At 33.1% G+C, this 56,120-nt stretch overlaps 1 protein-coding gene across 1 annotated transcript; it reads right to left on the reverse strand.

Moving 5' to 3' along the window:
• Positions 1-1,233: 1,233 nt before the first annotated feature.
• Positions 1,234-34,923, reverse strand: LOC140451953 (C2 domain-containing protein 5). The gene is made up of 18 exons (XM_072545937.1): positions 34,707-34,923; positions 34,353-34,602; positions 33,974-34,283; positions 33,178-33,523; positions 29,802-29,947; positions 17,369-17,533; positions 14,028-14,196; positions 13,715-13,889; positions 13,517-13,662; positions 10,257-10,464; positions 9,954-10,172; positions 8,448-8,549; positions 8,086-8,392; positions 7,090-7,152; positions 6,822-6,952; positions 6,624-6,749; positions 3,945-4,091; positions 1,234-2,115 (listed from the first exon to the last, which is right to left on the reverse strand). The coding sequence occupies exons 2-18, from the start codon at positions 34,527-34,529 to the stop codon at positions 2,050-2,052; spliced, it is 3,003 nt and encodes a 1,000-aa protein (XP_072402038.1). The 5' UTR covers positions 34,530-34,602; positions 34,707-34,923; the 3' UTR covers positions 1,234-2,049.
• Positions 34,924-56,120: the final 21,197 nt, after the last annotated feature.

Raw genomic sequence — 56,120 nt, forward strand, 5'->3', positions numbered from 1 at the left:
TATCAGGGACGCAGCACGTTCAAGCTCACCTTGGTTCCGTGGAATGAGAGTAGAGTGGTCCCACGAGAGGCTCATCTTGGATACTAGGAGTATAGACCGGTGAATGTGACCGGCGTGCGTTTCTACAAACCCGACACTTCGAACGACGGCTCTCCACATCTTCATTACTTTCCATTAGTCTCCTCTTACGACAGGCAGGGATACTTCTCCCTCGACCTACAGTCTCGACTGTATTCTCGTATCCGCGAGCCGGACGGTGCGTAAAAATAGCAAGAGATAAGTCACCAATCGGCAAAAGAAGTAATGGTCGACAGCGCAAAAGCAGAATTGCCTATAAAGAGGAAGAAGAAGAATAGCTTGCTGACTACTTGTTACAGTAATGTCAGTCCACACATTTTTAACAGTATGTCCAGCATTGACCCAAGTTTCGTCTTAATAATAGATTTTTCTATTTTGTTTTCATTAAATTTATTTGGTTTTCAACCTGTAAATGTGTCTGTGGGATCTGAACTTTACCCGAGCGTTGTTTTTGACGGACAATCCTGTAAACAGTGGATGACTCATACATTCACAATGACTTATTGCCTCCCCCTGAGAAAATATTTTTCTTAAATACTTATATGCATTAGACACTATCTTTTATTAGCTTTAAGTCCTAACTGTCTGTGAGAATTTTTCATATTTATACTCACCCTGCTAGTACTAGGTTCTTCCATTTTAGTTTAAACAATATTTAACGAAAGCAATATACCGTTAAACAACTGATTACGCTCATGAGCCATTTCATCTTGCCAGTCTATAGATATATGTACAATAAATAGAGAGGTCTTTTGTTGTATTTGAACATTTTTTTTACATTAATTTGGCGTATATTCAGTTCTTTGATTTTTCTCTTTATTTCTTCTGGGACTTCCTTTATAGCGGTGCTTTCATGTCTGGCTTGTGATTAGTTTCTTCGTTATTTACTAACAATGTACTCATCGCCTTCCATCGCTTCTGTTATCTTCTATTTCTCGTCGTTATAGGCGGCAGTCATATTCACTTACACTTCCCTTCCTCACATTCTTTCGGCAGTAATATGATGTCTGTAATCCATGCGTTTTGTTTCGTGATCATTTCGTCCAGTACGACTACCGTACTCATGCCCATGTGTAGAAAGCTCGGGCTAAGTCGGTCGAGATATTTAACTTTTAAAAATGAACTAATTAAAAAGGTCAATAATAATTCCAATAATAAGATGATTGAAGTTTTATTATCTTCTCACAAAATAATAACATTATATAATATAACAATATTTTTCATAAATGTCATGTACAGTTATATAATTCAACGAATTTTTGTAATAATTACTCAAAAACCTGAAAATACTGATTTTACTTCAAAAGTGTTCATTTGAATTGGCTATGCAGATACTTAGAAGATCCCCAGCTGCATATACTAATAATAATACATGTTGACAAAATATATGAATAGATAAATAAAGAAAACACCTGTTGAAAAATCTTATAAACAGATGAAATATTATTTTGAGTGAATTAATAGACTAAATTGATTTTATTTTTATTAATTTATTCATGAGAGCAACATTCAATAGAAGCTGCCAAATTGTTATGAAAATATAGTCATACACAACTTTGTCAATTCAAATATAGTATACACAACTTTGCAACTTAACGTAGGAATAAAGTTTCCTTACCATTTCGAAAAATACTTATTGCATGCTAAGACAATTTAAAAATTCCGAATCTGATGTCATAATATTAGAACAATCCTAAAATAATATTAATGGCACGAAAGAGGTGTAAATTAACATTAAAAGACAACATGTACCGATGATTATAAATATTTTTACAAAAGCAAAATTGGAACGGACAGAAATGATTCATAGTTTATCAATCAAAATGATTCATCAGAAATTTTAACTGGTTCATATTTTCATATTTATGGTTTATATATATATATATATATACATTCCAAAGTATCAATATAAGTGGGAAGGGAATTTGACACACGTTATCGAATAGTTTGTTTTGAATATTTTATGCTTTGCTAAGTATCTTCTTTATACGAGGTTACTGACACCACATCACCTCCCACGTTGATAAGGCATTGACCCTAAAAAAAAAAAAATAAATAATGATATAGCAAACAATATTTATGTTTGGATTTATGCAAAGCAACATATAGAATCTTTCATGATAAAACATCTGACGCGAATATACAGGAATAAAGAAATAAACGCTTATCCGGTATTTATTTTTTCTTTATTAACTAACCTTTAATGCCTTATGATAGACTCCACATGATTTGTGATAAACTCTGAATAAAACAAGAGTTTCCCGAAAGTATGTATGATGAAGTGGCAATTACGAGTCGTAACAGTTGGGATGAGCTGGAAATTTACTAACTTTCCTAAATCTTCATCCCCTGCTATCAATCATTGTCTTCTGGATCTTCCTTTTTAACCCGATAACCCCAATACAAACTTACTTTTTTACTTTTTCGTGTCTGGATCCGACTACAGTTTTTCTGCCCAATATCGGGCTACGTCTACACCCTTTGTATTTGCGAGCCATAAATCATCGAGGGTGCACTGTGATGGGCAAAGTCTGCATACTCTCAGGTGTTATATCTGTATTATGTTCAGATTAATTTGGCGTCAATATAGTAGAAGGAGCATCATTCTCTCCAAGAAAGGTATGAAGGACTATTGAGACCCTTGCGACTATTATTCTTCTTCTTTTTCTTTTACTTTATAAGCAATTCTGCGATCTCTTGCTATTTTGACGATACGGGTATCCTCCATTTCGTTTATGTGGTATTATTCCATTCTTTTTTTCTATTTTGTGTCCATTAATTTATACATTGTACGTATCATTTTCTTCTAATATCTTTGCTTCTCTTTCGATCTCTCAGCGTATTTCCTGTAATTCTTCTCAATACTCTCATCTCTGCCGTTTCTAGTAGCCTTTGCGTTGTGGCTATGTCGGGTCTTGTTTCTGAGGCATATGTCATTATTGGTTTTACACTGGCTTTATAAATTCTTGACTTTATCTCAGTGTTAATGTGTCTGTTTCGCCATATGGTGTTATTAAGGTATCTTTCCAGTTTATTTGGTTTTTGTACTTAACCTCTCACTTCTTTGTCCAGGTCTCTGAGATTATCATATTAAATTCTTTTGCTCTTATGTTAAATCTGTGGACCAGTCTTTGCAGACTATCTTCATGTTGGGCTATCAATATTGCGTCGTCTGCGTAACAGATTATTTTTATTTCTTGGTTTCCCATTCCGTATCCGCTTCCTTTGGTAACGCATTTGATGATTTCATCCATGATCAAATTGAAGAGCATGGGGCTCAATGAATCCCCTTGTCTTATTCCGCTGCCTATTTTTAGAGGTTCTGTAAGTTGTCCATCTATTCTGACTTCCATTTTGTTGTTTGGGTAGATGTTTTCGATAATTTTTATAATGTTTAGGGGAATACATCTTTGAGTCTTACTCTGTCAAACGCTTTCTTTAGGTCAATCAGACACAAAAATGCTGGTCTATTATACTCTAGTGATTTCTCAGTAATTTGCTTTATAACGAATATTGCACCTGTACACGATCTGTACCAAAACCCTGTTGTTCATCTGCTAAACTTTAGTTTTAAGTTTTAGCGCAGTATTTAGCAAGTTTATACCTGTATATATACCTCTATATTTCTGACTATTATTCCGACTCCATTTTTGTGTTGAGGACTGTTATTGCCCGAGTAGTAAACATTAGTTTATTACTTTATAATTAAAAATTAAAATAGCTGATACAACATGCGTTGGCTAGAAGTAAGACTTTCGTATTGAATTACTATATTGAAATGAAATTAATGAAATATTGAACTCAATTTCTTAATTTAGTATCACTGAATTAATTGACATACATTATAAAAAATTAAAAAAACTTACCTGGTTTTTATGGAAGTTGTGATTAAGAAACAACTCCGTCAAGAAAAATGCTACTAAAGCATTGCCACCAAGAGCTGTAACATGTGCCCTAACAATGGCCAAAACTTCCGTTACAAAACTATGAAGAAACCCGCTAAGACCTCCTTCCTATAGAAGAAAAAAAAAAACAAATAACAATCCACTGAAACAAGTATTATAAGCTATTATACTATATTAGTGTCAACCATACATGTCACAATGGATTTTTTTAAGTAACTTTATCAGCTTCATTCTAGTTCTGTTTCAGTTTTAACACCATCATTGGTGCTTCGGAGCTCCTAAGCCCCGATTTTCGTAACTCTGTTTCTCCATTAAGTCCCATTCTTTGCAGTTTTGGTGTCAGTTTGCCAGACAGATTTTCCGAGAATCCTTATCCACACAATCGGTCCATCTCAGAGCCATATATTAGGACTGGAAGAGAAAGTTTATGTATGCCATTATCTTTGTTTTCTTGCTAGCTAACGGCTTCATGGTAGCTATCATATGCTGCTTTGAAGTCTACGAACAAGTGGAGGATGTCGATATCGAATCTCCTAGGGTTTTCAAGAATCTGTCTGACAAGTCTGAAACAACTTTGATATTCGTCCAGAATTTCTTCAGCGTGGGTTCATCCGTGTGTAAATCTGTGTGTATCTTTTAAAATATGGACGATATTAAGAAGGCAAGGAAAGCTAGAGTTACAATGTGATGTTGAGACTGCACTCTCTGATCAGTGTGACCAGCTTATTGATTTCCTTGTGACAAATAGTGGCAATGATCCAGCACTTGTTAGACCTGTTTTTAGACCATTACAAAAAAGGGCAAATGCTCTTTTTTTGTCAGATGTCGAAGCTTTAAAATGGTAGTTTCTAAAAGACTCTGACTTGACTACTGAAGCTAAATTCTTAGCATTTCATAATGGATTAAGTGAGGCTTTCTTACACTCTTTTCCTAAAAAATCCTATAAAAAACGTAGAGATCAAAGTTGACTAATAAACTAGCTCAATGATGATTTGAAGTCCATGAGAGAAACTCTTCCCTTGATAAAGGATCAATATGATAAGTTTCCTACGTATTAACAAATCACAAAAAACATTACAAATTAGTAATAAAATCTGCTAAAAAAAGGCCAATGATAACCTTATTGCAACAGCATTTAATCCAAATAAGTTTATGCGGGATATTATAAAGATTTCACCTAACGAATGTAATGATTTTTTCACTAATGTTGCTTGTAACTTGCAGACCCAGATTCAACCCTGCTTCTTTAATCCCTTAGATTTTGATACCACTCTGTCCGAGGAAGTATTTTTCTTTTAAGATGTTTCTCTCAATGAAATCCTAGATATTTTAACTAATATGGTGAACAAGAAAATAGGGACTACTACGGATTCTCTGTTGATGTAATAACAAGATTGAAACTTCTCATTGCTAGTCACCTAATTACACTTATAAATCAATGTTTTATCAATATTACTCCTTCCTAAATGTATGGCAGCAATGATTGTTCTCAAGTATTTTGAATCCAAAAATTTGTTTACAAATAGTCAGTTTGGTTCTAGAAGGGACCTAAAAACCACAAAGGCCATCATGGACCTAGTGATAAAGATTCAAGAGGCTTTTGATCAGAGCTGTTATCTGTCTGCTACATTCTGTCACCTGAGTAAAGCATTTGATTGTGTTTCACATGAACTGCTTCTCAGAAAATTGGAAAGATACAGGTTTAGGGTACTAGCATTGCAGTGATCTCAAGTTATCTCTCCAATATAAAGCAGAGTGTGCAAGTGGGTGGAATGAGGGCGCCAGAGAGAGAGCTATAAATATCGGATTACCTCAAGGGTCAATATTCGGACCACTTTTATTTCTAATCTACATTAATGATCTTCTACAGACATACCTCACCAGTTCATTTAATTTTTTTGCTGATGACACTACTATTACCTACATCTGCTTCCTTCTGGGGAAGCAGAAAAACAAATAAAATTTTTGGCGGTTTATTTGGATGCAGGACTGTGTTGGAAAGCTCATACAAGGTCCCTTGTTGTCAAATTAGGATCTGCAACTTTTCTGATGAGAAGACTTTCTGAACGTGTATCTTAATTCACTCTAAAACAGGCCTATTTTGCACTGTGTCATTCATACATTAGCTATGCAATTCACGCATGGGGTCATAATGTTGAAGCTAAAGATGTTTTTAGCATTCAGAGAAGAGTAATAAGGATAATTACTGTCTAGTCCTATCATAGAGAATGATAGGACTTATAAGGATATCAACTTATACTGGAACAAGGAGTTTTATCTATGATGGTGAAACGGCATTGGCTGTACAGGGAAAATGTCCAAAATAAACAGAAAATAAATTGTCGGCTGCACAAAAAGACCTCAAAGAGTACTATAATAATAACTTTGACTACAATGCCAGCTGTGAATATAGCGAAATACAGAACCCTGAGCACCTTTTAGTTTGTATGTACTTTGAAGAATGAAGAATGTATTCTCCTTGGCAACCAATGACAAGGCCACCAAAGTGACGGAGTATTGGCAGTATACGATTGACACAAGTGATCAGGGTACGGAAAGTAAGATATTCAAGTATGTTTGTCCGGATAATCTCGTGTAGTTCGTTAAAAAAATCAGGTGATATCAAAACATTGAACTCACCTCTCTAATTGATGTCGTTTCTCTAATAAAGAAGAAATTAATATTTCCTAAATATTTATCAACACTGGCTCCCGGTACGTAGGATAAAGGCGTTATATCAACACCATGAATTTCCTTTTGTGGCGTCTGGAAATAAAAAAAATATTAGTATAGTATGCCTGTTTTTTTTCTACCAAAAAATTAGAAACATATTCTTACGTGTCTTTGCTTCAGGGACGATTTGTATTTCGATGAAGATCGTAGTTTATTGACTTTATTTATTTTATTTCCTGGCACAGTATTGTTCTCCGTAATACTATCTTCTTCTAATTTAAAAATCATGTCCTCTTCTGAAACATAATACATATTGTTTTGTCATTGAGTTATTGTAAACAAGTATTGTAATATTGTTGGTATTCCGAATAAAGTTGGTTTTAAAAAAGTGTAACAATATAATTGCACGATTCTTATAAAAAATTATTCTTACCTTCTTTCCTTGGAATTACAGATTTGAAACCCTTAGCTTTTTTACCTAATCCCAGTGCCATACCTAAAAATAAATGGAAATACAAAATTTAAAAAAAATCTTTAGTTATTACAATACATTACTAAAGTAGGATGCCTTGAGGATGATCTTGTATATGGATATAATTTTAAATTAAAAATTAAAATCCAGATTTTCTTGTCAGAATATACTTAATACAATCTTTATCTAGTATTGAATGGAATAGCATTTTAAACTTATATTTTGAAAACGATTTCCAAGCTGGAAGTTGAAACGTCGTTAGAGTATTTCCAAACTTTTAATTAAAATTGTGGAATAATTCCATTAGAGTTAATAACGTAGAAATGCTACAGACAGTTGCAACTCTCTCTGATTTCATGCATAGGAGGATTGGTGTACTTTATATGCAGGAATCTTGTTGGAAAGGTAATAAATCGAGATATCTTAGAGATGGATGCACGTTAATATATATAGTAGTTCGAACAGTCACGGTAAAAATGAAGTAGGTATTATTTTAAACAACGAATAAAAGGAACATTTTGTAAGGATGTGAAGAACAGGAAAAGGAAGACTTTGGGAGGACCCTTGATTGCGAGATGCTCGAGGTTCCTGTAGACCAAAAATTGTTTTATTGGAGGTGATTTGAATGAACATATTGCTAGAGAAAGAGCGGGAATAGAAAGAGTTCATGGAGTTTTGGGGATGGGAATAAGAAATGATGAAGGAAATAGTGTGATGGACTTTGCAGTGGCATGGGATTTGGCTGTCATTAATACGTTCTTTATGAAGACTGAAGAACCGTAAGCTAGTAGAGGTTACCAAATATTAAGTGGTAAAGGGTGAGTAAAGAGTGTGGTGAGACCTGCGTTGGGAATGACACAAGGAAATAAGTTGCAGAAAGATATATTTTGAGGGTGATTATTAACCATATTTGATCACTTTGTAAGTACCTTGAAATATTAATTAAATTATATTTACCAAATACTAAAAGTTGCACCTCATCTGGCTCGGGAATATCACATCGAAATTGAATGTTACATAAAGCGCAAGGTACCATTCTTCTTAATTTAAAATAAACGCTTTGAAGTAATTTACTAAAATATTCATCTATATTAAGATTAGACTGGAATTTAAACCTTCGACACTGAATGAACATTTGTAAATTTTTAACTATCTCTAAATCGTCGAGCCCAGGGATGGTCTCAGTATTTACAACATGAAAGCCATCAGGAGGACGTTCTTTCATTAATGAGCAAAGTACTTCTTCATCTTTAGGATCATCGACCTGCAATAAATATATGTGGCATAATATATAAATAAGCAAAAAGTCAACTTCTTACCTCTAAAACACAGCAATCTTTACTACCGGATGACAGATCTAAGGAAGTTGGCTCTTCGTCCGAATCATCATCTGACCAAGCACGAGATCCTTCAATTGTATCCTAGAAAATTTGTTTTTCAAAATACAATTTATGTGACAAACTACTTATTGCAGATTGTAAATAAAAATTGTATAATTATAAAAAATACACAAAAAATAATCAGATACTATGAGTCTGATAATAGTTTTGCAGACCCTCATTTTCGATCTCCAGTATGTGATTTTGTGAAATCTGTGAAACTTTCTACTGTTTCAATTCATAAAGGTTTAGTCATTAATATCCTTCGTTTTATTTCCATGTCTGGATCTAGTTGGTTTGTTATGACAGTTCCCAAATATGTAATTTTGTGAACTTTTTGAACTTTGGATGTGGGTTCCGACCCTACAGACTAAAAATTTTGTTTTGTTTGAGTTTATTTTAATGCCAATTTCCTCTCCTACTTCGTGAATACGATCAAGCAGAAGTTGGAGACCTTCAATATTTGCTGACAGAATTACTGTATCGTCCGCGTATCTAATTACATTAAGTAGTTCGAGAGTTGGTCATAAGGAAGAGATATATTGGATATTGGAGATACATAAGAGCTGATTCGAGTAAACATTGAACGACCAACAGCTATATTTTACTTTTAAAACCAACGAACCTCTACTTTGGATTAGACATTAATATCTACTGTTAAATTAAGTTACTAGAATATCAGCAACTTAAAATTATTCCCTTTTTTAATAAACTGCAAGAAGATTCTTGGAGTCTTCTTATTACACATAGACTTGAATGCTACATCTCCTAACGAAATCTACCTTCTTCCATCATAGAATAAAACTCTCTAAAACATAGACACCAACTTACAATCCAAAGCACTAGCATAATCATAATCAAAGTAATCCCTGGGGATAACAGCTAATGTCAGGGCGTTTTGAAAGGTAGATCATTTCCTATTCTGAGATAAGGTAGATCAAACTTCTGTAATATTCATTTTTGTGTGTTTTTGCTGCTGTAGTGACTCTTTTCCGTTTCTTTCTGTGTTTGCTTTGAACTTTCTAGTCCTTAATATGCATTGATCTTGCATCTCCTTCTACATCGTCTAGCTATCTTGTCCTAATACCTTCCTCTATACCTGAGTATCCAGTTAGTTATCATTCTCAGCATATCTGTGTGTGCTCGTTCCAGTATGTCCCCAATTTATTTTAAGCAGAGAGGCTTTATGTTCCTGACTATGCTTTACCCCTTTAATACTTCTTCAATTTCGGCATTGGTGTTCATTTTTCTTTCTCCTTTTTCAAGGCAAGACACCGAAGATAAATATTTTCCAAGTGCATAACCTGAAAATGGACTTAAGTAGAGGAGCTCTCGACAGTATATTCGAAGCCCTCTACAGAGCACCCGGGGATATCAGAAGGTGGTTAGACCCTTAATTGTTCCCCGAGGTGACAAAACCAGATATATTAATGTTAAAAAATTTACCTCAATTTTATAAATTTCTTTGTTCTTCTTCACCGTCTCATTTAATTGCTTTTGTAATGTGATTATCTTTGGATCGTCTACGTTTTCGTCAGAAACCAGTTTAGGTACAGTCGGACTGGGCAAAGAGGTTAAAAATATTGCTGTACCAGTGGCAGTTGCAATGATTAACTTCTCGCCAACGGTTATTCTAAATTTTAAACCAAATATTGCATTCATTCCCTAAAAAATATTAAGTTCACGACGTATTGCTAATATACCGATAAATGCTGCATATATTTGTTTATGACCTACACAGAAACTTACCTTTATTTTTAATTTGTTAACTAACAACCTATGAAGCTCATATTCTAGAAAAGGTAAACCGTCTGATATTTCCTTTGCACTCCACTCGCCTTTTAAGTCTTTTAAAGGTCGACAAACATACGATTCAATAAAACATCCTCTTCCTGTGCTGGGTATGCCATCTAAAGGTTCTATTGTTGCTATTAGAACCTCAGGAACTTTGCCTTTTCTAAAAATAAACCAAATTTTAAATTTTTTAATAGTTTTAAAAGTATCTTACAGTCGGTTGACTTTGAGTGGTACTAGTGTTTTTTCCAAAATGAAGAAAAAGGTTTGAAACGACCAACGAAAGGATGAGGTCCCACGTTGAGGATTCTTGAGGGCTTCAGAAGAACCGCATGTTTAAACTGCAAAGTATCACTAACAGCAAAAGATATAATGGATTGAAACAATTACAATAATACACGAACAAAATATGGTAGCTGAAAGTGATCCTCCAACAAAATGAATTCCAAACTTTTAAGTCCAATAACCTCTGTAGTCGAGACACAATACAATGGGTCTGTTGAATAAAAATAAGTGTTACCTTAAAAGTAGTAACTTTTAAGCACAAGCTAATACTTATAAGGATAAGATATTACTTATTTTTATTTGAATAAAAGTAAGTGTTTTCTTATAAGGTAATACTGGAAAAATATTCTGAAATTTAAGTATATACTTGTAAGTATTAACTTATGCTTGTAAGTATTTACTTTTAAAATTATTGTCTTGTGATGTTTTTATAGCTGCAAGACAAGTTTGTAAACGTCGCGTGCGTCGTTGAGATTCTGTGTAGTACGTACATCCACGTCAGTTAAATTTTAGCGCTATAAATAGTCATGTCGTCAAGTGAGGAAGAATTACCTGTCGAGAGTGGCTGTCAAAGGCTTATGTTTGTAAAAATATTGAAAAATCATACGGTTCTTCTGAACAAATCAATGTTTCCGGCAATTGTTAAAAGTAAAGAGAAGGCATGAAACGGGATAAGAGATCAATTTATTAAGGCTTCTGGTACAAGTATTACTATTGACAAATTAAAAAAATTCTCAATAACATGAAAACAGATGTAAAGAAGAAAACGGATAAAAATATGACTGGTAACAAAAAAATTAAATTGCGCGAGTGGGAAAAAGAATTTATGGATATATTGAATTTTGAAAAAAATCCAGTATTCACGAAAATTCCTGGGGGATGTTCCATTGGAACTAACAATGGAGAAGCGAACAATCCAGAAAATACTGGATCAGCTAGTACGAATTCAAAAAAACCCTCATCTATAGGAACGCTGAAAAAACGCCCAAAGAACAAGAAATTTAAGTTAGAGACCGATGAAACGGAAAGTTTATCAACACAAGAGTTGCAACGACTTGTTCTTCTTGAACAATTAAATAATGCTAGACTTCAAGCGCAAAGGGAAAAACTTCTGATAGAAAAATTGACAAATGTTTTGCCATATCGAATTCCTGAAGATAGTTTTGGAACAGACGTGGTTAATAATCGCATCGTATCAGAACTACGAGAATACATAGACTTGTAATGTATTTGTAATTTCCAAATATGTACTGCCATTTTTAATGTATTTGTAATTTCCATATATGTACTGCAATTTTTAGTTTCACATTTTTTGTTTTCTTAATTTTGTATTAAAAATTTCAGTGTATTAAATAGGTATAAAAACAAAAAATACTTGTTTTATATTGTAGCGTCTATGGCACAAAAATTGACAATGATATTTAAGTAAACAAATTAAAAACAACGTTAGAAAATTACAAAATTAAGTAAAATATTGTTTTTAAATATTATTGTTAAATATTGTTTCCACTATTAATTGGCGTTTTGCAGCTACTCTTTGACGAATGATATCTACTTCCGCTTCATTGTAATTTACATCATGGAGGTCCTGTGGGTTTTCCAGTTCATTTTCGGATAACTCAAAATCGTCCCGTAGATATTTGCAAATATTATGCAAAACAGCACAACAAACAATGATCTTTGGAACTTTTGCCAAAGATACTCTTACTTTAGACCCTAATATAGGAAATCTCTGCTTTAGCTGCCCAAATACTCTTTCAATTATCACCCTTTCTCTGGAATGAGTGATATTAAATAATTCCTCGCTTCTGTTTTGGGGGTTTTTGAATGGGCATAATAACCACGGAGAAATTCCATATCCACTATCTCCAAGGAGGCAAAAATTGCCTCTAAACTTGATAAATCGAACTTTGTTTCCAAATCCTCGAATCGTGAACACTTCCAGGCCACTGAGTGTCCACACTTGTAATCACTTCATTTGCATCACACGTTATTTGTACATTTATGCTAGGAAAACCTTTTCTATTAATAAATTCGTCACCAAATTCTGAAGGTTTTTTAATTTGAACATGGGTACAATCCAGTGCGCCAATAACGGTAGGTATTTGGAATCGATTTGCCCACTTTGTCCTTGCTTCTTCCATACCTTCCAGGTCAGACGGAAACTTTATCCACTGATGTGATTTCTCAAAAATTCTGTCAGCAACATTATTTATGGTTTTACATACAGTCGTATGGCGAACGCCGAAATCTTCAGCAATACCTGGTTGAAATCCAGTATCACTAACGTATCGCAGAAAAATCTCCATCCTTTGTCGAGAGCTAAGGGCACCTCCTCTGGTTTCATCTAGCTGTGGCAAAAAATAATCTGATAGAAAGTCTATACTTTCGCTTTCAAAACGCAATAGAACCTTAGACTTGCTGGGACTTACGGTTTTTCTTTTCATGTAGTGTTTATGTTTACGAACATATATAAAGTCAGTCATAATTATAATAATCGAAAAATGTTTAGAACTACCACTCTACTACTGTAAGTATGCATAAACTACTGGTGTAAGTATTCATTTGAGATTCCTTAACAAATATTAAGGTATTACTTACTAATTGTAGAATATCCTTCTTTTTATTCAACTAAAAAGAAGTAATAACTGGAAAAATTTTTGTGTAACCTTATACATTCAGTAACTACTTGAAAATAAAAGAGATTACTTATTGCTCTAAGTAAACTCTTTAACATAAAGTAATTACTGTTCTTTTATTCAATTAATATTAAGTAAATACTTAAATACGAGGAAGTAAAAGCAAATACTTATTTTTATTCATTTAAAAGATTGTGCTAAACTTTAAAAAAGAGACAAAGCCACCAACTAACGTTTCAAAATAATCGCAGTTAAATTTGGAATAAAGTTTGGGAACAAATTTTTTCGTACCTGCATATCATACATTTTGCTAAAGTTGCCTTTACGGGAATATCACTACTGTCATATGGTAAATGTGTTATTGTACATACGGAATTGCCAGTATTGGTAGAAAAATCTGGACTATCACTGTGTTTATTATTACTATGGGTGTTTTCCTGTAACAGACCTAATTATTTATTAATTTTAACTAATTTGCATGATTCATACCATTTTCTGTTTATCCCTATCATATTGATTCTTTTCATAAGATAAACTACAGACTTCATTTGGAGTTGCATTTGTATTCTGTTTTAATACGGATACATATTCATCAGTATCATCACTTTTATGAAAGTTAAGCACTACAGCTGTTCCGTAGGCACTTAAAATACATATATCTTCACTGAAAATAAAATTAATTTGTATTATTAGGTAAAAAAGTTAATCTTTTTATATACACTGAAGGAGTTTAGCCCAAATCCAACTTTATATTGATTACAATGTTACTCAGTCTATAATATCTGTGTCAAATATTACTTACCAAATACTAGAAGATTCATAATAACCCAAAACGGCGTTACAATTCAAACTTCTAGCATGTGAACGTATTTCCATTCTTATTTCCGACCACCAAGTATCTCTGGACTCGGGCTCTTCAATGTTTCGTATGGTTTCTAGTCTCTTCACAGATCGAGCACTTACAGCACCTCCTAAATAAATAAAAATCATGTTGAAATGCTGCATACAATTTATTAATTCAACAGTTAAAATATCTAGTTAAAAGTAAAACTCTGCTGTAACTTCTCCCAAGCCCGGTTTAGAAAGGAGGAGGGTTAGATAGTCTTCCAGTTTTTGCTTAATGTAAAAAACAGCTTAACATCAAGTACAAAAAAATGTATTGGCTATTGGGAAGACAATCCACCCAGTCAATCTACAACAAATAACTTTTTTATAAACAAATTCTAAAACCTAAATGGACATATGGCATCCAGCTGTGGGTTTGTACTAATACGAGTAATTTAGACATCATCCAGGGATTCCAAAACAAAGTGATAATGACCATTGCCAATGCTTTTTGGAACTTAACACGACCATTGAAAAATTTGCCAAGACTTGGGACCAACGAATTCAACACGTCGATGTTGAGGCCCCCAGCTCCTTGATAACAGGGATCTGGCTAGAAGACTCAAGAGGAAGAAACCCGTAAAGTTAGTTAAGTGAAAAATAGCGTATAGTGCAAGTGATGGTACAGCTTATTATTTGTGCAATAAATTAGCAGAACCTAAGGGATACTAGTGAGTTTGTCCTTAGTCTTAAGTTTTTAGTAATAACTTATCCAAGAAAAAAGTTGCTCATCGATCATATTGTTTGATGAGATTGTAATGTTCTTAAGCATCTTATTGGTGTTTATTAAATAAACAAAAAAACTCAGTGTTGTAAACGTTACAGAAACGAAAAGGCTGGAGGCGATTAAAAGAATGTGGGTGTATTGTCGAAACAATGATACCGTTACAGAAAGTGTAGGCCTGTAAGGTGCTGTGGGTGGCATAATTATCCATGATTAAAAGTCGGGATTCTCTTTAGATGCTCTCACGAATACCGTAAAATTCTGGAGCATGTGAGGAATAGTTCTTCCGTAATTCATCCGTTGTCTTAGCATTCATAACTTGCTCCTGGGGGACTATTCCTATTCAAATATGGTGTCATTAATGTCAATGAACAAAATGGAAATATTATGGATGGAAATCAACTAACTAAAGGAATAAATATAGACAAGCTAGAAAGTAAGGACATTAAAATAATTAAAGACGAAAGCATGAAATGTAACCATGGGTAACAAGAGGAAAATGGAAAGAACAGAATAGTTTAATGAGGAACGTAAACGGGTCCTCTATGAACCAAACTAAGCACACTAGAAAGAAATAGAAAGAAGAAATAAAGAAAAAAGAACATTTTTTGAGTGGATGTTGATGCCGAAATATGTAAGAAATGCGTGAACGCTGGAGTGTAAAAGAGCCATGTATAAAACATCCAATATAGACTTTTCAGCAATAAGGTTCCATTGATTACTATAAGTTCCGTCGGGGCAATCAATAGCATGCTTGCCACCAGCAATTACATGACTCAAGTTATGTTAGTTAGCAACCAATTTGTCTACAAAATTGTAATCCACAATCTGAGTGTGAGATTTCTACAAGTCTTAAAGGTTTTATAAGTCTTTGACACTTTTTGACGTTTTTTATCTAAACAATTAATGTCACCCTGCAGCGGCGGCTCGTGGCCTAAAAAAGTGGTGAAGATGAGGAAAGCTTGCCGGACCAAAAGCAGTTTTGGTACCTACGTCGCGCCCAAAACTCATTAAAAATTTTTTAAAAAAATGTATAGAGTTTAGGGCCCTAATAACTTGAAAACAGTTTTTTAGGGCACTTATACTAGATACGATTCTTTCTGCTTGCCTGGGGTATTTTAGTTCTGAACCTTGACATTTTATTGAGGGTTTTTTGGCGATTAAAACACCACACCTGCTTAAACGGGTTGGTGAGTTTCGATTCAGCCGCCCATTCTGAGTCAGATGCTCATTGCAGCCGACCACTCTGGATCAGACGCAGATGTTTAAAATACTGGTTGGTCGACCATGTAAAAGAACATCCCTTTTATCTTCATTTTTCCAATGCCTAAACGGAGTCTCTAATATATTACACACAAAGTCATTAATTTAGCCACCATTTAATATAGTCTTCTGCAGGTCATCATGCAGGGTAGAGTCGATGGCAAAAAGGGAATAAGTAGAAAGAGGAAATCATGGCTGCGAAATATTCGAGACTGGACAAACATGGCTGTAGACGAATTATTCCACGTTGCAAAAGACAGAGAAACTTTTAGAAATGTGGTCGCCAACCTCCGTTAATGGAGACGGCATAGGAAGAAGAAGAGGAAGTCATTAATTGGATTTATGTCTGTCTAAAATTATTTTTGTCCAAACGAAATCCACGAGAACACTTTATATCCGAAATCCGAAACAAACCACAGAGAAATGTATTAATAAAGTGCACTAAACAAATAAATTTAATACTGTGACTAAACTAAACTAATAAATACTATACTATACACTATACTATATAAAAAATATCTATATAATAGACTAAATTTCAAAATATTGTCGCTGAGAGAAATTTCCGAAAAATAGGAATACCAAATACACATCCAACAGTGGGTGAAGACGAATAATATATTTATAGACGGAACTGCACTCACCAGTTTTCTCAGCTATCACTAAGGATAGGCTGACGTCACGTTGCCATGGCAACCGTGAACGCTCATGCAGATGCATTTCGCATTTCAAAAATTATATTCACCTATTCCTGAATACTAAGATTCAGTACACGGCTAGTGACACAGGTCAGTACTTGACCGTCAAGTACGTACCGCTAATAAAGCTAGTTGTCTTTTTAATTTTTAGATTAATTAAAAGAGAATAAATAATTCATTTCAGAATTTAGATATAATAATGTTGCTTTCATTTTTTATTTATTTGTCTCAATTTAATTATATTTTTTTTTGGTGAACCTCACCTTCACCTACTTCACCTTCACCGCCGCTGTCACCCTGTAATTCCATTTAACAATTTACTATTTAATTTATTTTATTTACTCAGCAGAACGCCTGGTTCCTATTTTAATTTGATGTCGCCATTTTTAAACAAAAAATCTCAATATAATTGATACACCGGGTATTTATCAAAAATATGTTTCTATGCAAATATATTCAATAAGATTTGGTATGGGTGCAGGTTTTTTCACTATTTTAAATATTAAAAAAGTTCTTTTCAAGAATTTGGTTATTTTTTCCAAAATTTAGAAAGGATTTCACAATTTAACTTACCTATGTGAGAAATAAAATCCGCTGGGAATTTCAAAATGGTCAGAAAGGGATACTCTAACATATCAAAATTTTCCTGGTGTATTTGAGATTTGAGTACCATATTATTTCTGATAAAAGAACTACTTGGGTGTCCTCCTGATTTTTCACTACTCGTAAGGCTGTTTCCTAAGTAACAAATATTAGCACATGGTTTTAATAATCTCAAACTATCGATTAAAAATTAATTAGTATTTACAGTCGAGTTTAAAGACAAAGCAAGATATTTAAGTTCAGTAAAATGTTCTACAAAACAAAATAAACTTATATTTATGGGAAAATCTAAGCACAGTGACAGCAACATCTAAAAGCACATCTAAAATTCAGAATTGTCGAGATACGTTAGTACAAAAAGTCAATTCTAATGTATATCTTATTTTGGTTGGCATCATACATGAAAATATGCAAGGGTCATTTGACTAGATAATAATTGAAAATTTAAATAATTTATTTTCATAGAAACAATGATAATTAGAGGAAAATTGTGAAAAACTCAGGAAAATTTGCAACAGACCTCAAATCTCGAAAAACCATTAATAAAGCTAACACATTAAAAACACTGTGTAAGTTAAACATGAGTCGGTTCAGAAATAAGTTTTCACTTTAAAGACTCACAAAAATTAAAACATATAGCAGATAACATTCAGAAATAAACCCGAAATTGTGAGGAAAATATCTTCGCACAACATTCATTTGTATATAGACCTAATAACATTGAAACCTACATCAGAAGACTTGAATAATGAAATTAAGAAATATCTGAGAGTTATTGACGGAAGACAGGCATTGACAGCATGATCTTGGCAAACCTCTACTAGTATCAAACAGCAAGAGTAAAAATCCCACTACTCTTCAATATCTTCATCATCATCATCTTGGTGCTACAGCCCTTAGAGGGCCTCGACCTTCTCAAGCTTTCTACGCCATTCTATTCTGTCCCTCGCTTGCATTTTCCAGTTGCCGACTCCGATCTTCTCGGCATCTTGTGTTACCCCGTCCATCCACCTCAGCTTTGGTCTAACCCGTCTTCTCATTCCCACGGGTTGCGCTGTTAGAATCTTTTTTATCATGTTTGACTCAGGGGCCCGGGCTACATGTCCTGTCCACTGCAGGCGGTTTCGCTTAATTATAGTGGTAATATCTTTACCACCAAACCTATGCTTGTAGATATTCTGCAGTTCAAAGTTATATCTACGCCTCCATATTCCGTTCTCACAGACCGCTCCGAATATCTTGCGTAGCACCTTTCTTTCAAAAATGGATAGAGCGGATTCATCTGTTTTCGTTAGCGTCCATGCCTCTGATCCATATGTGAGAACGGGGACTATCAGTGTTCTATACAGCCTTATACGAGTTTTTTGTGACAGACGTTTGTTAGCTAAGTACTTTGATAGACCATGATAACACCTGTTTGCAATTATTATTCGCCTTTTTATTTCCTCAGATGTGTTATTATTGGGGTTAACCGATGTCCCTAGATATTCAATATCTATTTCGATGAAATATTTACAAAATATCTGGAAACTGAAATAGAGAGCATAAAAATAAAAAATAAGTTAACGAACAACATAACTCACGCTGATAGTGGCTACAGTCTGGGGCTCAACTTCAAGATGACAAAATGGATACTGATAAATAAAAAGCAACAACCTGCTCGACAGTTACGAATATGCAACATAATAATTGTCTATGTAGAATGATGTATACCTTGGCATAAATGTACATTCAAAATTGGAAGAGGCCACAGAAATTAAGTGCAGTATAGACGTGGAATTCAATACTTTGGCTAATGTTGTAAAAGCATTTCCCACAGTTTTTGAAGGACTTGGTCAAAATGGGTACTTTCCAATTAAAATTGATCAGAGTGCAGATTATTGGACATTTGGACCTCCCATTGGTAAATATCAATTATATGTCGTTTACCTTTTGGAATTTGCTCAGCCCTAGAGGTATTTCAAAGAAAACATTATGAAACATTTGGTGACAGCATCACCAGTGTTAATATTTTTTGACTATTCTAAAAAATATATAAATTAAAACTGATGCCAGTAAAGATGGACCAAGTGCTTGTTTCCTTCAAGGTGGTCATTCAGTAGCATTTGCATCAAGAAGCTTAAGTACAACTGAGTAAAAATACGCTCAAATTGAGAAAGAAATGTTAGGAATAGTGTTTGCATTTCAAAAATTCCATTATTTAGTATATAGTCATAAAGTGCTTGTTAGTTGTGATTTACAATGCAAAGAGATCAAGAGGCAGACCACAGATGAGGTGGAAAGATGACATCAGGAAACAAGGAGGTCCCACATGGCAGAGAACAGCTCAAGATAGGAAAGATGGAAAGAACTGGGGGAGACCTACATCCAACAATGGAAGGATAGAGAATAGGTTCAAAAAAAAAAGTTGTGATTACAAACCACTAAAATCAATGGTTCGTAAAGATTTATGCGCAATATCTCCACGCTTGCAAAAATGCGTTTGGGGTTCTTGCATTATGATTTAAATGTAGCATATAAACCTGGAAAGTATCTGTACATTGCAGATATATTGTCACGGACATTTTTACAAAAAGGTGGTCTGAAATCAGATGATGAATTTCAGTTTGCAGTTCATGCTGTAGTAAATAATGTAGTCATGTCTGATGCTAGAAAATTAGAGTTTAGAATAGAAACCCAAAAGAGGAACAATTGCAAACCGTTATAAACTCATGCTTACAGTAATAATATTGTCCGTCACAATAATATAAACATATTCAAGTCACAGCCAACTGTAACACTTACAAATACGAGTACGAATGATGTAGATTTGGATCAGGAACCCCCCTCCTCAACACAGCTGACAAGGGCACAATTACCTAGCTCTATTGACATAAAAAGTAATGTACCTAACTGAACAATCAGATATTTGTAGAACCAAAGCCAGTAGAGTTGTTAAACCACCTTTAAGACTAAAATTATAAAGGGGGGGGGGGAGATGTAATATGTAGTCCATAACTGTGCAATCTTAAGATAGTTGAAGTGCTGAATGGTAATGGTAATAGTTGACATAGCTGCCGCCAGGACGCCAGTTAATTACTTGACCAAAGATGGAGTGATCAGTTATAAGGTTAGTTTTTAATAAACCATTAGGTCAAGATTCCTAGTATCATTTAACTGAAGATATATCTTACATTTTTGTTAATTTTGAACAGAAAAATTCACCATTTTTCCGTACTGTTTGACGCATAAAATCCATGCATGATTTCAGTAATTCTCAAAAAATATTTGAAAGCTTCATACGAAACTAAATGAGTTTCATAATGTATATAATAATATTATCATATTTATAGAATTGCAATATAAAATATATTGTAAATATTTCAATTTTGTCTTTAAACTATAATATTCTGTAATTACTACAATGCGTTAAAATTTTCGTTTAAAAATAATTTAACAAACACGTTGCAGATTAAACATTTAAGGTAAAATAACCAAATGTAACAGGGGATACGGGGATGCAAAGAATTAGACAATTCATACATGCATTGGATAATGCAAGTTTTCTAATCTTCAACATGTATTTCCATGACTATTCGTAGTAATATACAATGTATACAAAGAGTAACGGAACTGGTTAATATTTCGATTCCTGATATGTATTTAAGAACAAAAGTTGCTTCGAATCAACAATATTATTATCATCATTGGTGCTACAGGCCTGTAGTAGAGCCTCGACCTTTCCAAGTATATTTCGCCAGTCAGGTCTATCTCAGTCAGTTTGGCCTACTTTTTCATATAATTCCCACTGGCTATGATACAAGGATTCGTCTAGGCAGGTTGTTCTACTGTGGATCTTGCTAAATATCGTGCCCAAATTAGTAGTCCTCTTTTTATGTGAGATACTCCTCCTTCGTAAGGATGTAGTGGCGTCATGTAATTTGTTTGACTATTTCTGAGATCTTTTACCCGCTACATTACCTTCAACTATCATTCGCTCCATGCCTTCTCTTCTTCTAGTTATATGCCCAAAATATCTCAGTATATTATGGTTGATAGTTGTGATGAGTCTAGTTTTTAGTTAAGTTCTGCTAGAATTTAGGTTATTTGTGCGATGGGCGGTCCATGGTGTGCGCAATATTCTATTGTAGATCTCCATTTCAAATGCCATTATACGCTTTGAATCGGCTTTTTTATTGTCCAAGTTTCTGAAGCATAGGTGGCGATAGGAAATATCAATGCTCGAACATGGCGTAATTTTGTGTTTTTTGTGATGTCAGTGTTTTTCCAAATTTTTGTGAGTTTGGCTGTTGCCGATCTGGCCATTGTGATGCTTAGACGGATCTCGGCTTCGCATCCTCCACTGTTAGTGATAACGGAGCCTAAGTAATTAAATTGACTGACCACTTCGTAACCTGCCATGTTTCTTATCTCTGCTCGGTTGTTTGTCTGATTCTATCGATGATCATCACTTTGGTTTTCTGCATATTTATTTTCAAACCATATTCCGTAATCACCGTGCCTAGCCTATTCATAATTTGTTCCAGTTCTTCTGGAGATGCCGCTAATATAACAGTGTCATCAGCACAACGTAGGTTTTTACTTTTTCTTCCTCCTATCGTTGCTCCACCTTCCCATTGTTCACTATATATACAGAATAGAATAGGGGATATTATGCATCCCTGTCGAACTCCAGATTTTAATTTTTAACTCCACATTTTATCCCATTTTACGGTATCGAAGGCCTTGGAATAGTCAACAAAGCATAAATATGTTTCTGCGTTAAACGAATTTGACGAATATTAAGAATATGTTCTCTTGTTCCTCTACCTGGGACGAATCCGCATTGTTCTTGGGGAATTTGGGGTACAAGAATTGATTTTAGCCTTTCATTTATGATGGTTAGAAGTATTTTACTGCAATCTGTCGGTGAACCTTTTTTTATAAATAGGGAATAAACGTGAGTTTACCCCAGTCATTTGGCCACTTTCCGGTATTCCAGATCTCATTGCAAATTCTAAGCATTACTTCCGTCTCTAAGTCTCCCATTTCTTAGAGTGTTTCAGCTGTTATTCCAGCTTCTCCTTATGCTTTCTGAATTTTAGCTTTTTAATTGCCGCCTCAATTTCTGATTTCAATATTTGAGGTTCTCAACTGAGGTTTGAGATCTCATTGCAAACTCTAAGCAATACTTCCGTTCCTAATTCTCCCATTTCTTTGAGTGTTTCAGCTGTTACTTCATCTTCTCCTTCTGCTTTTCTGAATTTTAGCTTTTTAATTGCCGCCTCAATTTCTGATTTCAATATTTGAGGTTCTTTTTCATAACTTCTTTTCTCTGTATTATTGGTTGGGTTGTTGTTACAGAATAGTATTTCGCAATATTGTTTCCACACCTCTGCGATACCGTCTGGGTTTGTTATGGTATTTCCACTATTATCTTTGATGATCTGATTTGACTTTTGAGAAAAATTCTCTAGATTCTTGGCGGCCGGCATGTTCCTCTAGTTGTAGACATATGTTTTTAATATAATTATTTTTGTCCCATTTATTGGGACAAAAATTGTTTGATGTGCCGTTTCTAAGTTTTTGTCATTCTTCTACAAGATTGAGAGTCTCTTCAGTCATCCATACGTGGGATACTTATGTGAGATATCACGTCTTTATCACCGAATATCTGTTTGTTGCGGTGATTGTTTGTAAATTGTTGTAGAAGCTCCACTTTATACCTCGTATTTGCGATATTTGAATCTCCTCATCTCTCTAGATATTGTCTTTTTGTCGTCTTCCTGTGCATATGAATTTTCCTAGTAGTAATCGGTTGTTACTTGCACAATATGTTTGTCTGCATACTCTTCTAACCTTCTATCGGGGACCTAAAGATGAACTGAAATTGTAAAGCCCGAAACCGGCAAGTTATAATAAAACCACTTCTGAGTGTAACACTTTTTTTTCTATTTTTTACCTCTTATTCCAGTAGTATATATCTGCTATATGTCTTTTTCCCTAAATCTAGCTTGTTCGATAATCGGCAGCATTGTCTACCCTTTTATTTTCAGGGATACCGATATTTCATGGAATTTATAAAAATTTGACGGTTCAGTGCAGTTATTTTGGTGTAATAGTGTGAATTCCGGATTGACTTATGCAGATAACTTGATTGATTAAAAACACTTTTGCGTAAACATATCAATTGAAAAATTAGCAATTTACATGACTTTTTGTATACATTGTATAAATATATTAATACGCTAAAATGTCGTTTGGCTACAGCTATAATAAGATACTTAGCATGTTATAAAAATATTGTGTATCATGGGTAATAGCATTTTTTAGACGTCTACTATAAGAACTATCATTTGTATACTATAAGACCACGTTAAATAAGGTAGTTCGATTAAAAAGGTGCATTTTAAAAACCGCTTCCAATCAAGTAAAAAATGATTACTTAAAAAAATTGAATCAACATCGTATTCGGCAGTAAATAACCATTGAAGCCAAAAGACATTTTAAAATAAGTAATGCATATCCCACATACAATAAATTGTTTAATATAATTCTATTAATAGATTAATCAAATCATTAAAAAATTCCTCGTGTACAGTATAGACATTTATAAAACATGTACATAAGATGCAACAAGTATCATACAACATCTTATACTCACTTTTTCTATTGAATCCTATCAGGAGGAAACATCAAACAAATAGTTATCACAATGTACTATCTAACAATAATATTAAATGAGCTATTTTATGTAACATTTCAAAATTGGATTAGTACTTTATTACTATATTTTGAGCATTTATTGTAATGAATAAAGAAATTATAATCAAGTTGAATTGTTCAGTTTTATGTGTTGTAAAATTCCATTACACTTTGAATAAATTTCCTTCAATTATTTATTGATTATTATTTCGCGTAACTAGCATTTTTAAAGGATAAGAAATAAGCTTTTCTGTGATATATCATAGTTATTAGTTTAATCATTTCAAAGATAGCACCTTACTGTCAGACTTTCTCGCAACCCTGTATATATATACAGTGTGTCCCAAAAATAACTTAATGTTACTGATAGAGTTCGAAAAAAACAATAAAGACAGGTCGATTTTTATTTTCAAATGGTAACTTTTTGTTGCACATCTAATTTTCTTCTGTATTATACATTTTTAAAATCAGCATAAAAAGGAGAATCCAAATGTCAACAAAAAGGTGGAAGTAATTTAAAAAAAAATAAAGGGAGACACGGGATGAGAGGGCGGCTTTTCTAGCAAGCTTAAATATGACATAATGTCTCCCCCTTCAAATATTAATTGAGGTGTCTTTGCGCTTTGTCTAAAAAATAAAAGTTCAAAAGTTGTTTAAGGTTTATTGTTTTATCTGAAAAGCACTGTAGATTGGCAGAATTATAAAAGGATGGGATAAAAAAAAAATGCGGACAGGTACACAAATCAATTAAATTCCTCAAATAATAACAGTAATGTAAGCTGATAATAATAAATTATCTGCAAACTATTTCTAGAGTGCAAGAATGTCAATATGAAAATAGCGATAAAAAAGAAGAAAGTTGTGACGTGTGAGGATAAATATTCGAATGGTCTGAGAACCAGGGTTCCTCAAGACTATCAAAGAACATATTGTGAGAAACCGAATAGATGATATTACAAGTAGGGGAAAGGGGGAATGGTGACCACTCGAAGACCTGATTCAGGTCAAGGCAGGATTACAACAGCTAGAGATGACCGCTTTGTCGTTTCTAGTGCTTTGAGAAACCGAACGGTCACGGCAGTTTCTCTTCGAAATCATCTGAAGGAAGTGAGAAATGTAAACATAAGTGAATGGACAGTTAGGAGACGACTTCATGCTGCTGGTTTATCTTCTCGAACTAGAGTAACTGGACCGCCGCTTTCCCGTGAACATCGAATTGCCAGATTGAATTTTGAACGAGAACACTTGGCTTGGACAATGCAGGATTGGAGTCGTGTATTGTTTTCCGATGAATCGAGATTCTGTCTTACGGGCTCAGACAAACGTGTAAGAGTGTGGCGACGTCCAGGCGAGAGATATGCTCAAGCATGTGTTGCCGAGCGTCTTCCATTTGGTGGAGGGTCAGTTACGGCATGGGGAGGCATATCGTTTGATGCTTGCACGGAGTTAGTCTTTATCGAGAATGGGACATTGACAGCGCGTAGGTACCTGACACAGATTATGGAAGACCATGTTTAACCGTTTATGGTTATTCTTGGAGACGACGCAACATTTATGCATGATAATGCACGGCCCCACACTGCTAGGATAGTTACTGAGTATCTTGACGAGGTTCAAATCACACGATCTGTTTGGCCTGCTCGCAGTCCAGATATCAATCCCATAGAACATGTTTGGGATGAGATGAAGAGACGTTTACGGAGTCATGTGCTAGAAATTCGAGAGAGCTTCGCGACATATTGGTGCAAGAATGGAATAATCTTCCGCAGAATGTGATCCAAAGCATGCCTCGTCGTTTGCAAGCTGTTATCACTGCCAGAGGAGGGAATACTCGCTACTGAAGTTCTTAAAATTTCTTTTTTTCAACAAAAAGCACATAAAATTAAAATTGTCCCTTTTCAATATTTAGTATATCAAAGGAAAATTCATTTCCATTATTTTTAATAAACTTTAAACGACCAAAACGTTGTTTTCTTTAAGCAATCCGTTAGTAAACTATGTTACAACCGAAAATAGTTAAAACAGAATAATAATTTCTACAACAAATTCAAATTACGGGGTGACCCTAATTTTATGCTCGGTAGTGTATAAAGAACTCAATAGGAAAATTGAAAAACAACGCACACACAAAAGTGAACACACTTTTCGCATTGTACCTCTCTCCGGCTTCTAACGTAAGTCAATAACCTGTAACTCTTTACAGGGCCTGCATCTGAACGTCCTTCATCCCCTTATCCAAATTTTCCTACCCTCTTGTAAATCCGCGAGGGCGGAATCACGACCAGTTCAGACTAGTGGACCAGTAAGCCTTGCCTCCGCTCGCAGAGTTAAGTCTCCCTTAATATTATAGACGTGGATGTTATAATATTAACAGCGTTTATTACAGTGGCGACAGCGGTCTTTCCCGGCCGTATTCAGTCACTAACCCAGGGGATATTACAAAATCTTCGGATTTATTTTTTATATACTTCATAATTTAGCCGTAATAAAGAAAGTCATAGGTTTGGCGCACCCTGTATAAATAAGATTGGAAAGTCAAATTAAGTTTGTTTTGTAATCTGTGGTTTATTCTCAACGAGATATGCAATAAGAAATCTTTATTTGTAAGATGCATGGTTTATTGTATTTATAAAATGAGGCGCCCAGAATAATAATGGTCCAACTCCATATTTTTTAAAATTCGCGTTTTGTGTACAGAAGGCTTCGCTTTTTGGGAATAAAATTGGCCCAACTCCTAATTATATCTACTGAAGCAGAGATGGCATCACTTGTATCGAAGCTGTCATACAAAATCAAAATATTTCAGTTTAAAAGTGGTCTAAGTTTAAGTGTCAGTATAATAACGGTACAAATCCGGAGTTGGACCATTATCACTCTGAATTATCACGCCACTTCGGGGAACGTGTTTTGAACTTGTAGGGCATGTATTTTTATTAAAAATTTTAAGTTTTCGTTATGAATTCCAACGACAATGAGGATTATAGTGATTCTGGATCAGAATATCTTCCGAGTTCAGACAGGAATAATGAATATTCATCCGGTGAGTACTCATAACTTAACATAACCTAAAAGTAATGATATTTTAAGGAAAAAAATAGTATCAACTTGCAATTAACATTTTAGTTATTTAATTAAGAGTATCTAATTAAGTTTATCTTTGCGTAGTTTAGGTCTCAATTGTTTAAATAACATTATTTAAGATATTTTTCTTTTTAATTGCACTAAAACATTGTGTTATTGTTTTAGACTGTAATGAGAGCCTTAGTAATGAACAACTGCTGATGGGACTCACTGCAAATCCGATTTCCATCACTCCTGTTCTAGTACCACAACCAACACCATCAACGAGTGCCCAAGCTGACATTCCGGGGACTGTTCAGGGTGAAGCAGTAGTAATTGAAAATGAGCCAGCTGCTGTAGAAGCCGTCGTAAATCAAGGTACTTCTGCCACGTCTAGAAAACGAATAAGAAAAGAAAAAGAATGGAAAATACAACAAAGAAAGAAAAGTAGAAATAGTGGGAAAGAGTATTTTGCCAACAATGGAATGAGAGTACCCGAAAAGCAGTTTGACAACCCAGATTGTGGTTGTACCAAAAAGTGTTCAACTTTGTTTACAGAAACTGATAGAAAAACAATATTTGAGGAGTTTTGGAAACTTGGAAATTATGTTGAACAGAATCTATATCTCTATGGTCTGGTAAAATCGAGTGATGTAAACCGTAGACGTCCAAAAGATGGCTCTGGTGTTAACAAACAGCAAGTATTTCACTACTTATTGAAATATGATACGAAAACACAGAAGGTATGAAAGAAATACTTCCTTGCTACGTTTAAAATAAGTGACGGACGCTTATATAGATGCATATCTAAATCTGTAGCATCTGGATGTAAAGAACGGCGTGGTGTATCAAGTTCGAGACAACTAGACGACTCAGACATCGTAGAACACATCGGTATGTTTCCTGGATATCAGAGTCACTATTCGAGATTGAAAAACCCTCATCGAAAATATTTAAAACAGCAATCTTACAGTAAAAAAGATGTACGATCTCTATAAAGAAAAATGTGCCACAGAGAATAGGGAACCGAAGAAATTAAAGTACTACTACCACGTCTTCAACAGTAAATTTAACTTGCACTTCAAACCGCCTCTCCGAGATACCTGCAAGTTATGTGATGAATTTGAACTGAAAATCAAATCCACACGAGAAGAACAACTCAAGAAAGGATTACTACTACAGAAAGATCTACATCAAAGGAAAACAGATGCTGCCAGAGAGAGTTTAAAGAATGATTCAAAGAAAATAGATGAAGCCTATGTGATTACATTTGACTTACAGAAAGCGCTACCCTCCCCAAAATTAACTATTTCAGTAGCCTATTGTAAGAGGAATTTGTACATATACAATTTTGGCATACATTGCATGAACAACAAAACAGGATACATGTATGTATGAGACGAAACTGAAGGTGGTCGTGGATCGCAAGATATTGAATCATGTTTAGAGAAACACCTAAAGCAAGAAGGTTCTTCTTATGAGCATGTAATTGCGTATTCTGATTCGTGTACGGGTCAAAACCGTAACATTAAAACAAGCCTATCGTTGTTAAAACTTGTACAAGATCCAGACGTAAGAACTAAAATAATAGATTTGAAGTTCCTAGTTTCTGGTCACTCCTACTTGCCGAATAATGGAGAATTTGATATTATAGAGAGTGCTAACAGAAAACATGCTCTTATTTGAAGCCCTCAGGAATGGATACAAATAATACAAAACGCTAAAACCAAGCAACCTCACTTTATCGTCACTGAAATGCAGCGAGAAGAATTTTTAAGCAAAGAAATCTTGGAAAACGAAGTAAGAAACAGAAAGAAAACTATCTGCGGTTATAAATTCAATTGGTTAAAAATTCGATGGCTCCGTTTTTAACGAGATCGTCCGCAACAGTTTCAGTTTAAAGAAACATTGAACGAATGTATGGAGTTTTACATGGTGGATATTTTCAAAAGGAGATGCGGTAGACCCATGAAAAACCTGTGCAACGTACAGCAAGGTCCTCTGTATCCACCCAGAAGAGCACTCACTGATGCAAAAAAAGAGACATGTTAGACTTATTACCTGACATACCTCCGATCTTTCATCACTACTACAGAAATCTGCCGACGCAGATAGCAACACGGTCTTCAACTATTAATGAAGAAAATCGCTCTTCAGCTGACGAGATTATCTTTCTATCGTAATTATACGTATATAAAGTTCTTCAAATAAATAATTTTTTGTATTACTGTGCTTTATTATATTATTATACATATGTATATGCAATATCACAGTTAGATATTTTTAAAATGCAGAAATTAATAACAATGACAATAATTAAACCTCATTTAAATAAATTTGTTCCATATTTTTAGGATAAGAAAAAAAATCAGTCATTTTAAAAATGGTACAAGTTCAATTTTATTTTTTCAAACATAAACTCAGTATTCAAGCAAGATTTCAATATTTTGTGTCATTGTTATAAAACTAAACATCTAATATTAATTAAAATCCAATTACGGTACATACGTGATATTTCTAGAATTAACTATAACTGATTTCACAAAACCTTCAATATCTCAGTTTCAACTTTTGTGGAGTTGGACCATTGTTATTCTAGGCGCTTCAAATATCGATCTTGTGATACAAAATTACATGAAAACAATAATTTAGTACTTACCCTTTGGTGTAGTACTTAGATCGGAATCTGAAGATCTTCTCTGAGCCAAAATATTGAGTCTCGAAGGCGATTGGTCACTTTTTCGCTGCTCTAGGTTCTGCTGATAATTACTTCCAATTTGATCTGGTTGTGGTGATATATTATGCCTGTTAGGGGTTATGCATGCGTGCTTAGTACTAGTACAAATATCGCTCTGAATTTTTATATCAGTTGGCGAATCATTGGAAGAAACGTTAATAGTGGTTAAATCATTAACTGTAAGAGTATTAGAACAAGTGGGTGATGGGCGTGATCTTTTTTTACTAAAGATTCGATATAATAGGTTTGGTTTAGATTTTTTTTCAGAACTATCAATGCATGATATCTCGCGGTGAATTACATCAGAATTCAGTGATAATGTACTTTTCTGATCACTAAATATATTTGACTTTGGAAGTAATTTTGTTTTATTTAACGATTCGTTGAGCAATGTCTTAACCAAAGGTTTGTTTAGTTGATTGTCCGAGTACATTTTGTAATCAATGTTGGTTCTAGGAATGAGTGCCTCTGACTTCAGTATACACGGCTGTGACTGTCTTCTTTTAAACAGTTTAGTTGCAGTTATATCCGTAAAAGGAACACCCAAGACATGTTCTCTTTTTTTTGCATATTCTTTGAAAGATACTGAACTAGCTGATTTGAGCATTCTTGATTTCTGGGTGGTATCGTTTGAGATGAAACTTTTTGGAAATTCGGTATCCAATATTTCCGATGGAGTTATGGGTGGTGTGTACGTTCCTAAAATCTGGGCTTTATCTAATAATAAAGTCTGTATAGCTGTTCGTATTAAACTCATTTCTCCTATTTTTACACTCTTTATAGCTTCTGGTACTATGCCCTTAAACTCAGGTTCTACATTTTTGACTTCAACTACTTGTTCATCATAGTCTTTATCTGTAATAGAAGTTTCTTTCTCGCCAATCTCAAATAATGTATTGGTTGTTTTTTCACACTCCTCTTTGGGCAAAACTGTTTCAGAAGTTGATGCTTCAATAATACTGTCAGAATTATTATTACATTCTTTTTCGTTATTTTCATTATCAGATAGATCCCAGTTTGTGTCTATTGGTTTATAGGTATATGCATTAGACAGAGAGCTCACTGAATCCAATCGACTGATTTCAAATGCTGGTAAAGATTGCTGTTTTAGTAAAAATGGCTTTTGTTTTATTTGTAACATTTCTATGTCTTTAATAATAGTGCTTATGGTGTCAAGATCCTCTTGACTATTTTTAATGTTAAGACTCTCATCCTCATCATCGGAAGTTGTAGAATCAGAATCAGAACAATGACCTTCGCTAACACTTTCATCATCAGATACAGTATTTGAATCGGACATCATTTTATTATATTTGTCCGATTTTTCGTTTGATTTACCCTCATCTGCAGACTGATTTTTTACTTCTAATATACAAGTCAAACTATTGTGAACCTGAATAGCAGAACGGGCTAAAACCTCTGCCATAAAACTAGAATCGCTATCTGATCTCTTATGAAGGTATTTTTTCTGAACAGCAGGTTCTTCATCTATTTTCTCACCTATACTACCTGAAAGTTTTGATTTTAGGGCTGTCATTCTCTTAGTTAAAGACTTTTGAGAATATGTAAGATTCTTTAACTTTTGAGGCAAACCATATGTTTTACCTCTTTCATTTTCTTGTTGAAGCAATCTTTCCATTGGGCTATGAGAAATATTTTCGATAGAATGTGATGCTCTCATACCACCAGAATCTACATAAGAATCAATTTTTCGAGATTTACGCTTATATTTAGGAAAGGTAACATTGGCAATTTTAGACATTTTAGAAAAGGCGGGAAGCATAAAGGATAAGACGTTTGGTGTGCTGCTCAAGCGAAAGCTTTTGCCATCACCAACGAATTCGAGATAATCTTTAACATGCCTGTATAAACAAGAAAAATATAATTTTAAAATGACAAAATGTAAATGTATATTTTCTGCTCGAATAAAATTCATTATTTAAATCCATTAAAATGTTCTTGATTCACAATACAGATATTGTAAAATGTGAAAAATACGATGACTTAGCTAGAGCGCACACAGACAGCTGTCAGGCGTTGTGAGTTCTGTGTTCTTTCTAGTACTTACAAATAATACATCCTAATCTAATAACACACACTGCCAGAGGTCAGTGAGAACTCTTGCGGTCTGGCATACAATAAGTTCCAGAAAAATACCTTCTCAAACTCTCTTATAACAGAATCAGTAAACTCAATACATAGCGAATCGGAAATCTATAAGGCCCTACCAGAAAATAATGCTTATTGCAAAAAGAGAAAAATAATACCCAAGAATGAGGAACAAAAAAAAATAAAGAAGAGTGTATAAAGTTATAGCCTTTTTCCTTCCACTCTGTAAAAGGTTTCAATTTGAGTTTTACAAATCTTAGAAAGAGAAACATTTAAGATTGCATCTCAACATATTCGATTATAATAAACAATATCCAATTGTTTGTTTACATTGGAAAATAGCAGCTTAAAATTCAATGTCACAGATCATAGCTTGGGAATCAAAATTATATTGCGAACTGATCCAACTTGCGATTTAAATTAAGAGAATTAGCAGCACAGCGAGTTCGTTTTAGTCCCATTGATACATCAGGGACTGAAATCGAGTGCTTGGCCTGACATTTCAACAGTTGGTCTTCGCTCACTTGCCAGAAATAGGAGTGGAATTAGAAGGTTTTGTGATTTCATTTTGGAGAAACCTAATAAACAAAGAATTAAAACTAAAAAGCATAAAATAGTATAGAGATGCCTAAAAATGCCACAGAAATGTAACATGATAATGACATGAACCTAGTAGTAAGAAGCCAACGAGAGTTTTAAAAAACCTAAGTCAAAACCAGATAGGGGGCATTATTATATGTAGTCAATAAATAACCAAAGAATCTACAAAATTAAATAATGGACATTGCAATTATTATAACAGATAAATAACTTTCGTTTTTTAATTAAAGTACTAAGATAAGAACTACTATTCTTGTGTTTTCATTCAATCCCCACTTTATATGACATTAGATAAAAGTAATTTATTAGACATTAGACAATTAGTTGATTATTTTTTCTACTTAAACTCATGGAATCACTGGCAGAACATTTTAATGCATCTTTCAGTTAGTTACTTTTATTTTTTTGATTAAGTTATAAAATTTATATTACCTATATACAAAAATTTTAAAGTAATCTTTTTTTTCATATAAAAATTTCATTTATTAGTGAAAAACTGATTAAATTAATAATATAATATAATAACTGATAAAAATTCAGTGTTAATGAGCTTTATCAAATGAAAACTAGGAGTAAAATAGTTACTTACTCATCTTTATTTTCTCCAGGCAATAAGGGACCATTACTATTGGTACTTGATACCATTAAGGTTATGGCAGTACCAATACCTCTAGCTACAATTCCTGACTCCCCCTCTAAATCATAGCTCTGTTTATAACCTATGACAGCATTACCACCCAAATTTAAGGTCTTTACGCCAATTTTGCGCTGAAGTTCTCCAGAAAGTTTAAAAAATAGTGTTTGTCTAGCTTCATTTGAAGCTCTTGGAGTACGAATCTTATCTATCCATTGGTATTCAGGATCATCATAAACTACTAGCTCTTCCACAAATCCGTGTATCAGCTTTGCTTGATAACCTTGAGGCACTGTTGGAGCTAAAAATAATTTAAAATTACACACAAAATAATGTCACGATATTGATTAAAACATTTTTCTTATCATTTGAACACAAAAAGCATGGCAAGTAATACATTTTGAATGTGGCTGACAATATATTGCTTTGGGAAGAGGTCATTTCACATCTTCCTTCTTCACTGTGATACTGAATTCAATGACCTCCTCATTACTAGCCTTATAACATGCTCTTTAAGATTTTAAGCATGTATTTTTGCTATTGCTTCGTCTTTGCTTAATCTTAAACTCGACAAATCTGTCTGTTTTCCAAGAAACATTATTATTTTTGTTATATGCCATATCTGGAATGATTCTCAGCATGATTTTATGCCTTCCTAATGTTCTGGCATAGGCAAAACTGATGTCCTGTTTTAGGTATGCAAACTAAATGGATTTATAAGTAATATTCAGTATTCTAAATTAATACTTACAATAAAAAAACTGTACACCACATGATGATTGTCTAAATCTATTAAAGTCTGAGAATAGTTCAACTTTAACTGTGATATTAACTTCACCTCTAATACCATGCATAGTATCATATACTGGAAGCCACCCTGATATTTCATGGTGAATTGAGCTGTCCCCATTGAATCCATACTTCATTATTTGACCGTCAACAGGTAGCAGCAGTGGATTTAAATTAAGATAGACTTTACCTATAGCATCATTAGCAGAGTATGTATCATGGTCCATTAGTCTTATCTGTAATGGTTCATCTTGCAATTCTGAATCTTCTACCTATAATTGATATATTAATTAAATATGTGGATGGTATAGTATAGTAATTAATGTATGATTTAAAATTACCTCAAAACGGTACCAATCTGTATTCCATTGGGGATGTAAGGACTTTCGACACACATCAGTTTTAAATGTTGTACTACCCAATTTTATCTCTACATAAGCATCCGTTGTGTCACTAGATCTATCCATTACAGGTAGATTTTTCCCTGATGATATTTTAACTTTTACTTTCCCAGGCATTGCTTAGTCCCAAAAATGAAATTAATAGGTAATCTAATTGATTTAAATAGGAAATCAGTTTTTGACTATGTACCTAAAAATTTTAGAAGTATTTGCTATAATTATTAAAGTAAAAATATTTCCATTTTAACTTTTGAGCCTAAATCATATTTATAAAAATTAGGTAACCTCACTCACTGTATACGTGCAGTATACTGTGTATTCTTGAACAGTGGTGAAGTTTGCTTTGTTTTCGTTTTTCCTGAAGTTTTTAGCCAACTTCAGAGTTTTCATAGGCGGAGATATTTGAACAAGTAAATAAGAAATATATTTTAAAAAATGTGTGTTATTATTTCATCATTCTAAATTTTAACAAACATGTAATAATTTTGTTAGGTTGGTTAGATCATAGAAATAATTATGCAACATATTTAAAGCAGACTCAGACTTCAAATTTTACCTTACTGAGATGCACCAAATGTAGGCAACTTACAGTTCCTCAAATATTATAATACATCTCTGCAGGCAGAACGTTTGGTTTCCGAGATGGAATGTGAACTAGGGAAGCAATATTTAAGTTATTTCTTTTATAAAAATGTAGAGATCAACAAAAAGACCTGTATATCGGTTTCATCGACTATACCCTTTCGATAGAGTAGAATACACAGTGCTTTTTAATATCCTACAAGAGAATATAATAGGTAACAATAATATTTAATTTTTAAAAAATTTATGTTGGGAACAAAGAGCATCCGTAGACATAAACGTAGAAGAATGACTAAGGAGAAAAATTCTTTGTTGAAAAATGTGAGAACTTGAACTGGTTTAGACTTATATTCAGTATTTCGAGCTGCGCAGATATTATACTTCGTTGAGATTTTTGCCAAGCAATAATAAAAAAGAGGCTAATTCCATATTTTACCAAAGCGTGTATATTGATTCTTTGAGTTCCTCTTTCCTGAATCAATTGATTTAAAATTTTATTTCACCTGCTTTTGTATTGTTTTTTGATAGGTACCTACTTCATCTTCGTTGTGATCTTATAAGTTTTTTTAGGTCGGAATCTTTGTTATTTCATTTGTTTTCTAAAAATATTTTTTCCATATACTTACCATTTTGGTCCTCCCCTCAAATTCTCTACTTCATCTTTACAGAAAAATATTTTAATATTCAATTCAAATTTAGTGCATATTCATTTCTAACTGATAGGCTCCGGTGCTTTTTTAGCTTGTTCTAGAGCTTGCCCAGCTTTCTTCAATGATTGAGTGAATTATTGTAAGCCTAATGCTCGTTGGTAAAGGGCGTGGATCATATTTTGTAGGGTATATGGCTTGGGACATAGCAGTGAACACGGGGATATACACTCTTTGGTCTTATAAGCTATCGTTTAAATCTGTAAGCTATCGAATGAAATCATTCTTCTATACCCACAGCTTAAACTAAAAATTATGTCAAAAAATGATCAAATACTATACTTGGTCAGTGTTATGATATGGCACTAAGATCTGGACTTTAAAGGCTGACACGATGAATCGACCAGGGAAAATTTCATACCTAGGGCATGTTCTTAGAGGAGATCGGTACAGAATCATTCAACTTATCATGAAAGGTAAAATCGAGGGCCGCAAAGGAATTGGAAGTAAGCAAATACCACGGCTCAAGAACATTCGCGACTGGACACGAATAGGCAGTGCCGAACAACTATTCCTGTTAGCTAAAGACATTAAACAACTCGTCAATCAATATTGCCAACGTTAGGGGACCTAATATGGCACTGAAAGAAGAAGGTGCTTGGATTGTATACTTTAAACTTGTTTTTTCTTGTCTGTGAATATAATGGGTATTTTTTTAGAGGTATAGAAATGTAATTTAGCAACACTTTTTACCTGACGGACATTTTGACAGCTGTCAAGTGATTTATGTTTAGTTTGGTTCGACATTTCAGCATGAATAGACTGACGCTTGAACAACGTTTGTAAATTGCGAAAATTTATTTTGAAAATCATGGTTCTGTTCGAAATTGTATCGCACACTACGTCCAGTTTATGGTCAACATAATCGTCCATCAGCATCAGAGCAATTAATTCGATTAACCATGGAACGTTTTCGCACCACATTAACTCCAAATGATAATAAGCATCCACAGAGACGTCTTACAGTGCGTACAGAAGAAGTTAAAGTAGATGAAGACCCAAATTAGTTTATCCGTCATCGTGCACAGCAGTTGGATATGTATCCATCCACTTTATGGAAGACTTTGCGGAAAGATCTTGGTTTGCGTGCTTACATAATCCAACTTATGTAAGAATTGATGCTATACGATCTCCTAGTAACGCGTAGATTCGGTGAATGGATTGCCGATTGATCTCGATTTTCATGAGCGAATTTTGTTTAGCGATGAAGCTCACTTTTGGTTGAATGGCTACGTCAACAAACAAAACTGCCGTATTTGGAGTGAAGACAACCTTCAAGCGTATGTTGAGAAACCATTACATCCAGAAAAACCTGTTTGGTGTACTTTATGGGCTGGTGGAATCATTAGTCCATACTTCTTCAAAAACGATGCTGGCCAGAACATTACAATTAATGGTGACCGCTGTACATATGGTACAGCCGTTCCGGTCATATGCCAGAAATCATATTTAAATTATAATACCAAAATATGATCTTTCGAATAAAGTCAATTTCATGTCAGTTTAAAAAAATCATCCGTTTTATTCCATTTTAAAGTTCTATTTTTATATCCATATCAAAGTTTATTTATCCGCATCAACCACTGGGGTTATTAGCGGTAGGTTTATGATACAAATAGAGAAAATAAGGTACATTTTAAAAGTCATGACTTACAACAATATAGTACACTGTACATGTAACAAAAATTAAATCATAATTTATTATATAGTTTACAGTAATTTAAAAAAGACAGAACTTCATTGAATTTTGTAACCAGTGCTTCTTTCAGATTGTTGGGTATCTTTAATATCGCCTTGGCTAAGGTGTACTCTGGACATTCTATTATTATATGGTTGACCGTGAAAGGTGTTTGGCATCTTTAGCACATTGGTAGTGGTTCTTTGAAGATTTTGTAGCCGTGCGTATGTCGTGTATGCCCAAGCCGGAGTCTGCTGATAATTACCTGGTCTTTTCTTTTTGGTGGTATAGGAAGATTTTTTGAAGATACCTCTGGTTTGATGCTTTTAAGATTTGTGTTTTTTTGGTCCCATATTTCTTGCCAGATTTTATTTACATGAGTTTTGAATAAAGTTTTAGTATCTGATATTGGTATACCTGTTGTAGTCGGAATGTTCACATTGTTTATTGCTTCAAACAATGTTTTGTCTGCTAGCTCATTACCAGTTATTCCGACATGTGATGGGACCCACATAAATGATATGGTTTTCCCAGAAAATTGAAGCTGTTGCAACGCCTCTTTAATTAGGAATAGATTGATGTGTGTAGGATAAATATGTTTAATGGCCTGTAAAGAACTTAATTAATCTGATAATATTAGTATTTGTTTTTCATTTATGGTTTTACAATGATTTAGTACGTCAAGTATTGCTTGGAGCTCTGCGGTATAAATACTACAGCCGTCAGTTAATCTAGTGGCAGAAATTACGTTTTCTGATACAGTAGCAGCTGCTACTCCGTTGCAATCTTTGGAGGCATCAGTGAAGAACAATTTGTAAGTGGAACATTTGAGTAAATTTGCATGATACTGAAGCCTGACCTCAACAGAAATGTGTGAATGCTTATCATGATTAAGTAAGGAGAGGTCTACTATTGGTAAAGAAACTGTCCAGGGAGGTGTCTGGTATATTTTTATGGGTGCCAAGGTGATTTGATTGATATACTAAGGTAGTCTTTTAACTCGTTCGTAAAATGGTACTGTCTTGGTGGTGTAATTTGTATATTGTTCTAGTGATTCTTCCGATACTAAACTTGCGAGAAAGGTATGATCCTTTGCGCTTAGAATTTTTGAAGCGTAGCATAGTGATATATATTTTCTTCTGCGGTATAGTGGCATTTCTCCTACTAGCACTTAAAGGCTTCTTATTGAAGTAGTTCTAAAGGCTCCAAAGATTAGTCGTAGAGATGTGGTTTGAATAACATCCAGTTTTTTAGTTGATTTTTATTTGCTGTTTCATAGCAGATGCATCCGTAGTCGAGTTTGCTTCTTATTAATCTCTAATATAAATTTAGAAGAATTTTAATATCTGAACCCCATCTATGATTGGATAAAACTCTTAGTAAGTTTATTCTTTGTTGACAGGATTTGATTAAATTGTTGATCTATGTGGATTGTGAGTCAAATATTACACCCAAAAATTTGATTTCGGGGACTTGTTTCAGAGAATGACCATTTAGATACAAGTTTCAAGTTGTATTCTGCTCTTCTTTTGTCAAACATTATTACTTTAGTCTTCTCAGTTGAAAAAGTTAAACCAGTCTCTAAAGACCTCAGTTCTAAGCTGTTTAATGTAAAATTTGCGTAGCTAATTCTATATTTTTACTTTTAACATATATTACTAGATCATCAGCAAAAAGATTAGCTTTTACGGGAAGCTTTATGTAATTTGTTATATTATTTATTGCGATTAAGAATAATAGTGGACTTAAGGCCGATCCTTGAGGAATTCCATTATGGAGTGATTTCGATGTTCGGTTTTACTTGTATGGACCTGTTTTGAAGAAAGTTTTTGGTGAAAGCGAGAAAGTTACAATCTATCTTCTTCCAGTTTTTCATAATTGTGAGGATATAATGCGTCCATGTTGTGTCGAAAGCTTTTTTTTGATGTCGAAAAATATTGCGCTTACTTTTTGTTGATTTGTAAATGCTTTATGAATTTCGGATTCTAGTGCAAGAATGTTATCAGCTGTCGATCTGTCTGAACGGTATCCTCTTTGTATTGGAGTAAAAAGTTTTTTCTTTTCAAAGTGCCACTTCAGTCTTTTACTCAATATTCTCTCCATTGCTTTGCAAATGTTACTGGTGAGATATTGGTCGATAGGAGGATGGTAAGTTTTTTGGCTTATTAATTTTTAAAAAAGGAATTATAATTGCTTGACGCCATATTGAAGAAAACGTTTTATTTGTGTTAATATTGTTAAAGATGTAAACTAAAATTTTCTTTACTGTTTCAGGTAGTTTCTCAATAAATATTGTTTGAAAAACACACTTTATTAGACGCAAATAGGAATATTAGGTTCAAGGATTTTTGGAGTAGTAAACAAAGTCAGTGTAACTGTTTTTATTCAATTCCATTTTCTACAATATAATATCTAAGTTTTCATTTTGTATAATTATTGGCGTGTATCGAACACGCTATTTCCAACCTCATGCGCAGCAGCAATAAATGTAGATATATTATGTATAAGGTGAAACCCAACAAATAACACAATGAGCACGGAAGTCACTTTCGTTTTTTATACCAATTGATTGTCAGTATAGTTGTAAACCATTCTAAAAGATCTAATACAATTTTAATGAATTCGTAGGTCTTTTAAACTGCTTTCCATGTATACAAATGTAAGTAATAGAAACAAACGGTATTAAAATATATTTTACAGTACAGACAACTATTATGTATGTCAAAGCATTGGTCTTCTCACTATTTATGATGGAAAAAGGTTATATTTTAATGGAATAATGGTATGGTTTTCGAGGTGTTACTTTTAAAAAGTTTAACCATACCAATATTAACATTTTTTTCTGTTTTTGGGGTGATTTTCTATATTAAACAAAAATACTAATTTCAGTCTCGAATATATTGATCACCATAAAATATTTATAATGTAACCCTTTTCCATACTTAAAAGGTATAATATTTTTAAAAATTTCAAGTTTTCAATACAGTCTTAAAAAATGAATATGTTTTTCTCAACCAAACTTGTACTAGACATCTTACACCACTTTCTACAACTACTAGATGGTCCCAGTGGTACTGTGTAACAGTGTCAAAATTTGACACTTTTTAGCGGTTGACAAATGACTGACAGATCAAGCAACACCAGAAATTAAAATCTATCGCATTTTATATTACCGGTTTGTTTCTTTTCTTAAACTGCGGAGTGGTAAATCAAAAAATGCAATTGCCTTCATTATCGTTGTGTTAAATGTTGGCCCAGGTATTTTTATACAGCTCAAGACATCAACGTTACTGTTATCTTTGATGTGGCTAATTTTTACAGTATCAAAATAGAGCCACGTTGATATCTAAATAAATTTGGTAACTTCTTTTTGATTTTTTCCATACCAACATACACAAAGATAAATTAACTTTACAAAACATGAACGCCCAGATTATTTTAAATAATTTCTGTAAATACAACAAGGGCGCATTTATTTGAACGAATATAACAATATCAAATTTCTTAACTATACTACAATTGTAGACTAGACCAGAGCAAATAATCTCAAAAGTGATTACATCTTGCGCATTAATTTGCTATAACAAAAACAAACTAAGAAAATTCTTGATAGACTATTTTTGTGTAAGTTTGCTTTTTCTCGCTCCAAACTTTCAACTTCTCTTAGCACACAGCAATTGATCTCTGCACATTTGAATCTAAATTTTGAACTGAAGTCTTTTTAGGTAGACTATCGAGGTAAATATTTCAATAAACCAAGAGTTTATCTTGAGCATAAAACACTCAGAAAATTAAATTTTACATCACTAATTATCTTTGTTCATAGTTCATGGATCTCAAACGTTTTGTTTATTTAAGATATAATATTGCAAAGATACGATATAATGTATATACGGTTCAGTAAACTTGTGTTACGAAAAAATTCATTAAATTATCACAGAGCAGCAGACAATACAGTCAGGTAACTACAGGAAAAACTATTGCAAATAACACTGAAAAAAATTATCAGAATTATATATATATATATATATATATATATATATATATATATATATATATATATATATATATATATATATATATATATATATATATATATATATATATATATAAGCGGGGATCCTACAGCTTCTGCCGCTTCCCGCATTTCGATCGCCATCTTTTTCTATCTCTCCAGGTGTCTTCATCAATGGCTCTATCTTTCATGGTTTCCATAACACCTTGTATCCAAGACTTGGCTGGTCTTCCTCGTTTCCTTCTATTACTTGGATTGTATTTCATAGCTCTTTTTGGCCATCTGTTGTCGTCCATCCTCTGTACGTGTCCATACCATATTAACTGTCTAGTTTCTATTCTTTCAGAAGTTGTATGTACTCTATCTGTTTTTCTTCTAATTTCAGAATTAGGTATACGTTCTACTCTTGATATACGGCAAGCTCTTCTTAGGTAGTCCATTTCAACCGTGTCAACTTTTTTCTTTCCTTTTACTGTCATTTGCCAACATTCTGCTCCATATGTAAGAATGGGCTCTACAATTCCTTTGTAGATAGTCATTTTAGTTCTCATAGTAGCTTTGTTGGACCAAAGTATCGAATTCAGAATTTGAACACTATAACACCTGCCTTGTTGCACTCTATAGTCTATATCTCGTTCCGTTGTTCCTTTACTGCAGATAATACTTCCCAAATATTTGTATTCGTAGCACCTTTTCATTTGTCTAATTTCCAAATCCGGGTCTTCGTCTTCATTGCCTATTCGCATATATTCTGTTTTAGACATACTCATCCCCCATTTTTCGTATTCATCTTTGAGCTTTCTAAGCATATAATCTGCATCTTCTTCACAGCTTGCAATTAGTACTTGATCATCTGCAAAGAACAGCGTTGTCAGATAATGGTTGTTAAGCTTCAACCCCATTCCCGCACATTTTTGTCTCCACTGGTGCAGTGCTTCTTGGATATATATTTTGAATAGGGTGGGGGAAAGACAACATCCTTGTCTCAAGCCTTTCGTTACTGTAAATACCCTTGAGAAAGTATTTCCTGTTTTTACAGTGCTTTGAGGATATTTATAGATGTTCAGTATTGCTTTTAGATATGTTTTACTAAGGTCCGTTTTCGTCAAGACACTAAATAAGAGTTTTAAAGGAACTGTATCATAAGCCTTCTCCAGATCTATAAATACCAGATGCGTAGGGAGGTTTCGAGCTGTTCGTTTTTCAATTACTTGTTAAAGGGTAAATGTGTTGTCCACGCACGATCTTCCTGCTCTGAAGCCGCTTTGTTCTTCAATTTCTTTATACTCCTCTTCTATTCTTCTTTTCAATATACGACCATATAACCTTCCCAGCGAGCTAGTTACGCTAATGCCTCTATAATTTCCGCATTCTTTTCTGTCTCCCTTTTTATAAATGGGGCTAATGTGGGCCAAATTCCAATCGTCTGGAATCGTTTGGCCTTCAATTAAGCATTTATTAAAAATATTCACTATGCTTTCCAAAAGAGCATCCGGTCCATGTTTCACCAACTCGATTGGAATGTCTCCAGGCCCGGGTGCTTTTCCATTTTTCATTTGTTTCAATTCTTTTTTCAGTTCTTCTTTGTTTATCTTATGCACCTCTGAGTTTTCTGTCATTGAGATATGGTCAGGTCTTTCCATAAATTCGTGCTTACTTTCTGTTAATAGCGTTTCGTAATATTTTTCCCACTTTTTATTTTGAATCAGGTTTATATTTCCCTCATCTTTTCTTTCTTTTCTAATACTTTTTATGTAATTGTATTGTATTAATTATCAGAATTACAGAACATCAAACATTGACATTACACTTATTTATTTTAGAAAAACTAGAAAAGCTAGATACACGAATCACAAACTTGGAAAAGCGATTCCTAAAATCAAATATGGCTAAGAATTTTGGAATAGAATGCAATGGTCTTCTGAAACACCAAAAATAATTGCAAATTGTTCTTGTTATAGATTGATATATGCCTTATCGCCCAAACACACTTCACTAATAACTCACACATCAAGTTTAAAGGATATCAGGGATATCTAGCCAGCAAATACAGCCAAAGAAAAAAGCGCAATAATTATAAAAGATAAGAAGAAATACAAGCTATGGCTGTGAAAATCAAAACTAATACCTTTAACCTAGTAGTCTAAGCTATATACTGCTCGCCAAAACATAAAATACACTCAAATTTGTACATAACATTTTTGAACTCCCAAGGAAGTAGATTCATTATCGGAGGTGATGACATACTAAATGAGGATCAAGATTAACCACCAGTAACGGAAGAGAGCTCGCAAAAGCGTGCAGACAATTGAACTGTGCACTAGTATCGACTGGAAAGCCAACGGGTCAGAATAAAATCTCTTAAAAAAATTTCTCTAATGTCTTGAGCATTAAGGAGGCCTGGGACATGAATTCGGATTATTTATCTACTCCAAAGAGACTCCTAGACTGGTAAATGCAAGGACAGATTGGACAAAACTTCAGAAATGAACTAGAAGACTCAGTTAATCTTTTGTTGCATTTGAAAACTAAAAATCAGTTAGATGCAGAAGTTGAATTACTGACCAAACATATTCAGCAAGCAGTATAGGACAGTACTCCAATCATCCCTATTAGAACAGAAGGAAAAATTATCCGAAAGAAATCAGAACTCTGATTTCTGAAACAAGAAAATTACTTCGCAAATGGTAACAAACCAGATCTCCCAAGGACAAGACAAGTTTAAATAATGCGTCACAATATCTCAAGCGAGAAATAAAACGCATCAAGAATGAATCGATTGGGACATACCTTAGTGAGTTAACAGCTCAAAAAAGTAGTGAATATTCTTTCTGGAATACCACCATTCCGTAAATGCGAATAGTTTTGAACAAGATTTCTTGGAGATTAAACCTACTAATATCAAAGAAATTGCGAGAGAGATAAAAGAGAATATCGATCCGAAAAAGCTCCAGGGTTCGATCTAATAACAGGCGAAATATTAAAACAATTACCAAAAAAGCCATCTCTAAGCAATGTGGAAAGTAGTAGAAATCATAATGACTGAAAATACCAGGAAAGCCGTCAAATGAGGTTTTATCTTTTACAGGCCTATTTCATTATTGCCTGTACTTCAAAATTATACGAAAAGGTCCTAATTAAAAGACTAAAGATCATCATTGAAAAAAAGAGATTACCTAATCTCACCAGATCAGTTTGGCTTTAGAGAGAGTCATTCAACGATATATTACGTATATAGAATCATCAACATCATTGAAAATGCGCTAGAGGGAAAACAAATCTTCCTGGATGTGGAAGCTATCTTCTTGGATGTGGCCCAAGTCTTTGATAAGGTAGGGCATGAAGGTTTTATCCATAAATTGAATAGAGCACTACCGAGGCATTATTCACGCTTATTAGAGTCGTACTTAACTAAGAGACACTTCAGAATAAAGCAGGAAGATATCTACATAGACTTAAATAAAATCAAGGCGGGAATGCCGTAAGGAAGTGTGCTCGGCCCAGTTCCCTACGTGCTGTACACTAGCGATATATCTGACCTCGAAAATGGAACAATCACAACATTTGCGGATGACAAAGACAAGAAATCTACAATCTTCAGTGAACAAGATCGATGATACAATAAAAAAATGGAGGATAAAATTGAATGAGACCAAATCGAAACCGAAATGTAGTCAAAATAATGGTTTTTCTAAAAACCAAAAAAACTATTCAACCAGAAGTCGAACCTGGGAAACCACAGAAATCATATAGGTATAATCATATACGCTATACAGACGATGACATATTAATCTCACAAGAGAGAGGGTACCTAGAATACGTGTCAAGAAAACTGATAAAGGAATATCCAGATTGATATCTGGATGTTAATATGGAAAAAACACAAGATAGATAATCACAATTAATGTGTTTATCTTGGTATAAAACTAACAAGAACTGGAAGCTGTGAAGAGATAATCCAAAACCGAATCACCAAAGGGAAACGGGTAATAGTAGCACTTAATTCTACATTAGGGCAGAAAAATATTAGACCTGAATTAAAGAAGGGAATATACAATATTATATTATGACAGGTCATTATTTATAGCTCAGAAACTTAGCAGTGAAAAAAAGCAAAAAAACTACCTACTAGTAATAAAAATCGACCTTTGGAGAAGAGCAGCGAGGAGATCTGGTCCAAAGCATATTAGAAACCAAGAAGTTAGAAGGCAAATGAAAGTAGAAGAAAAGAAAAAAGGTATGGACCCTTAAGACGAATGGGAGACGAACGACTCTCAATAAAAGATACTGGAATGGACCCCTTCGGAGAAGAGAAAACGGGATAGACCACCTACAACATGGCTACATGAAATCACCAAAGCAAGGTCAGAAGGAAAGTTAAATGAAAACGACTAGCGAGATAGACGAGATTGGAGGCAGGTAACCCAAAGACGTATTACGCTATAAAAGGAATTGTATATATGTAGTTTTTTAATGTGATCTTAAATCTATAGATACTATGGTTTTGATAGGGGTTTACAATTGTTGGATGGAAAGTTGATGCAATTCAGTTTTTATTAAATTAACAATTGTATAATGACAATATAATTTGGATGATAAATGAATTCAATTTATTGAGTATAGACTTATAATGAATTTGGCTTTATGGTAAATAAAGCCTTGGTAATCTATTTTATTAGGGTCACAAAATGGAGGATCCAATATCAGCAGTTACTACGAATCTGCGAAGCTGTATTGAAAACCTGATTATTTGACTGGGATAAACTCTTTGACACTTTGATACTCACAAATCGTCCAGTGCGAACATTATTTGGATGTTTGGGATGCTCTATAGATTTCATTATCTAAAGTGAAGGTGGGTTTTTAAGCTGTTGAAAGATATTTAATTAAATGTGTTAAAACGAGATGGGTTTGTTTTCACTGCATAATTGGTACATTAGTTATCTTCTTCTGTGTAGAAGATATGTCCTGAGCTTACATTGACGCTATTAATGGAAGTTGTTCTATATGAAACAGATATTATGAAATAAATATTAATTTATAGGAAGTGTCAAAATTTATTTTTAGTTTCTTAAGATTAATTTATTTGATTTCCTTCTCGTGTATCTTGAGTTTGTACACCTTATTTGTTTGTTTGGCTGTTTGAATTTAGTTTCTGATGTTAATCTGATGTATATCTTTAAATCTGATTTTAATATGATGTAGAATCATCTGGTATGTCCTGTGGTGTAACAATTTGGGATAAATGATGTTTTCACGTTGATGTATTTTCTGAAGCAGTAGTTTCAGCAGTCCGTGTTAGTTTGCTAGGTGTTAGCAGTAAGTGCTTCTGGATTTGATTACGACAGGACATGATATTGATGATAGAGCTTCGAACGATATAGGGACGAGGTTTATATGTGCATCATTTTGAGGTAAATAAGTTGTTTGGTCAATTGAAGTTGGTGGTAATGACTGGAAAGTTGTAATGGAAGATGCTTCAACAATAGGTTGTGATGATTTGTAGGTAGACTCTTTTCATTTACAGCAAGTTGTATCTGTAGTAAATAATAAATGGAAAGGCCAAATTATCATAACTAACTTGTATTGAATCGGAAAATTGTAAACCTACTAATTCAGATAAAAAACTTTTTTGTCTAAAACTTAAAATGTGACTGTGTTGGGGATTTGATCAGCCAATTTTCAGGAATTTGATAGAAGAAATTAGTAGTTATCCTGGTTTAGTTAATTCTTGTATGTAAATGTTTTTTTTTACATAGTTTTATTGATCTGCGTACTCATATAATTGTTACATTTAGTAAAATTGAGCCATAATGAGCACACATAATTATTGGTTATTTTTAAAGAAAATATGATTGATGTTTTTTATGTACTTTAACTAAATGCGCTGCAATATGTTTAATTAATTGTATTTTCTTTGGTTACACTCTGACTAGCAGTATTATTTATATTATTTGAAAATTATGATAAATTGCTTTATAAAAGTTGGCGAGTACGCATCTGGAGATTTGAAAAAGCGGTCGCATATGTGATTTTATTAAAGTAAACTTGATATTTAGCTTTTGAACATTTTTAACCGCTTTTACAGCAAAAATTTCTGGAAGCTATCGGTTACGGCAGTGTCCGCTATGACTTCAGTGAGCACTCTCGTTTAATATTCCTCTCAAATATTTTCTATCATTGTTTGGTTATAGCAGCACGATAATCAGTTTCGAGGAAATATAGTTTTGTTGGGGTAGATACAACATAAATAAATGACAAAAATAGGTACTATCGGCTACACACTGTATATCGCAGCTTTTATAATAATTTTCACTACATGGTTCACTTTTACAATTGTAGAATTTGACGTATCCACCACAACTAACGTACCCACCATAACCTACTGTGATCCATCCGTTATTCATCATATTTAAAGCAACATATACACAAAAAAGTATGATAGTTAGTACACTTGCAATTAAATTTGATTTGATTGACTTTAGATTTTCAATTTAATTGAATAAGCATAAAAAATTGGAAAACAAAATAAGTATATTTTGCAGATAACTTTTCTAGAAAATAAATTGTTTAGCTTCTACTATAACCTATAACATTGCAATTCCAAAAAGTAAATTTTTGCTTGTAGTATATTATTACAATTAATATTTGTAATGATGAACCCAGTAAATAAATAAAATCATTTAAAATATTATTATAGAAAAAGTATGGTTAGGCTCCGTTAGCTGGCATATGTTCCCGAAAGGTCAATAATTCAAATTGGTCGTAGCCATCACATAAATTTTGATCTAGCACACACGCAATTCGATATCAGAAAAGAATCAATTTGTTGCAAATGTTATAACTTTTTATTATTGAAGGGAAGCTACAATTATGTGCGATACTTTTGTTAATTATAAATGAATAAAACATTACGGAGGGATGTACAAATAAAACAATACTTTTTGCTGATGATTAGCTGATAATCAAACATTTCGACAGTAAGCTGTAAAGAACCATCTACAAGCTATATGTAATGTGTAAGAAATTCAATAAGAAAATGTCGATAAAAACAAATTACAGCGTTTGAACGTAAATTGATCAGAAATTATGGGAAAATATAAAAGTAGCAATTATTAAAACAGCAAATGAAAACTTAAAACCAAAGAAAAGAAAACATAAAGACTGGATGACTGAAGAAATACTACTATTAATGGATGAAAGAAAATCATGCAAAACAAAAAATCCAATTAAATATAATGAAACTGATCGATTAATTAAAAAGAGAATAAAAGAAGCTAAGGAGAGAATTTTACATGAGCAGTGGCAAGAACTAGAAGAAATTGAGAAAAAATATGACTTTTTTAACATGCATAAAAGAATTAAAGAATTAACAGGAATGAGAAAAACACTTCAAACTAGGCAACTAAGAGATGAAAGTGGTGCACTTATAACAGATATAAACCAAAAAATGCAGAGATGGGCACAATATATAGCACAACTTTTTGAAGACAAAGAGAGAACAGAAGCACCAAAAGAATTTAAGGATGATACTGGGCCTGACATTATACGAGAAGAAATTGAATATGCAATGAAACAAGCTAAAGGTGGTAAATCTCCAGGGCCTGATGAAGTTCCTATCGAATTACTCAAAATTGTGAATACTGAATCTATTGATCTTCTTTTAGATCTATTCAATACCATATATAGAACAAGCATAATACCTAAAGAATGGCTCAAATTAACATTCATTTTGCTACCCAAAAAAGCCAACGCAAAGGAGTGCAATGAACATCGCACCATAGCCTTAATGAGTCATGTCTTGAAATTGTTTTTAAAAGTAATTCACAATAGAATAACATAAGAAATTAGATGAAGGCATAAGTAATACACAAATGGGATTCAAGGAAAGGACTGGGAACACGAGATGCACTGTTTGCAGTAAGTGTTCTTTCGCAGAGATGCTTAGATATAAATCAGGAAGTATATGCCTGTTTCATTGATTTTGAGAAGGCATTTGACAGAGTGCAGCATAATCGGCTTAAAGAAATTTTATTAAATAAAAACATAGACAGTAGAGACATTAGAATCATATGTAACCTCTATTGGAACCAAACAGCAAAAGTAAAAGTTGAAAATGAACTAACCGAGAATATCCAGATTCGCCGTGGGGTCCGCCAAGGGTGTATTTTATCACCCTTGTTATTCAATTTATACAGTGAAGCCATCTCAGAATTAGCGCTTGCCGAGGTCAGTGAGGGCCTTATAATAAACGGTGAGCCACTTATTAACATAAGATATGCTGACGACACTGTCCTTCTGGCAGGAACACTAGAAGAACTGCAACACCTTGCTGAACAACTAAATATATATTGCAACGATTATGGACTAAAAATAAATTTGAAGAAAACCAAGTTTATGGTATTTACAAAAGCACAAAACATCAAAGTTAAGCTAGTACTAGATAATACAGAAATTGAACAAATATCTTCGTACAATTACCTTGGAGCATGGACCACAGAAGATACTGATCAGACAAAAGAAATAAGATGCCGCATTGAAATTGCACGGTCAACTTTTAATAGAATGAGAAAACTTTTTTGTAATCGCGATATCAATATATCGCTCCGAATAAGAATGCTTCGATGTTATATTTTCTCTACCCTTTTGTATGGGGTTGAAGCTTGGACACTTAAAAAATCCAACATTAAAAACCTAGAAGCATTCGAAATGTGGTGTTACCGACGTATTTTGAAAATATCATGGATGGATCGCAAAACAAATGAACAAGTTCTCGAACAACTAGGTAAACAATGCGAAGTTTTAAATTCTATAAAAATCAGGAAATTGGAATACATACTTGGGGCACACCATGAGAGGTAAAAAATACGAACTACTAAGAAATATAATGCAAGGAAAAATCAAAGGCAGAAGAAGCGTAGGAAGACGTAAAATCTCGTGGCTACGCAATCTCCGTGAATGGTTTGGATGCAGTTCAATTGAACTATTCAGGCGCGAAACCAACAAAATTATAATTGCCAGAATGATTTTAAATCTCCGATAGAAGCGGAACTTGAAGAAGAAGAAGAACGTAAATAATCTATAGGAATAAAAATACTAATTGGCAATCATCCACTAGAACAAGTGTAGCATTTCAATTAGCTAGGGTGTTACACAAGTTTCGATAAAGATAGAGACAATGAACAGAAAATTGATGGGATTCGGTACATACGCTGATTAATTAACAGATGTTAAAGAACAAGACAAGAAACTACATAATAATAAAACTTTATAAGGAAATGGCCACATATACTCCGTTATATGCACACGCTCACACACAAAAAAGGAAGAATATTCTGTTAATGCCCTTTAAAAACAATTCTTAATTGTATGTCAAAAAAATGCGCAATAACTCCCTCTTAAAACTCACCAAATTTCATTTGCACATTTCAACCGCTTTCGGAGCAATAAATAAATCGTCCGTTTGTAAGAAAAATTTCAATACCTTGTAACTCGAATAAAGAAGCATATATAGCAAACTATCATTATTTTTTCATCCAGAATCCCTCCCTAACGTTTGTGTTTAAAACACAACTAATTTAGATACTTTCTCTGCGGTCTAACTGTACATCCCTGGTGGCTCCACATATAAAAAAACCTTAATGTTTTTTCGGCGAAAATATTGACCTTTTGATAAGTGTCGGTGAAAGAAATTATTTTTATCTGTGTGTCCACGAAGATAACTCCTAATACATTTTCAGCGAAAACAATAACTATTTAATAAGGGTTGGTAAAACCAATTATTAGATTTATTTTTGTATCCGCAAAGACTATAACTATGTACTAAGAGTTCTGATATAAAATGAAATTTTCCCGATAAATATCATCGAATTTATACAGTATTTGTGGTGAAAATAATTATTTTAGGCTGTTATCAGCGAAAAAAATTTTTTTCATCTGAATCCCAACTCAACCTAGGAAGTCTTCGCAAAGGTCTAGGAAGGCATGAAGTGCCCGGACATCAATCAAGATTATATATATATATATATATATATATATATATATATATATATATATATATATATATATATATATATATATATCTTTAAGGAATATGACCGTTTAATTTAATATAAAAAAATGTGCACTCGTAAGTGAAAGGGATATTTTCGGTCAATTTGGAGATAAAAAAAGAACGAAAAAAAAAAGAAGATACGTTTCGCCCACTGTTCAATGGGCATCATCAGTTCATCTAAAAGAATGGTATTAGCGATACATCTAATATAAAAAACAATTAAGTAAACGATCTTACCTTTAAAAGATCTATAGCATTAAGATATTATTATGGTGAAGACACATCAAATATTAATTTACTAAATAAATCAGCAAAAACACAGAATGCCGGAAGATTCCCAATTTAAGTAATTTTATATTAATTTGTTTTATAATTTAACTTTTGAAAACATTGATGGATTCTAAAATCTATCAAAAAAAATGTAATTGTCAATTTTGAAATGTTATATTAACAACGGCAAGGCTAGGGATCTTGACTGTCATGATCATATCATGCAAAATAAAGTATTTGAAAGTTCGAATGTCAGAACTGACAATCAGATGGTGAGATTGAAGGAAATATATATATAAATATATCATAACATTTATGTTGGCATCTACAAAACTTTTCCTTCAATCTCACCATCTGATTGTCAGTTCTGACATTCGAAATTTCAAATACTTTATTTTGCATGATATGATCATGACAGTCAAGATCCCTAGCCTTGCCGTTGTTAATATAACATTTCAAAATTGACAATTACATTTTTTTTGATAGATTTTAGAATCCATCAATGTTTTCAAAAGTTAAATTATAAAACAAATTAATATAAAATTACTTAAATTGGGAATCTTCCGGCATTCTGTGTTTTTGCTGATTTATTTAGTATGTAAATTAATATTTGATGTGTCTTCACCATAATAATATCTTAATGCTACAGATCTTTTAAAGGTAAGATCGTTTACTTAATTGTTTTTTATATTAGATGTATCGCTAATACCATTTTTTTAGATGAACTGATGATGCCCATTGAACAGTGGGTGAAACGTATTCAATAAAAAGATAAAGTAGCACAACTCTTTTCTTTTTTTATCTCCAAATTGACCGAAAATATCCCTTTCACTTACGAGTGCACATTTATATATATATATATATATATATATATATATATATATTATGCGTGTTTTATTGACTATAATAAGGCATTAGATAAATTACGATATGACACAATTAATGAATGTCTTGAAATCAAAGAAGATAGACTACAATGACCTTAGAATCATATCGAATTTATACTATAAGCAGCGAGCAAAAGTATGTGTTAACGAACAGCTAACAGAAGAAATTGAAAGTGGACGTGGGGTGAGGCAGTGATGCGTATTATCGCCAATTATTTTTAATGCCTAGTCGGAATAGATCTTACAAAAGAGTCTCTTGAGGGTAAAAAACTACAATAAAAGTAAATGGAGTTTCCATTAACAACATTAGATATGCGGATGATATTGTCATCTTAGCCGAAAATATTGAAGATCTTTAGAGACTGGTGACCAGAATAGCGGAGTATGGAGAAGAATACGGTCATACAATGCACGTCAAGAAGACAAAATTTATGAGCAGATCGAAAACAAACTCGAAGAAATAACAAGAATTTTCTAATAAACGGAACCAATGTCGAACTACGAGTAGACAAATGTGCATATCTTGGAACAATAATTAACTCCACAAATGATTCCTTCCAGAAAAGGTTAGAGCAGATTTCAACAAAATGAGAAGAGCGCTCTGCACAAGAGATTTAAAGTTGGAACTAAGAGTTAGGTTGGCGAGGTACTATGTTGACTGGACTTTGTTTTATGGAATGAAAGCCTGGACCTTTAATGCGACATCAATGAAAAAACTGTATTTGTTTCTGTTATTACATCATTTGAAGTGAAGAGTGGAGGAAAGATTCGAGTCGCTTTTATTTTGAAAATTATTGATATTGAGTTCTAAAGTCAAAATCGTAATAAACACATAAAAATTATTTTAAAAATAGTTTTTTCTTTTAATGTAAGCTGCCTGACTTTATTTTTTATCTTAGTTTACTTGAATATTTTGACGTGATGACATACGATATTTATCACAACAAAAAATTGAAATATTATATTAGAGTTCTGTGTTTAATGATGATTTTTCTGATAGATTAGATTGCTGTGTGCTAGAGATATGATCTACTCACCGCCCTATAAAAATTCGATTAAGAGAATCCTCCATGGTGCCTTCCGACTGTGATGGTATTGTATACAGAGGATAAACTAATGATGTGCCCTCAAGACTAAAAAATCGGAAGACATTAGGACAAATGAAAATGAAAAAATATAAAATCTACTATAATGTTATCGTATATATAAGTTTTTTATAAGTATGTATAATTCGTTTTCTTTTTTCCATAGTTCTTAGACAACAATATACTATCACAGAGTATGATATTTTAAGACAACTCTACCTTAATTTTTACATTCAATTGTAGTATGGTTAGCCTCTTAGGTTACTAATTGTAATTGACTACTGTGCTATCTTTAACAAAAGGTATAATCAATTACATATTTTACACTACACACTGCACTTTACTTCACCGATCCTTCACCAAAGAATACAGGATTCTGTAATAGTTCTTTTTCTACCTTTACACGTCAGGCTAATCAAGCCAAATAGTGCAGGAAAAAATTTACAGAAAACCTTTCCGAAAGATTGTGTATATTTTAACTACTTGTGTCACATCTTTCCCCCAAGTTACTAGAACCCGAACTGACGAAAGGAGCTTGGTATATATATATATATATATATATATATATATATATATATATATATATATATATATATATATAGAAAAGAAAAGAATCTTTGCAGATAAGTTAAATAGTAAACTCTTAAATATTGGGGAAATCTACAAGAAAGACTCTAATGAGTATCAATTGTTTCGCCGAACGTTTTCGCCAAAGAGAATTAATTTGGCTTCTTCAGGGCTGAAAGAGAATAAATTATAATTAGCTACCATATATTATCTATTAAAAACATTATTGATCTTACCGTAACTTAGAATTGTAGAGTTAGAATGTTAAAAAACTTAGCTAGGAACAACATAGTGGTGTTTTTTGTTACTATGTGCAAAAAAAGTTTTTTTTTTAACGTTGAAAATGTATGGTAGCTTGGAACTTAAAACGCAAAGGTTTCATTAACTAAATTTCATCAAATTTTCATTAACTAAAAAAGATACCCTTGCTTTTCTTAGATACATTTCAATAAGATATTATTATAATAATACATGAACAATATAATATAATAATAAAAAAAATTTTCAATTAAGAAAATCTAAAATAATATTTCCCTATACTGGGATTTAACTTCATTCGGTTTTACCGATGAACCTTAACGACATATAGATTGAAAAGAACTACTTGAATTGTCAGTACATGCGTTCTGGTAAAACAGAACCTCACATTTAAACTTTCTAACAATCAAAAATTTAGTTATTGCCGACAATTCAAAGAATGACCTCCTTTTAAATGTAGTTACATTGGGTTTTTCGATTAACCTTGAGTAAACCTTTGCGTTTTAAGTTCAAAGCTACCATACATTTCCAACGTTAAAAAAAAAACTTTTTTTTGCACATAGTAACAAAAAACACCACTATGTTGTTACTAGCTAAGTTTTTTAACATTCTAACTCTACAATTCTAAGTTAGGGTAAGATTAATAATGTTTTAAATAGATAATATATGGTAGCTAATTATAATTTATTCTCTTTCAGCCCTAAAGAAGCCAAATTAATTCTCTTTGGCGAAAACGTTCGGCGAAACAATTGATACTCATTAGAGTCTTTCTTGCAGATTTTCCCAATATTTAAGAGTTTACTATATATATATATATATATATAATACCATTATGATAAATAATTTATGTAAATACCGGAAAAACATTAGGAGAAAACAGACTGGATAGAGTCGGAAAGGATAGTGATATAAAAAGGATCAAAAAGAAGATCAAGACAAAATATTTTAGAAAATCTGTAAATAAAAGCAAACAATCTAGAGACGGTCCCTGGATTTACAAATAAAATAAAAAAATTGGCTAAATATTTTACTCTGTTGAAATATCTTTAAAGTACTCATTTCTACAGTGTTTATAACTTTTATACCACTGAGAAAAACTCCTTCAACGTGATGCAGCAGACGAGAAAGGGCAAAAACTGGGATATTTCGACTAGAGGAATAAATTTTAAACATAAATTTCTGATCTTTTAATGCGGGAGTTGAATTGTTCGTATTTACTTGCATTACCAAAAATATGTTGTTGTGTTGCTTTCTTTCCCAAGTTTTCCTTACCTTTTTTACCTTAGTTTGTTACTATTTAATCGAATTAATTACATATATATATATATATATATATATATATATATATATATATATATATATATATATATATATATATATATATATATATATATATATATATATATATGGCAGTTATGAAAGAATACATACTTTTCATATTTCTTTGGTGAAATACCGATGAAATATAAAACAAGTCGGTGTGTCAAATGTCCAAAACATTTATCCGCAGAAAAAATTGTTTTAATGCATTGTTTAATGTTAAAGAAAATGTTTTGTTACACTTTATGAAAAGGTATAACTAAAAGAATAACCACTGCTTATGTT

This window comes from Diabrotica undecimpunctata, chromosome 10 (assembly GCF_040954645.1).
Source record: "Diabrotica undecimpunctata isolate CICGRU chromosome 10, icDiaUnde3, whole genome shotgun sequence".
Lineage (NCBI taxonomy): Eukaryota > Metazoa > Arthropoda > Insecta > Coleoptera > Chrysomelidae > Diabrotica > Diabrotica undecimpunctata.

Excerpts from the sequence above, each read along its gene's own strand:
- LOC140451953 (XM_072545937.1), bottom strand. The coding sequence starts at position 34,529 with ATGCCTGGGAAAGTAAAAGTTAAAATATCATCAGGGAAAAATCTACCT. Across the intron at positions 13,890-14,027 it reads TATGAATCTTCTAGTATTTG|TGAAGATATATGTATTTTAA; the intron begins GTAAGTAATATT and ends TTTTATTTTCAG. Across the intron at positions 4,092-6,623 it reads AAACGACATCAATTAGAGAG|GAAGGAGGTCTTAGCGGGTT; the intron begins GTGAGTTCAATG and ends TTTCTTCTATAG.